This window comes from Adiantum capillus-veneris, chromosome 3 (genome assembly GCF_014529385.1).
Source record: "Adiantum capillus-veneris isolate H3 chromosome 3, ASM1452938v2, whole genome shotgun sequence".
Taxonomy (NCBI): Eukaryota; Viridiplantae; Streptophyta; class Polypodiopsida; order Polypodiales; family Pteridaceae; genus Adiantum; species Adiantum capillus-veneris.
This window is the reverse complement of record NC_140933.1, coordinates 22,431,530-22,503,618: the sequence shown is the minus strand read 5'-3', so window position 1 is coordinate 22,503,618 and position 72,089 is coordinate 22,431,530. Positions and strand designations below refer to the sequence as shown.

General features: G+C 41.7%; 1 protein-coding gene across 1 annotated transcript; it reads left to right on the top strand.

Annotated features, from left to right (window-relative positions):
* Positions 1-26,149: 26,149 nt before the first annotated feature.
* Positions 26,150-58,940, top strand: LOC147460600 (uncharacterized). Its single transcript, XM_086499043.1, has 9 exons — positions 26,150-26,271; positions 26,464-26,582; positions 28,282-28,328; positions 57,330-57,370; positions 57,618-57,827; positions 57,913-58,015; positions 58,102-58,312; positions 58,393-58,666; positions 58,745-58,940. Exons 1-5 carry the CDS (start codon positions 26,150-26,152, stop codon positions 57,646-57,648), a joined length of 360 nt encoding a protein of 119 aa, XP_086355169.1. The 3' UTR covers positions 57,649-57,827; positions 57,913-58,015; positions 58,102-58,312; positions 58,393-58,666; positions 58,745-58,940.
* The last annotated feature ends 13,149 nt before the right edge of the window (positions 58,941-72,089 follow it).

The following is a 72,089-nucleotide window of genomic DNA, read 5'->3' as shown; positions in this document are numbered from 1 at the left end:
TGTGGTGTCACATGGAAACTCGCACCAGAATCTACTATCCAATTTTGTGCATATTGTGCCTCTTCTGTAACAAGAGCCTCAGCAGGTAGATCTGCTGTGAAGACCAATATGTCAGAGGTAAGTGGCATAACAATCACTGGAAGAGTCTCTACAATAGGATCATTTGAAGACTCTAGCACATTGATCTCCTCTAACTTTGCTTTGCCCTTGTTTGAATCATCAGACTTAGAAGTTTCACTGGATTGTTTATCCTTCTTGCTTTGCTGCCATTTCCTGCAATCCTTCTTCACATGCCCTTTTTTATGGCAGTGATAGCACTCGACATTACACATAGAACCCCGAGACTTACTGCATGAGCCCCCACGTTCCTTGCTTCTTGCACGACTTTGAGTGCAACCCCTTTGTCTACCACTAGCAACATACGCATCACCATCCTTCTTGCCTTCAAGAGCTTTCCTACGAATCTCCTTGGTAAACAGACTCCCAAGGACGTCATTGTACACTAGACCAGTATTAGGTGTTGAGTTGCTAATCGCAGTACAGAACATATCCCAAGACGAGGGTAAACTGCATAGCAAGAATATACATTTGATTTCCTCATCGAAGACCAAACCCTAAGTGGTCAACTGAGTGAAAATGATATTGAACTCAGTAATGTGAGTGGAAATAGTTCCCTCTTCCTTCATACGAAGGTCAAATAGCTTCTTCATCAAGAAAACCTTATTAGTGGCACTTTTAGTCTCATAACTGGAACACGACTTATCCCATACATCTTTAGCAATCCTTTCTCCAACTATAGTAAAGTACATAGATTCGGCCAAATGCAAACGGAGGGTAGATTTGGACTTAGCATCAAGTTTCTCCCACTCAACATCTGTATACTTGCCCTTTGGGTGCTCCATGACAGGATCCAGCTGGAATTTTTGTATAAGAACATCTTGAATCTACTCTTTCCAGATAGCAAAATTTGTCTCATCAAATTTACGAATATTGTAAATATCCTTTTCACCACTGGATGAGTGGCTGCAAGCTAAAGATAATATGGCAATAAACACTGGTAATTTTGGGAAAAATTCAACAGAGTTTCCCTCAAAAAACTGACAGAATCTCAATCCAAAACTGTCACAAGAGATCAGTAACGCATCAAAAGTAAAGCTCTCAAAGCATAAGGCAGGCACATCAACCACTAACTGTGCATAAAAAGTCAAAAGCTGACCAAGACTGCCAACACGGCGTCAAATGCACCTAGCCCTCTGTATACATGTCCTATGGCGAGGCCACGAAAAAGGGGTACTCCAACAACCTGTATCACCGAAAGAATCTCAACATTCGAGAATCCCCCAGCTCAAGTAAACCTCACGCTATTGACCCTCACAAAAGGTTATGCAGACAAGAAACTAGCCCAGTCTTAGAAAGGGCCTCCGAACCGAGTCTCAAAAACGGTCGGGACTGCTAGAAACAAGCCAAATCGGCTCCACAAAAGGTACATATGGCAGTTTTTGCAACTCAACGTACATCCACTGTCAACAATACTGCAAGGTGCAGTATACGCGCTCAAACAAGCACCAAACAAAATGTGCAAGCAGTCAACAAATCCCTCCAGGGAGTAAAACCGCTCTCAAAAGAGCTCAAGCACTATCAAAAGTGCCAAAACAATGCATATCCACATCAAATACTCCCACTGAAATCTATGATGATGCTAAACACTGCAACCTGTAAGAAACCTGGATGTCCTGTATGTATGCAAGAACCTGTGAGGAGATGGATGCCTGAAAAACCCGAGACAATGTCGATGCCGAAAAGTGCTCCTAATCAGCCCATAAACACCATCTCAATAGCACATAATAGCCATAAAACGGCTATATACCATCCCAAAATAGTCTCCGAACAACCTGCACCTGTGTCTTGTACCTGTACCTGTAGCTGTAGCAAAAGTGGAGTTGAAAAATACAACTCGTGAAGTGTAGCTTGGATGAAGCTTTCGACTGCACAAACAGCTTCAAAAGGGGGGTAAAACACCAGGACACCTCTTGGAAACGCTCTCGAAATGCTGAATTTGTTGATGCCAAAATCGGAAACTTGTTTGCACTTTTGAAAGCGCACGTGCGCGCGGACACGAAAACAGCAAGCACAAACCCTGCTCTGATACCAGTTGAAGGTGCCACGAGAAGCGTGTGCGAGTGCAAGTGCGAGAGTAGAGAGAGAGAGAGAGAGAGAGAGAGAGAGAGAGAGAGACCTGCTTTGGGTGAAGTGCACAACAACGCTATCCTCTTCCAGATCCTTATTCTGTTGTATTAAAGAATAAGTGTATATGTGGTTAAGCTAGTAGACGACTTAGTAGTAAGTGGGATGTCTGGCCAGTTGGCCTGAATCCCAACACACCGCAGTCAGTCAGCATGACATAGTCCAACCCTGGTTGAAACAACTCCGGTGGATGTAAGGATCTAGTAGATCACCTCCAAGCTTGACTACCGCTCCGTGCCATGTCAATTGGAGCATTTCTAGTGGAAGGTACATCACTAGGCTTCTAAGTTTTTGTAAATTCTGAGGAAATAGGAATGTGACTTTTCTATACTCAACCTCTTTGACACGTTTCTTGTCCATCTTTGACTCATTAACTGTGCGCGTATGTCACATGTGTCAATGCAAGGAACTTGCTGATACACTGTGTGCGAGCCACAAATGGCTCCAAGCACACAACAAGCCTAAACTAGTAAGCTCAAAGATGGCGATGGTGTGTCACTCACCGCTCTACGCTTGCTGTCATGGAGGATTCCTCGCCACGAAGAAGAGAGAGACGCCGCTACGCCGCGCTCAACCGCCTCGCTGCCGTGGTGCCTCCGCAATGCTCGATCGAACTCTCTCTCTCTCTCTCTCTCTCTCTCTCTCTCTCTCTCTCTCTCTCTCTCTCTCTCTCTCTCTCTCTCTCTCTCTCACATGCATACACACACACACACACACACACACACACACAAGGAGATGAAGAAGAAGAAGATGGAGATGGAGCAAGAGCACTCTTCGATTGCACAAATGAGAGAATGAGTGATTTTTAGGTTTAGTTGACTTTTATATGAGCTCACCCCATTCACACTTGGGCGCCCATGCTTAGCCAACTAATCCCTTGAATGTTCCAGTTAGAGTGCGCCTCTCATCGATGATCACTCTTACCCTTGTCCTATTGGACCGACAAGCCCGGTACCTGACTCTACCAAATAAATAATACAACGTCCGCCGTAGATTACAACGTCCGTCGTAGGTGATAGGGTGTCCATGAGCCGTGAGGGTTAACATGCCCCCCTTCTTGATGTAGATTCCGTCCTCGGAAGCTATTGAGTTGAAGCTCGTTCGTCGAGGTGGAAGAGCATTTGATATGAATGGCCTTAGCCTTTTTCAGTCACTGCAAAATGAAACAACATTGGCACAGTAATTGCATTCTCATATACAATTAAAAATCATGTGCAGTTGTAGACAGACAAATTGATTGGTAACAAAAATTTAAACCATTGTCAGCAATAAACATTAAATTGCAATATAATCCAACGCATAAACAGTTATGAAGGTCAAAAACTAAACAAGTCTGGGGTCACTAATTCAACAATCAAAAGACACTAAAGATTGACTATTAATACCATGGGTAAGCTTCTTAATTTTCTCTGGTCAATTAAGTTGTTTAATCGCGAGAGCCAAGTATTTCATGTTCAAGGGCTGACTAAAGGCTATACCTAGAAAACCTTGTAGTTAAGCTACGATAAAAGGAATTTCTCATGAAATCATCACCTGACTGATTACCTTTTCTTTGACCCCCCAAAGTCTTTTCACAGTGATTCAATTTTGATGTATGTGCTTATTTTGTATACCTTGGGTTTTTTGCTTTTCAAGGAAAAGCGCCCACACTGGGAACCTCTAGGGCTCTAGTACCATAGGCAATACATGTGAGTGAAGTACCAAATCAAGCTGAGATTTCTCTTCCAGCTTAAGATCTTACATTGTGGCACTTTGAATTTTTGTTTGTTCGTTTTCAACATTTTAATTTTGTAACTTTGGGGGGTCATATAACACTGTTACACCTCCCCAAGCTCATCACACTAGTAAGCTCCCTTTATAATACTTAAGCTAAAGGTCAATAGGGTCCACTAGAAATCCCTAGTACATTTCACACAATGTTGCCTAAATCGGATTAAGAACCTAAGTAACCATTGATTATTAGGAAGGCATTCCCCATGGTATTAAGAGAAGATCTCTAACACCTAGCTTGGTCAAACTAGCTTAGTCAGACTGCTTGATTTTTAAACCTAGACAATTGATTATGACAAAAAATTGCATTGAATTAAATGTTTGATACTAAGCAAGTGTGTTGGATATTATGCTATCAATCACAATAAAAGCAGACAAACATGGATGCAAAAAGATAAGGGGCAATGCTAATGGAGAAGAAACACCTGTTTGTGTTGATGGTCGCGCTTGATTTGAAAAGTAGATGAGAGAAAGATTCCATGAAGGTCCAAATCCTAACCACAGCAACATGTTCCTGTACACACTATGAAACACAAGAATACCTCTAGGAGCCACATCAGTGGGAAAAGATACTTTGCTAATCACTAAACTCTAAAACAGAAACACTCCTATCATACTAATCTTACCTACCCTCCATCACTCAAGTGATGAGGATCAAAGGTGTTTGATGACATAGGTTTCTGTTTCAGTGTACCGGATGTGAATGTGTAGGTCTGGGTCAATGTTTTGACTTTTATTGTGCATACTCATTTGCTAATTGCTCTTGCTCTTTATTATTTTTGTTTTTTGTGAGTATAAAGCTTTATATATACATTCCCTAAGATTAGAGATTGAGAGGTCAGGGAGGCAAATTGAGAGGGGAGTTAGTGAATGATGACTGTCAGCAAATACTCCCCCCTTCCTTGGGTGAATTATACCGTTTGAAATGTGTTCGTCACCCTTTGAAACCAATTGTTCCAGTTGGTAATAGGTGAGGATTTTGGCCAGTAGTTTTCTATTACCTTAGGTGCCTCGTGTTGGGGTATAAAGCCCAATGTGGTCGCCTAGGTAAGTGGGCGGGCCGCCAGGTATGTACACATATTCTTTTGTGAAAACCTAATAAGAACTCACTATGCTCTACACATTACAGTAGAGCGAGTTCACCATATCGTCGTGCTCTTATTCTCGCACTCTCTCTCGCGTCGCACTTCCACTCGTACTCTTTCAACTGGTATCAGAGCTCAGATCGAGGCTCGGGGCAGCACTGCAGGAGGCTAGAGTCACCAGCTCAGATTGGAGTGAAATTCGACAGGCGAAGACACGGCCCCAAATCTCGTGGGAGAGGTCGAAGGGCTAGGTGTTGTCAGAATTTCATTCTGAGGTCATCTCGGCCACCGTTCGGCTTCGACAAAGGTCTGCGCAGGCCATTTTCGACTACGTGGTCTCGACGGGTGCAGATCCGACTCTACAAATTTGGGGTTTTCGGCCTACGACTGCAGGTGCTGAGGATATCGACACTCCTAGAGTCTTAATTTGTGGCTGTCTACACATCGAAGGAGGGCTCACAGTTCTTGGAGGCGTGTCACATACGACACGGGCGCATCTACACACAGAATGTAGGTGACATCCACTAGTTCATCACGTAGCTTGTGTTTGCTGCTTGATATTCCACATTTCATCCTGACATTGTAGGTACTTCCACATGGGATGTATTGTCGGAGATGATGTATGTCTGTTGAGGGTTTGCTGGCTGTGAGTCACGCAGCAAACAACCGCCGTGGCGGTTACAGCATACAGTGGGAAATTTGTGGATGTATGACTTTGTGGGAAGTCTATGTACTGTCAGATTTACTGCAGCCTTTGTTGAGGGTCGAGTGAGGCTTTATTGAGCTGGGGGATTCTCGAATGTTGAGATCCTTTCGGTGATACAGGTCTTGGAGCGATCCCTCGAGCACCCTTAGATAGGTAGCTAGGATGTATTGACTATGAGTTAGACAATTGGGATTGCATCTTTGCTTTACTGCCGTTGAGGCATTGTCACAGTCTATGCTTACAGGACAGTGACAAGATAGTGCAGGACAGTGAGAGACAGTACAGGTGCAAGACAGGTTTACCTACAGCTTACAGTGTTAGAGAGATAGTGGTTTTTTGAGCTATTTTTGGTCTGTTTTTTAGTACACCAGAGCCATTTTACAAAGGAGACTCTGCCAAAATTTTTGCAAAATATGAAGCTTTCTTGGTTCATTTGACAGGTTGATATTGGTTCAGAGGTCAGTTTACAGGGGAAACTCTGCCGAATTTTTCCCAGGAAAGCAAACTACTGTGAAGCGTAGCTATGGCTCGATCACAGGACACTGCTCTTTACAATATCAAGAAGCTGGATGGAACCAATTTCCCATTGTGGAAGAAGTAGATTTGGCACGTGTTGGTACAAAAGAAGCAGATAAAACCTATAAACCTCAAGGGGATAAAACCAGAAGATATGGACGAAGATGAATGGAGCGAAATGGATGAATTGGCACTTTCTACCATTATGCTGACTTTGGCAGAAAGCGTTTACTTCAATGTAGCAGACGAGATGTCGGCTTATCAAGCATGGTTAAAGCTGAGTGATCTTTATGAGAAGCAGAGTGCAGCTTCACAGGTATACTGGCTTAAGAAGATTGTTCACTTGAAGATGAAAGAAGGGACACCTATGTCCAATCATCTGAATGAATTCAACACAATCTATAGTCAGTTGTCAGCTCAAGGTGTCAAGTTTGATGAACCTGTTAGAGCTATGTTCCTGTTGATCACATTGCCGGAAAGCTGGGACACTTTTCGCACAGCTTTGAGTAATTCTGCACCTCCAGATGGTTTGAACATAGCAGGTGTAGAAGGAAGTCTGCTTACTGAAGAAACCAATAGAAAGACAATGGACAAAGGCAAAGGAACAGCCTTAGTTGTCAAGGGAAGGACCAAAGAAAATTACAAAGGTGGAAAGAGGAATCAGTCTCCTAGCAAGTCCCGCAGTGCTAAAGGCAAGAGTGACATAGAATGCTACCATTGTGGCAAGAAGGGTCACATGACAAGAGACTGCAGAGAATGGAAAGCAGAAAAAGGCAAAGAGAAAGCTGAAGACCATGGTGAGAAGAACAAGTCCTCAGTGAAGATTCAAGAAATAAATGTGACAAACACTGTTGCAGAGGATGACAGTCTAGTGTCAGGAGACATCTACTTTTTGAAGAATACAATGGACTCAGCTCTTCTTACAGCATCTGATGGAAATGCACTGAGTGACTGGATTATAGACTCAGGGGCATCACTTCATGTGTCTCCAAACAAGGAGTAGTTTACCTCTTATGTGACCACTAACGATCATGTTCGGCTAGGCAATGGGTAGACATGTGAGATCTTAGGTGTTGGAGATGTTCAATTGAAGTTTCAGAATGGCTCTTCTTTCACGCTGAAGAATGTGAGACATGTTCCCGCAATTACAAAGAGCTTGATCAGCACAGGTTTACTTGATGATGCTAGCTACGTCACCACTTTTGGACAGAACATGTGGAAGATATCCAAGGGTTCTATGACAGTAGCACATGGAGTAAAGTCTGGCGGACTTTACATGATTTATGTATCAAATGTCTCTAAAAATGTAATCAATGTAACCGAGCAGCCGAACGTTTCTTTGTGGCATAGCCGGTTAGGACATATGTCCAAGAACGGAATGGAAATCTTGTCTCATTCTAGTTATTTGCCTGGCTTGTCATTTAATGATTTTGAATTCTGTGAACATTGTCTGTATGGTAAGCAAACACAGCAGCCACATAAGCATAGAAGCAGTAGAAGAGATACACAGTTGACACTTGTTCATAGTGATTTGTGTGGACCTATGCCTAACCTATCTCTAGGGGGAGCTTCTTACTTTATGACATTTATAGATGATTACTCGAGGAAAGTATGGGTTTACTTTCTCAAGCACAAGGATGAAGCGTTTAGTGTTTTCAAAACGTTTGTGACACTTGTGGAGAATCAGAGTGGCAAGAAGCTTAAATGCTTACGCACTGACAATGGTGGAGAGTATGTTTTAAAGGCCTTTCAGGACTTTTGTGAGTCAAAAGGTATAAAACGTGAACTTACTGCTCCTTACAATCCTCCTCAAAATGGTGTTGCTGAGAGGATGAATAGGACCATACAAGAGAAGGTCAGAAGTATGTTGTCTAATGCACAGCTGCCAAATGGGTTTTGGGCTGAAGCTGTATCAACAGCTGTTCATCTTGTAAATAGATCTCCTAGCAAGGTTTTGCAGAAGGATTCAGTGCCAGAGATGGTATGGTCAGGCAAAATGCCCTCATACAAGCATCTCAGAGTCTTTGGCTGTGAGGCATATACTCACGTTCCAAAGGAATTTAGGAACAAACTTGAGCCAAAGAGTAGAAAGTGCATCTTTCTAGGCTATGGTAATTCTGGTGAGATGGGGTACAGACTTTGGGATCCCGAATCCAGAAAGATTTTCCGCAGCAATGATGTTCACTTTAATGAATCCAAATATCATTCTAAACCAGAGAGGGTTGAGGAGATTAGAAGAGTTGTCTTCTAAGAAGATGGACCTGCACGTGCAAGACAAAATGTATGGACGTATCACGTGACCTCCTGATAGGTTTTTTCTATCTATGAACTATGTCATGTTGACTGATTGCAATGAGCCTTCATGTTACAAGGAAGCAGTGCAAATGAAGGACTCCGGGAATTGGCAATTGACCATGCAGTCAGAGATGACAGCTCTGCATAAAAACCAGACATGGAAGCTAGTTAAATTACCACAGGGCAAAAAGGCTCTACCTTGTAAATGGGTTTACAGGTATAAGATAAGCGCTCATGATAGTCAGCCAAAGTACAAAGCAAGGCTTGTTGCCAAGGGCTTTAAGCAAGAACAACGCATTGACTTTGATGAATTCTTCTCTCCGGTGGTCAAGATGACTACATTGAGATGCTTTCTTGCATTGGTTGCCATATTAGATTTGATGTTGCACCAAATGGACGTCAAGACAACGTTCTTGCATGGTGATTTAGATGTGGAAATTTACATGCAGCAGCCAGAAGGGTTTGTTGAGAAAGGCAAGGAAGATTGGGTATGCCAGTTGTTAAAGAGTCTTTATGGCTTAAAACAATCATCGAGGGCATGGTACCATAAGTTCCACAAGTTTATGCTTTCTCAAGGCTACAAACCTAGTGAGTTCGATCACTGTCTATATACAAAGAGAGCTAAGGATGGCAGTTGGCTGATCCTTATTTTGTATGTGGATGACATGTTGATTGCTGGCAAGCACTTGGAAGAAATTTCAGCTTTGAAGTCAAAGATGGCAAAATCGTTTGACATGAAAGACATGGGTCAGGCAATTCATATACTTGGTATGCACATTGAGAGAGACAGATCCAAGAAGTTGATTTGGTTATCTCAAACAGCGTATATAAGCAACTTCAGCTTGTCAAAGTTCACACCACAGAAAATCCTGCTGATCTACTTACAAAAGGACTTTCCTCAGAGAGCTTTGCGCATTTTCGCAAGCAGTTAGGTGTAGGGTAGTACATCACTTCTCTACATCTCTTGTATATTAGCTTGTATAGTAGCTTCTCTCACACTTAAAGTACCACATTGGACTTTAAGTGGGAGGTTGTTGGGGTATAAAGCCCAATGTGGTCGCCCAAGTAAGTGGGCGGGCCGCCAGGTATCTACACATATTCTTTTGTGAAAACCTAATAAGAACTCACTATGCTCTACACATTACAGTAGAGCGAGTTCACCATATCGTCGTGCTCTTCTTCTCGCACACTCTCTCGCGTCGCACTTCCGCTCGTACTCCTTCACCTCGTCGAGTTGCAAGGGTGGTAAGGTACTCTCCCAGGATCGAACTTAAAGTGGTTCATCAGGTGATTCTTGAACACTGGGAGGTGTGGATTCCTTTGTAGATTCATGAAGGTCCACTATTGTAGGTGGAGGCTGTGGAGAAGATTTTACCTCTATGGATGCATTACATGAGGAGCTAGAGCTTCATGGGACTCCCCCCTTCCTGAGCTAAGTGGAACAAATTATTCTTTCATCGGTACCCAAACTAGCTTTGGAGCGGGTGTGTAGCATTCTGTGATTTTTTTATTTGCATGATTGTCAATTCCTTTTGGAGCTACAGGATTGAGCTCACATGGGTCAGGTGACAGGTAAGAACACAATCTACGTTTTGGCACCCAGATTTGATCATTTCCTTGATAGCAGCCTTGGGCTTCCAATAGTTGTTTAGGTATCCACCACCACATTTTCTTACATTTCTTGCGGCGAGTGGGACGTTTCTTACAAGGCTTCTATCTTTTAGCATTGGCTATGGTCTCTAGAGCAGCTTTAGGGGCATGCCATGCAATCAGAATATGATGCACTCATAGAAAATGACGCATGGACTTTATGTGATTTTCCTCCTGGCAAAAAGGCCATTGGTACGAAGTGGGTTTACAAGTTGAAACGCAAGCCGGATGGTGAGATTGATTTCCATAAGGCTCGACTTGTTGCAAAGGGTTATGCACAGCAAAAAGGCATAGATTATGAAGAGACTTTTGCTCCCACTTGTCGTCCGACTACTGTGCGTTTTCTATGTGCATTGGCAGCTCATTTTGGTTGGGATGTACATCAATCAGACATTGTTACTGCTTTCTTGAATGGTGACATATTTGAGGAAGTTTATGTAACGCAGCCTCGTGGTTTTGTCATAAAAGGACAAGAGGACAAAGTGTGCATATGTAAGAAGTCTTTGTATGGGTTGAAGCAATCTCCTCGTGCTTGGTATGAGAAAGCTGACACTCATTTGGTCAAACAAGGCTTTCATAACAGTCCAACAGAAAGCACATTGTATGTAAAGCGTGAGGGTGATGTACTTCTCATTGTGGTTCTTTATGTTAATGATTTGCTGATCACTGGACCAAATGAGAGACATATTGCTGAATTTAAGGCTGATTTGAATGCTACTTTCAAGATGAAAGATTTGGGGTTGTTGCATCACTACTTGGGTATACAGTTTAAGCAATGTGATGGTGGTATTTCCTTGTGTCAGAAAAGTTACGTAGAAACACTGCTATGTAAATTTGGACTTGAGGATTGCAAACCTATTGCCACTCCCATGGAAACAGGATTGAAGTTGAGTCTACATGATGTTGGCGATCCTGCTGATGTCACTCTTTACCAAACTGTTGTTGGCTGCCTCATTTATGTATGCAACACGAGGCCGGATATTCAGTTTGTAGTCTCACAGGTTAACAGATTTATGCATAGCCTGTAGAGTGCGCAGGTGATGGAGAAGGTAGAAAAGAAGACTACGCACACACATCAAGACACACACACACACACACAATCATTACCCTGCAGTAGCAGTAGTAGCCATTCAACGAGCTGCTCTTCTCTTCTTCTCTTTTAACTATTATCCAAAGTATATTTACAACATAGTACAGTCAGTGTCCAGCCGCCCATAGCACAATGGACATATTCTTTAACATCATATTCTTTAACACTCCCCCTCAAGCTCAGAGTGAGCTTGCATATGATGGATTCCCAATGCTTCACGAAAGTAGCAAAACTTCTCCTTTCCAAGAGCTTTTGTGAATATATCCGCAACTTGATCATTTGTCTTCACATACACCAAATCAATCTCATTTGCCAAAACTTTTTCTCTAATGAAGTGATAATGTACCTCAATGTGTTTAATGCGAGCATGGTAGACTGGATTGTTTGCCAACATGATGCTGCTAATATTGTCACAATATATAATGACACTGTCAAGATAATCAAAACCAAAGTCTACCATAAGTACTCTCAACCATGACTCTTCACATGCTGCCAAAGCTGCTCCACGATATTCAGCTTCTGTACTTGATAATGCTATAGTTGATTGCTTCTTGCTACTCCAACTTATCATACCATTGCCAATGGAAAATGCATAACCACTTGTAGATATTTTATCCATAAAATCTCCTACCCAATCTGCATTTGTGTAACCATAAAGACAAAGCTTCCCATTCTTTTCATAAAACATTCCATAACTGACACTGGCTTTCACATATCTCATAATCTGTCTCACTGCATCAACATGACTTTTACATGGCTTTTGCATGAATTGACTCACAACACCCACTGCATAACTCAAATATGGCCTTGTTATTGTCAAGTAAACAAGGATTCCAACCATCTTGCGGTACATAGTGACATCCTCAATGTAATGTCCATCATCAAACAACTTCACATTTTGATCAAGAGGTGTATCAACCGGTTTGCATGCTGTCATTCCATACTTCTCAAGCATATCCAACGCGTATTGTCTTTGTATCATCCAAATTCCTAATAATGTATTGACAATTTCAATTCCCAAGAAATATCTCAACTCACCAAGGTCCTTCATGTTGAATTCTCTCAACAAACTCTTCTTGACATGCAAAATTTTCTCATCATGACTTCCAGTGAGAATCAAGTCATCAACATAGATAACAATAACGACGATCTCTCCATCAACATGCTTCAAAAACAATGAGTGATCAGCAGTAGACTGTTTAAATCCAATCTTCTTCAAGAATCATTTTATCTTTTCACACCAAGCTCTAGATGCTTGCTTCAAACCATACAATGCTTTCTTCAACTTACACACATAAATGGAAACTCTGGATGTTGATAACCCTCTAGTTGTATCATATAAACTTCTTCTTCCAAATCACCATTCAAGAATGCATTATCCACATCCATTTGCCATAACTTCCAACCAAACATACTTGCCATTGCTATCACCAATATGACTGTTGTCATCTTTGCAACTGGACTAAATGTCTCATCATAATCAAGACCTTTTGTTTGTGCATAACCTTTAGCAACAAGCCTTGCTTTGTATCTTTCCATACTACCATCTGACTTGCACTTGACTTTGTATACCCATTTTGAACCAATTGCTTTCTTTCCACTTGGCAAGCGAACCAAATTCCAAGTGTCATTCTTCACAAGAGCATCCATCTCATCATCCATAGCTGACTCCCATTCTAATTTTCCAATTGCCTCTTGAAAACATGTAGGCTCTTTATGTTGCACATGTGAAACCATGTATGCATAATGTGTACGCATGTAACCGTTGTATGTCAATCTATCAACTGGATAATGCACCCTCTCTGATCTTCTCAACTGTGGTGCACTCTTCTCTTCAACTGCATATGGGGGTACATATTTCTCAATATGCTTACTGCCAGGTGTCCTCAAATGTGGTAAACCATGCTCTTCATCGAGGCTTTCATCTCCAGAACTCTCTTCAACCACTTTCTTCTTCCCTTTCTCGTCTTGCTTCTTATCTCTCAAACGACCGCTCCATGGGTTGACACTTCCTGTACTCTCCTCTGCCATATGTGGTCCTGAAATAGTTCTTGTTGATGGTCCTGGCTTATCAACAACATGACGCACATTCTCTTGCTCTTCATACTCATCTTCTATCATCACTGGCTTTGGTTTAAACCATGGTTCATGCTCACAAAATTTGACATCTCTACTAACATAAACTTGTCTTGTCGTAGGATCATAGCACTTGTAACCTTTCTTTTCAACTGGGTAGTCCAAGAATATACACTTCACTGCCTTTGGCTCCATATTCTTTCTTGCTTCATTTGGCACATGAATTGAAGGAGTACGAGCGAAAGTGCGACGCGAGAGAGAGTGCGAGAAGAAGAGCACGACGATATGGTGAACTCGCTCTACTGTAATGTGTAGAGCATAGTGAGCTCTTATTAGGTTTTTACAAAAGAATATGTGTACATACCTGGCGGTCCGCCCACTTACCTGGGCGACCACATTGGGCTTCATACCCCAACAACCTCCCACTTAAAGTCCAATGTGGTACTTTAAGTGTGAGAGAAGCTACTATACAAGCTAATATACAAGAGATGTAGAGAAGTGATGTACTACCCTACACCTAACTGCTTGCGAAAATGCGCAAAGCTCTCTGAGGGAAGTCCTTTTGTAAGTAGATCAGCAGGATTTTCTGTGGTGTGAACTTTGACAAGCTGAAGTTGCTTATCCTCGAGCATTTCCCTGATGAAATGATACTTCACATCCACATGCTTTGTCTTTGAGTGATAAATTGGATTGCGAGCCAATTGTATAGCACTTTGACTATCACAATATAACACAGGCATCTCTTCTTTGATTCCCAAATCTGTTACTAGTCGATTAAGCCAAATTGATTCTTTGCATGCCTCTGATGCTGCAACATATTCAGCCTCTGTAGTAGACTGAGTAACACAATCTTGTAATCTAGAACGCCATGATACTGCTCCACCAGCCAATGTAAAGACATACCCTGACGTAGACCTTCGGTTGTCTAAGTCACCTGCATAATCTGAGTCTGTAAAACCCTTTACACTTAGCTCCTGAATCCCATAGCATATACGCATACGCTTTGTAGCTTTCAGGTATCTCAATATTCCTTTCACTGCCTCCCAATGTTTCTTGCCTGGGTTTGACATGTATCGACTTACTACTCCCACTGCAAATGCAATGTCTGGGCGAGTAGCAATCATTGCATACATCAAACTACCCACTGCAAACGCATATGGAATCTTATCCATTTCAACCTGTTCTTCCTCAGACACAGGACAATCTTGTTTGCTAAGTTTCACATATGGTGGCAATGGAACACTCAATGCCTTTCCCTTCTCCATATTGAAACGTTGCAAAACCTTGTCAATATACTCTGTTTGAGATAACCAAATCAACTTCTTTGATCTATCTCTCTCAATGCGCATACCAAGTATATGACTTGCCTCACCCATGTCTTTCATGTCAAACGATTTTGCCATCTTTGACTTCAAAGCTGAAATTTCTTCCAAGTGCTTGCCAGCAATCAACATGTCATCCACATACAAAATAAGGATCAACCAACTACCATCCTTAGCCATCTTTGTATATAGACAGTGATCGAACTCACTACGTTTGTAGCCTTGAGAAAGCATAAACTTGTGGAATTTATGGTACCATGCCCTCGGTGATTGTTTTAAGCCATAAAGACTCTTTAACAACTGGCATACCCAATCTTCCTTGCCTTTCTCAACAAACTCTTCAGGCTGCTGCATGTAAATTTCCACATCTAAATCACCATGCAAGAACGCTGTCTTGACATCCATTTGGTGCAACACCAAATCTAATATGGCAACCAATGCAAGAAAGCATCTCAATGTAGTCATTTTGACCACCGGAGAGAAGACTTCATCAAAGTCAATGCCTTATTCTTGCTTAAAGCCCTTGGCAACAAGCCTTGCTTTTTACTTTGGCTGACGATCATGAGCGGTGATCTTATACCTGTAAACCCATTTACAAGGTAGATCCTTTTTGCCCTGTGGTAATTTAACTAGCTTCCATGTCTGGCTTTTATGCAGAGCTGTCATCTCTGACTGCATGGCCAATTGCCAATTCCCGGAGTCCTTCATTTGCATTGTTTCCTTGTAACCTGAAGGCTCATTGCAATCAGTCAACATGACATAGTTCATAGATGGAACAAACCTATCAGGAGGTCGCGTGACACGTCCAGATCTACGCACAATAGGTGGCTTAGGCTCAGCCACAACCTGTGGTTCCACTCTATCCTGTCCTTGCTCCTCTTGAGCCCTTACATTTTGTCTTGCACGTGCAGGTTCATCTTCTTGGAAGACAACTCTTCTAATCTCCTCAACCCTCTCTGGTTTAGAATGATATTTGGATTCATTAAAGTGAACATCATTGCTGCGGACAACCTTTCTAGATTCGGGATCCCAAAGTCTGTACCCCATCTCACCAGAATTACCATAGCCTAGAAAGATGCACTTTCTACTCTTTGGCTCAAGTTTGTTCCTAAATTCCTTTGGAACTTGAGTATATGCCTCACAGCCAAAGACTCTGAGATGCTTGTATGAGGGCATTTTTCCTGACCATACCATCTCTGGCACTGAATCCTTCTGCAAAACCTTGCTAGGAGATCTATTTACAAGATGAACAGCTGTTGATACAGCTTCAGCCCAAAACCCATTTGGTAGTTGTGCATTAGACAACATACTTCTGACCTTCTCTTGTATGGTCCTATTCATCCTCTCAGCAACACCATTTTGAGGAGGATTGTAAGGAGCAGTAAGTTCATGTTTTATACCTTTTGACTCACAAACATTCTGAAAGGCCTTTGAAACATACTCTCCACCATTGTCAGTGCGTAAGCATTTAAGCTTCTTGCCACTCTGATTCTCCACAAGTGTCACAAACGTTTTGAAAACACTAAACGCTTCATCCTTGTGCTTGAGAAAGTAAACCCATACTTTCCTCGAGTAATCATCTATAAATGTCATAAAGTAAGAAGCTCCCCCTAGAGATAGGTTAGGCATAGGTCCACACAAATCACTATGAACAAGTGCCAACTGTGTATCTCTTCTACTGCTTCTATGCTTATGTGGCTGCTGTGTTTGCTTACCATACAGACAATGTTCACAGAATTCAAAATCATTAAATGAAAAGCCAGGAAAATAACCAGAACGAGACAAGATTTCCATTCCCTTCTTGGACATATGTACTAAGAAGGGACATACAAATCACTATGAACAAGTGCCAACTGTGTATCTCTTCTACTGCTTCTATGCTTATGTGGCTGCTGTGTTTGCTTACCATACAGACAATGTTCACAGAATTCAAAATCATTAAATGAAAAGCCAGGAAAATAACCAGAACGAGACAAGATTTCCATTCCCTTCTTGGACATATGTCCTAACCGGCTATGCCCCAAAGAAACGTTCGGATGCTCGGTTACATTGATTACATTTTTAGAGACATTTGATACATAAATCATGTAAAGTCCTCCAGACTTTACTCCATGTGCTACTGTCATAGAACCCTTGGATATCTTCCACATGTTCTGTCCAAAAGTGGTGACGTAGCCAGCATCATCAAGTAAACCTGTGCTGATCAAGCTCTTTGTAATTGCAAGAATATGTCTCACATTCTTCAACGTGAAAGAAGAGCCATTCTGAAACTTCAATTGAACATCTCCAACACCTAAGATCTTACATGTCTACCCATTGCCTAGCCGAACATGATCGTTAGTGGTCACATAAGAGGTAAACCACTCCTTGTTTGGAGACACATGAAGTGATGCCCCTGAGTCTATAATCCAGTCACTCAGTGCATTTCCATCAGATGCTGTAAGAAGAGCTGAGTCCATTGTATTCTTCAAGAAGTAGATGTCTCTTGACACTAGACTGTCATCGTCTGCAACAGTGTTTGTCACATTTATTTCTTGAATCTTCACTAAGGACTTGTTCTTCTCATCATGGTCTTCAGCTTTCTCTTTGCCTTTTTTTGCTTTCCATTCTCTGCACTCTCTTTTCATGTGACCCTTGTTGCCACAATGGTAGCATTCTATGTCACTCTTGCCTTTAGCACTGCGGGACTTGCTACGAGACTGATTCCTCTTTCCACCTTTGTACTTTTCTTTGGTCCTTCCTCTAACAACTAAGGCTGTTCCTTTGCCTTTGTCCATTGTCTTTCTATTGGTTTCTTCAGTAAGCAGACTTCCTTCTACACCTGCTATGTTCAAACCATCTGGAGGTGCAGAATTACTCAAAGCTGTGCGAAAAGTGTCCCAACTCACTGGCAATGTGATCAACAGGAACATAGCTCTAACAGGTTCATCAAACTTGACACCTTGAGCTGACAACTGACTATAGATTGTGTTGAATTCATTCAGATGATTGGACATAGGTGTCCCTTCTTTCATCTTCAAGTCAACAAGCTTTTTAAGCCAGTATACCTGTGAAGCTGCACTTTGCTTCTCATAAAGATCACTCAGCTTTAACCATGCTTAATAAGCCGACATCTCGTCTGCTACATTGAAGTAAACGCTTTCTGCCAAAGTCAGCATAATGCTAGAAAGTGCCAATTCATCCATTTCGCTCCATTCATCTTCGTCCATATCTTCTGGTTTTATCCCCTTGAGCTTTATAGGTTTTATCTGCTTCTTTTGTACCAACACGTGCCAAATCTGCTTCTTCCACAATGGGAAATTGGTTCCATCCAGCTTCTTGATATTGTAAAGAGCAGTGTCCTGTGATCCAGCCATAGCTACGCTTCACAGTAGTTTACTTTTCTGGGAAAAATTCGGCAGAGTTTCCCCTGTAAACTGACCTCTGAACCAATATCAACATGTCAAATGAACCAAGAAAGCTTCAGATTCTGCATAAATTTTGGCAGAGTCTCCTTTGTAAAATGGCTCTGGTGTACTAAAAACAGACCAAAAAACAGCTCAAAAAACATTGTCTCTCTGACACTGTAAGCTGCGGGTAAACCTGTCCTGCACCTGTACTGTCTCTCACTGTCCTGCACTGTCCTGTAAGCATAGACTGCAACAATGCCTCAACGGCAGTAAAGCAAAGATGCAATCCCAACTGTCTAACTCACAGTCAATACATCCTAGCTACCTATCTAAGGGTGCTCGAGGGATCGCTCCAAGACCTATATCACCGAAAGGATCTCAACATTCGAGAATCCCCCAGCTCAATAAAACCTCACTCGACCCTCAACAAAGGCTGCAGTAAATCTGACAGTACATAGACTTCCCACAAAGTCATACATCCACAAATTTCCCAGTGTATGATGTAACCGTTACGGCGGTTGTTTGCTGCGTGACTCACAGCCAGCAAATCCTCAACAGACATACATCATCTCTGACAATACATCCCATGTGGAAGTAACTGCAATGTCAGGATGAAATCTGGAATATCAAGCAGCAAACACAAGCTACCTGATGAACTAGTGGATGTCGCCTACAGTCTGTGTGTAGATGCGCTCGTGTCGTATGTGACACGCCTCCAAGAACTGTGAGCCCTCCTTCGATGTGTAGACAGCCACAAATCAACACTCTGGGAGTGTCGATATCCTCAGCACCTGCAGTCGTAGGCCGAAAACCCCAAATTTGCAGTCGGATCTGCACCCGTTGAGACCACGTAGTCGAAAATGGCCTCCGCAGACCTTTGTCGAAGCCGAACGGTGGCTGAGATGACCTCAAAATGAAATTCTGACAACACCTAGCCCTTCGGCCTCTCCCACTTTGGGGCCGTGTCTTCGCCTGTCGAATTTCACTCCAATCTGAGCTGGTGACTCTAGCCTCCTGCAGTGCTGCCCCGAGCCTCGATCTGAGCTCTGATACCAGTTGAAGGAGTACGAGCGGAAGTGAGACGCGAGAGAGAGTGCGAGAAGAAGAGCACGACGATATGGTGAACTCACTCTACTATAATGTGTAGAGCATAGTGAGTTCTTATTAGGTTTTTACAAAAGAATATGTGTACATACCTGGCGGTCCACCCACTTACCTGGGCGACCACATTGGGCTTTATACCCCAACATGAATATAGCAAACACATCCAAAAACTTTCATGTAGGAAACTGTTGGCTTGATCCCATAAAGTCTCTCATAAGGTGAAATTTCATGAATGGCAGTTGTTGGTGTTCAATTCATAATGTGTATTGCTGTATGAACTGCTTAAGCCCAATATGTTAATGGCATATTCATCTCATTCATCATGGCTCTTGCAATCTCTGCTATGACTCCATTCTTTCTCTCAGCAACTCCATTTTGTTGTGGTGTGTATCTGCAAGTAATCTGTCTTTTTATGCCTTGTTCACGTAAGTAATCATCAAAATTGTGTGACATGTACTCTCCCCCTCCATCTGTACGTAGGCATTTAATTTGACAACCATTCTCTTTCTCAACCATAACTTTGAACTCCAAGAATACCTCAAATGCCTCTGACTTTGCCTTTAGAAAGTAAACCCATGTCATTCTGCTGTAATCATCCGTAAATGTGATAAAATATGATAACCATTTGGTGTAGCATGATCACAAGGTCCCCAAATATCTGAATGAACAATTTCCAAAGGACTTTGGCTAATTCTCCCCCTCTTTGGAAATGGTAAACGAGATTGCTTTCCAAATTGACAAGCTTCACAAACATGATCAAAATTCAATCTGCCAAACTTTGGTAATCCACGTACAATTTGATTTGATTGCATATGCTTTAGTCTTCTAAAATTGACATGACCAATCCTCTTATGCCATAACTCTGCCCAATTATCTTGAGTGGCTGATTTGTTTGCATACATACCACTGTGTAAACATGGATCTCCAGCTTCCAATGAGAACAAGCGACCTTTCTTTCTTCCACGTGCCAATATCTTGCCTGGTCTGCCTTTGTGAAACTCCTCTATGAAGCAGCCATAACGATTAAAACGGACTTGCAATCCTTGATCTGTCATTTGTCCAACTGATGCTAAATTCTTTGTGATTGAAGGCACATATAGAACATCTCCCAATGTGTTGTATGTCCCGTCTTTTTCTAGCAATGGAACTGAACCATTATGTGTCATCCGATGCATAGTATCATCACCTGTAGCGACAAACTCATCCTCTTCTAATTTCTCTTTTCTGTCAAACCATTCACCATGATATGTCATATGATTTGTGGCACCACTATCTAAATACCAATCATCTGTATGATGTGGCTCCACCATGCTTCCAACAACATGCTCCATAGGAAATAAACGTCCACTCGATCTACTGTCATATATATCTTGATCATGAGGATTATATCCAACAAAGTTTCCTCCATGTCTGCCATAACCTCGGCCTCTTCCACCACGATCACGATTTTGATTTAGCCTTGTGTAACATTCTCTTTCAAAGTGACCATAAATGCCACATCTATTACAATATCCATCTCTTTGAGGATGTACAAATCGTCCACCTCCACGTCCACGAGTTCAGGCTCTCCACCTACCTCTTTGGCTATAATCATTGTAACTTTGACTTTGTTGGTTTTGCCATTGACCTCTTCCAGCATTGTTTCCACGACCATAGTTTCCTCTTCCACCTTTATTGTTTCCATGACCTCTAGAGTTAAAAACCTGATCTCTATAATTGTTATTTGATGTAGAAGGACCTGACTTGCCTAACTTCACCTCTTCTTGCAAACAAAGGTTTACTAACTCTTCAAAATCAGGCATGTGTCCTCGAACAGATATAGATGTATCCAATGACTTGTATTCCGGTCCCAAACCATTCAATGTCACTGAAACTAAGTCATCATCTGGAACTTCAACATTAATGCTCGCAAGATCTTCCTGTATTTGCTTTATCTCTGTCACATAATCTGATATGGATCTATTTCCTCGCCATACACAATGTAACCTTTGCTTCAAGTGAACATTCTATGGTTATGTATTGGAGCTGTTCATTCTTGCTAGTATCTCCCATGCTTCCTTTGAAGATTGAGCCTTCTTCACATGTGGTATAAAGAAGTCACTAATTCATAGTGAAATCCAATGCATCACTTTCCTTGAATTCTCGATCCACTTCTTGTAAGCTTCTACTCCTGCTTGCCATGTTTTATGTGCTTCAACATTCTCTCTATTTGGTTCCAAACCAACCTCATGACACTCTTGTTCACCTGTAATATAATCCCATAACCTTTGCCCATGACAAAGTTCTCCATCCTGTAAGACCATATGCTGTAGTTCTCTCTGGTCAGCTTCTCTCCAACAATCTGTGTGACTTGAGTTGAACTCTCTGCCATCTTCACTCTCTCAATTTCTTCCAAAGGATTTTGACAAAATTTCGGCAGAGTTTCATTTATATTTGGACAATATCTCAAGTGACAATCTCAACCAAAGTGCTCATAAACACTGACAGAAAATCTCTCACTGCCAAGGAAAAATCCATTGACTCACTTTGCCACAGACTGACTCAGTACTATGCATAAATACTCTAAAACAATGTCCACATGGACCTGTATGCAAATGCAATCCATACGCTGTCCTGTACCACATATCCATACATCCACCTTCTTCCCATAGTCGTAAACGACATATGAGGTCTTTCGCGGGGCCAGTCGGGGGTTCGCTCCAGTACCTAATCCACCTTGCCAAGGTACCAAAGCTCCAAGGCAAAGCTTCAAAAAAACTCACTCGACCCTCACAAAGGCTACAGTTTTCCAAAATACATTGACCGCATATCCATACATAACCACAAAGTACTCAATCTGACAATATAACCGCCTCAACTTCTTCCCACAACCTTTCTTACATAGGCGGCTGTCCATAACGGACCCACAACAACCAGAAATAATCTTTGATAACACAATATCATGATGCAGAAGCTCTATGTCGCTCTCCAAAACCTGTGTAAATGCTGAGTTCTTCACCTGTAACCTGTAAATCTACTGCCGAGTGCAAAACTGGACATCTCCTATGCTTGTGTGAGCTGGCTGTTTGCTGCAAAAAATTACAGATTTTGGAAAATCTGAGTATGCCAATGCGTCCGGAATGCCCAAAAATATAAAGATAGACTCCTGGATCACTGTATTCTGAGTTCGGGTGAGGGTGTTATGACCAAAAAACCTCTCTTTTTTGCTGTTTTCCAGAGCTGCGAAAACATGTGTATTGACTGTAGCTCCTTAAACTGAGCTCTGATACCACTTTGTAGAGTGTGCAGGTGATGGAGAAGGTAGAAAATAAGACTACGCACACACACCAACACACATCGAGACACACACACACACAATCGTTACCCTGCACAGCAGCAGCCATTCAACGAGTTGCTCTTCTCTTCTTCTCTTTTAACTATTATCCAAAGTATATTTACAACATAGTATAGTCAGTATCCAGCCGCCCATAGCACAATAGACATATTCTTTAACATCATATTCTTTAACATAGCCCAGGGTCTAAGCATTGGCAGGCTTTCAAGAGGATTTTTCGCTACCTTAGTGTCACTTTACATCTTGGCTTGTTTTATCCCAAGGGGGATCATTGCCGCCAAACTTACATGCTTTTTCGGACTCAGATTGGGCTGGTTGTTTTGACACGCGAGTGTCCACAAGTGGTTTTTGTTTCATGCTTGGCACTTCATGTATATCATGGTTGAGCAAGAAGCAACCTACTGTGGCCACTTCGAGTTGTGAGGCTGAGTACAGGGCAGTCTTCACAGCTACGGTTGAGTGTGTATGGCTCAGACGCCTTATGGCTGATTTGGGTGTTGGACAGGACACTGCCAACACTATCTACACTAACAGTCAGAGCGCATTGGCAGTTGTGAGGAACCCAGTTTTTCATGCTCGCACAAAGCACATTGAGGTGCATTACCATTATGTCAGGGAGAGGCTCTCAGCAGGAGAGATCAGCTTGGCTTATGTGCCAACACAGGACAACCTTGCAGATCTTTTCACAAAGGCATTGTCTCGTAAGAAGCTTGAAGCTTTCCGCAAAGCTTTGGGCTTACTCCCCTTTGTGGACTGATCATGTCCTCAGGGCATGGCACTTCCCTTTACTCATGTGCAAGCTCTCGTTCACCGCATCACTCCAGGGGGGATTTGTTACCATATACATGTGGTAGTGATGTGTGTGAACACACTAGGACCGCCGGGGCATTTTTTCCCTCTTTAGGAGGTTTTTTCCCCCCGAGCATTGTATATACGCCCATCACTCTAGGGCTATCTATCTTTCCATTGCACACTAAGTAACACACTCTCTATTGTGTGCCTTGAGCTTCCTTTGTCTTCTCCAAGCTGTGTGTGTCTCTCTGCAACCCTAATTCCAACAATCATTAGCTTTACAATAATGGCAATGCATCTTCTTTTTGCCCTTATCACCAAAATTTCATGACGAATTGCTGCCATCAGAAGCATTAGGAACAGTATTTTTGCCACTTGCAGCAGAACCATAAGAAGTGGCTGCATTGTTGTTACCACCCTTTCTTTGAGAAGCAATAAAAGCCTGTTCAACTACACGCTGCCTAGTTCTGTTTTTTCTAGAAAGTGACTCTTGCAACAGCAATGTCCATAATGCATCAAACTTGACAACTTCTGGATTTCCTTGGGTCATCAGTCTCCAAGTACTAGCAAAAGTCTGGTAGGAATCTGGTAAGGCATCAAGAACAGTCTGCACAAGGGAACTATCTGAAATGACTTCACCTGCAGAAATAAGTTGCTCATTGATATCCTTTTCACTAGCAAGGAAAGTGTCCATATCATCTTCCTCATGCATAATCTTCGACTCTAGCTCTTTACGCAGCAAAGCAATTTTAGCCTCATTGCGGCTTGCATAAAGACCTGCTAGAATATCCCAAGCCTGTTTCGCAGATTTTGTTGAACGAATGTGAGGAACAATGGTGCGCTTCACAGACAACGCAATCAATGCATGAGCCTGCGCGTCCTTTACATCCCAACGAGCTTGTTCTGTCGTAGGCAAAACAACTCTAATAGCAGCAATCCTTGCAGCAAGACATGCAACATCCTCAACATCGCCTACATCCTCAGAACCAAGACGTACATCAATGCCTTGCACAATGTTCCAGACACCCTTGGACACAAGAACATGTTGCATTATATAAGCCCACATAGGGTAGTTGTCCCCATCCAACTTGTCCTCAGCAGCAAACATCTTGAACACATCTGTGTTGTTGTTGTCAGCCATTGTAAATGTTGCACCTGATGTGAAAACTGCACACGTGCTATAGAGCACATATCGTAGAAGACTATGAGGCACATGTTATGCAGAAAATGGCACTGACAAAAATTCTGCACAAAATGACGAAATAGCCTGTGCAGTACTGCCTATAGTGAAAACGGAGGCATGTGCAGTACTGCCTGTAGTGAAAACTCCTGAAATATTTGTCGACCTGCGAACGCTTGCCAAACCTCACTGTAATCGGAGAAAGTGAGCAGGCGTGTGCTGGAGCAGCTGGCGACTAAGCCCGGGAGGATGCAACCTGCTCTAATACCAATTGTTGGAATTAGAGTTGCAGAGAAACGTAAACAGCTTGGAGAAGATGAAGGAAGCTCAAGGCACACAATAGAGAGTGTGTTACTTAGTTTGCAATGGAAATATAGATAGCCCTAGAGTGATGGGTGTATATACAATGCTCGGGGGAAAACCTCCTAAAGAGGGAAAAAATGCCCCGGCGGTCCTAGTGTGTTCACACACATCACTACCACATGTATATGGTAACACTATGGAGGTAAGAGAGGAACAAAAATGATTGTAGTTCACATAATGCAATAAGTAGGAAGATCTCACAGAATAAAATGAGTGATTGTGTGACATGAATAAAAAATAATGGACATTAATTGTGTAGCCGTCACCACAGAGAGAGAATGATTCACTAAATTTTTTTCTCTTTTTTATTTGAGAACTTTATGGAGCATATAAATTTTTCATTAATTTTTTATTGTTCAAGAGTGCTTACGTGCAAACACACACAAATACAAAAAATAGTTCACGACGGTAGGGTCACCTTGTGGATTTTAAAAAAGTTTTTGTTTAATCTAGGAGTTTTTTTAATTCATTTTGAGATTAGTCGTAAAAAAGACCTTGTAATTTGTGAAAATTTCCAAAATACCCTTGTATCTATTTTGGTTAAATATTTCAATATTTGTAAATTTTTATTGTTTTTTTACAATTGAGAGCCATTCTTGAGTGCTTAGCATGTAATTTGTGGGGAAATTACCTCGCAGATAAACAATTATGTCTAAAACTAGTAAAGCACCGCATCTCAAAAGCCTACATAACAAACTAAATATCTGCTTGTGATAGACAACAATCAGCCCTTAAAATTATGAAATAGACTATCTTTGCAAAAATTTAATATCAATTTTAAAAAATATGAATGGCATTTTGTCCTTGGGAATTTTTTGGATAATATAGTCTATGAGCAATAGAAAACGAACATAGCTATTTTAACCAAAAAAATTCCTTGGTTACAAGCGTAGAAGACCTCCAAACTTTGATTATCAGGAGTTTTTTTTAACCTTTTCTTGCATAATGGATTCATAATTTGCAAACATGGCAATTCATAAAATATGGGTGTCGTGTAGCCTATAAAGGTGCTCGTGGAGCTTAACCGGGCATCCAAAGCATTCATTGAAGAGTGGATTGCGGACTGTGTCCAAGGTTCAGGGTTGAGAGTACCCAAGGTCGTAGTGCCTTTGGGCAGTTGGGCTAGTATGGACACATAGGCCATCACTATACAACTAGGCATTAAAATGTTATCCTCGTCATACAATGCATCATGTATGGTGCATAGTGCCCTCTCTAGCCCTATGCAGTTGGATGGTGAACTTGAGCTCATTGCCTTCTCGTTTGGTCATGGTGCAATCCATGGTGATGTTACAATTGTGTGATAATGGGCAAGAAAACTCCGGGCAACATTATATTCTATGTGCTTGCATGAGGTGAAAGTCTTTAGTCATAAAATTTGGAAGGCAACTCGTCCGAACTCCATAGTCAAGAAATCAAAAGCAAATCCTTTTCTAAACCTGTCCGCTTCCTTCGCCTATAGAGCAAAGCTTGCTACTCGTCCGCGCGTGCGGACGAGCTTGAGCTCGTCAAGTCTGCGGTGTGCTCAAGGTGGCTCACGTCGTCAGGCTCAAGTCCGCAGGTGGCTCAGATCCGCAGGTGCACACGTCGTCAGCCTCAGACGGAGATCATCCGCAAGCTGACTCAGGTGGCTCAGATCCGCAGGTGGCTCAGATCAAGTTCGAAGGTAGTCTTCAGTAGAAATCTGTTTTTTCAAAGATCGTGACATTATGCGGTGCCAGTGAGTGAGTCATAACCATCCTGAGCAGAAATAGCAGAACTTGAAAACACCTCTATTACACTTGTCCAAATAAACTCACCTAGACAGATCAGTAGACTCACTTGAGGTGGAAAGACTCACTTGCCGACTCCATTTGTGTAGTGGTTCAAGGCTCAACATATGCTTCATGTGTTGGATGCATACTCACACACACTCAGCCATGGAGAGTGGCAGTTGGTGTGAGATTGGTATATCAGTACAAACACTTGCTATAACCTTGTATATTGATATATTCTATTCTATCGAATGCATACATGTAAGAATACATGTGGGGCTCTCCTAGTGGCATGTGGAGCATGCGTGTGAGAGAGAGAGAGAGAGGGAGGGGGGGGGGGGGGGGGGGGGGGGGGGGGGGGGGGGGGGGTGGTGGTCTTGGAGTGACAACATGGGGGCGAGAGGGCATGGAAGGCATGAAGCTACCTCCTTATCTTGCTAGACCATCAAGACATAAGAACATGCTTTAGCTTGTTTGCCTGACAAAAACAAAAACTTAATCCAAGTCCATACCTTTTATTCAAACCCCAGACCCCTTGCCCTCTCCTGCATTGTTTGCCCTTCTTAGTTGCCTCCACTCTCTCTCTCTCTCTCTCTCTCTCTCTCTCTCTCACACACACACACACACACAAAATGTCATGCTTTAATGGCATTTAAAAGCAACATTCTTTTCGCCGGTATATATCCTTTGGATCGTGTTCGTCGCAAGACCACAATAGTACATAACAAACATCATATATCTTGCCTATAGTTATGTTGTGAATCGACCTAAGCAAGCTAGATTTCATATGACATACATTGAAAAAGACTTTGTTTTCCTACATGAGAAAATTTCTAAATCTTCTTGTGGGCCTTTGCACCCTCATGACGGCTTTCCCTTGTAACTTTTGTCCATTCTATGTCTTTTCTATGTCCATCATTTTTCTATATACCAAAATTCCGCATTAGGTGGGCTAGTGTCTTTTAATATGCCTGTGTAACAGTATCTAGCTTGCTACTCGTCCGCGCGCACGCGAAGGAGCTGCGAGCTCGTGGGTTTTTCATACTAGCTTGCAAGGGTAGAGTTTGAAAATAGTCAATCTTAGTTATGAGATGTTGAGATGTTTACCGGTAGCAAGGTGTTGAGGTTGAATTTTCCTTGTGATGCCCAATAATTGTTTATCTGAGTATGTCCTCATTTGTAGTCTTTATATCTGGCATAACTTGATGACTTAACCAGATGACACATGTTTTACATGTTTTTTCTATCACAGCGTGAGGTAGAGAAGGATTGTTTTTACTAAGGTTGAACTTCATAATTATTATGCAGTGAGGTAGAGAGGGAGTGTTTTTACTAAGGTTGAACTTCATAATTATTATGCAGTGAGGTAGAGATGGAGTGTTTTTACTAAGGTTGAACTTCATAATTATTATACAGTTTTCTAAGTGGGTCCCAAAAAGGACATCAAGTTTTCCTCTTTTGATTTAGATATTAGTTGTGTATGAAATGTTGTACCCAATGTCACATGTCTAGGCATTGATATTGTGTTTTAGGCTAAAGCTCAAGAGTTTAGAAGGTTAAAAGAGGACATCGGGTTAAATTAACTCTCTTGATATCACATGGTCTTTGCAGGTAGTCGATTAGCTTTTTGTGCGTTTCCATCACCCAGTATAAGGAAGGTATGTCTTCTAACTTTACTGACTTTACTTTTAGGTCCTTTTGGATTTGTAATATAAGAGATTTTGAGCTTTCTGATCATCTGCTTGCACACGGATGATCAAAGAGCTTTTATATCTACATTGACTTATATTTTTTATTTTGATAAAGATCTGAGTCTCGAATATAATTAAAAGTACAATTTTTATATTGTATTTATTTGCACCTTCAAAAATAGATTAGTTTTGTTGCTAATTTTTAGTTATTGAGTCAAAATTACAAAAAACATAGGGCTTGTTAAGCTCTCCAATCATCTGCTTGCAAGCGGATGATTAGAGAGCTCAAACACCTACTACGATTTAAGTAGTAATAGGAAATTGTGATTTAAAGCATACTGTTATCTTGAGAAAGAGGTTAGTTTTAATGGCTATTTTAAAATATTGCATCAAAATTACAAAAAATATAAAGTTGTTGAGCTCTCTGATCATCCACTTGCAAGCGGATTATTAGAGAGCTCAAACACCTACTACGGTTTAACTACTTATAGGAAATAGTGTCTTGAAATTGTGATTTGAAGTCTATTTTTATCTTGAGAAAGAGGTTAGTTTTGGTATAATTTTGTCCTTAATCTCCCATGGAGGCCTTTATAATAAGGGTGGATAAGTTTATGCTAAATTTTATGAAAAAACAAAGGAGACTGTCAAATTTTTTTGTTTCTTATACTTAGAATAGTATCCACTTGGTTATCCGCTTTGGTTATCCGCTTGCAAGCAGATGATATGAGATCTCAAACACTTATTCTACACTAAGCTTTCAATTTCATTGTTGTGTAAAAACAAAATAGACTCTGTCCATTTTTTTAGTTTTTTATACTTCAAATTTTTTTTTGGTTTTGCCAAACATCTAACTTTTGAATATTGTATGATTTTTATAGTGTATTTGATGGCACCCAAAGAAAGAACACAAAAAGAAAGATCCATGTCTCTCAATATAATAGCCATGATGTGAACATGAAGTTTCGTTCAGGATGTATTTCTAAAAGAGTGATAGAACAAGAAGCATCATCACGTTGTGAGCGGGATGAAAACACACACAGCACCTCTATAACGACCCGACACACACTCTTGGGAAGATACACACACACACTATAGGGCACCACTCGGCTTAGACAACACACCTGGCCGAGACAGGGAACACACCTCTGGAGTGAGAGGAGAGAGACTATCCACTTGCCCACTCCACACACACACACACACACACCCAAAAAACTCAGCTCAAAAGAGGAGAATTTCTGATGTTTAGATACAATTGAGCTTGGGCCAACACCAATGGGGAAAATAGCTCACACAATATGGGTAAAAGAAGCCAGATACAATCACAAACTGCAGCAGAAACTTCGCTCATAGGAGGAACTTACACAGAAAAACAGCAGGAAAAGAGTGAGGAATTTGACAAAATGGAGAGCGCCATCGCGTCCGGAGCGGCCCAAAACCCCAGTCTACAATGTCAAAGTGCTCAAATCCGACCTCGGATGAGCAGTTTACGGCCAAAACAGGCTCCAAAATGAGCAAAAACACACCTGCGGCTGTTCCTCCTCTCTTCTCCACGTTTTTTCTGGTCTTCTCTCAGTTTTTTCAGTTCCCACACTTAGCTTTATTACTTGGGCACCCTTGGCTGTTGAGCCAGCAGAGGATCACACCCACATTTTTGCTCACACTCATCATTTTTGTAACCATTGATTGTAATAAATGTCTTTCCGACATTGATTTTGATTGGAGCCATTCATTAAGTAACGGGACTCAATTGAGTTTCCAGCTTGTAATTCCGAAGTAATTTCACTTGCCGATGTAATTAGTTAGAGATGTTCTCACCTCCAAGGCTGAGGTATATAAGCCAAAGTTTTGTAACCTAAGTTTTTTCGATTATTAATCAAAGTGAGTTTTTGAGCGCCGTGATTGTGTCTGAGAGAGAAAGAGAGAGAGAGAGAGTCTTATCTACTTGCTACGCGAGCTACGGAACCGCCATTGGAGAAGCGACACCGCCATTGTGTCGCAACGGCGAGAGCTACGCACAGATACCAAGAGTGCGCGCTATCGGCTTCTATGTGTGGTAAGTTCCTACGAGCTTCGGTGTGATTTTTCTTCCAACTCGTGTGTCGAAATAGAGCGTGCAGCATATCTATAGAACCACAACGAGTAGAGCTACACATTAGTACCATCGGGGTCAAGTTTCGGTCACCTGTATTTTTCGGCATGTCTTCATACGCGTTTACCGCACAGAGTGGTTATAGGTTGATTTTGCAGTTCAAGTCTTTAGGGTGTTGTTCTTACCTAGTGTATAGACTTCCCCTTGAGTTTGAGATCGATTCAATGATTCTAGATCCTGTTTCGTATAGCATTCGTTCGTAGTACGGATTTCAGTCACTTGCGTATTTTAGAACTTAGATTTGATTTCCTTAGTAGTGATTGTCTTAGAAGGTCGAGTAGGTGATTTGACACCCACCTAGTTGTTTCCATGCGCCTGCGGGTTAAGCTCCGTTCTCGTCTGACAAATTCTGTTGTTGGTTGAGTTCTCGCTATTTAGCTTCCACTAGCGGCGTAACCGCCTTAACATTTGGCGCCGCTGCCGGGGAGGAGAGCCCTAAGTAGGTGACCTTAGACTAATCCTACGAGGTGAGTAGTATAAACTACTTTGTATACTTTAGTTAGAAAAGATCTAAGAGTGGTGGACTCCGAAGATCTCGAGAGATACTAGGAAGTGGGGTATTCCTGGGTCTTCCGTGTTGACAGTATTTTTAGTTTAGCTTAGATTTGTTTGTTGTTTTGTTGGTGTTGAGTAGTTGTTGATAGAAGAAGAATTTGCTAGTCCGTGAGTGGTAGTGGATCTCTTTAAAATCACAATTACCAAACCCATTTTATGATTAGGAATAGCTTAGGTAGGACTTCATTTGATCCTGATCTAGAGCTAGTAATCATTGGAGTATTTGCTTAATATGGTTGATTGCATGTTAGATCACTAAACCGTCGAGTTAGTAGTGAAACTTGCAATAAACAAAAGTCAGAGAAATTTTCGGTATATCTGTGAGTTGCTGAGCACTTGAGAAAGCTTTAGAAAGGATTCTGTGCCAAAAAACTGGAAATCTGCAACTTTAGACATCATACGCGTATGATGTCTAAATGACCAAACAGAGACCAAAACAGAAATTTTGACTTTACCAGAGTGTTCAAAAGGGGAGTTATATCCTAATTTCAACTTAAAACAAGAGCATTAACACTCAAAGAAACCCAAAAAGACAAGTCGGAGTCCAAGAAACGCAAAGAATAGGAAATTTTGGATTCAGATCTTGTTTTTATATTCAAACCTGACAAAAACACTTGAAACTCAATTATAAACATTGGAGAAGGCTTAAAACCAAGAATAGTCAAAATCTGGGACAAAAGACATCATACGCGTATAATGTCTTTTAGCACATCCACTGCTTATTTTTTATATCTAACCTGACAAGATTGTTACAAACACTGTTGAAAGCATAAATATCAAGTATTGACCCAAATTGATGAAAAAGACATCATACACGTATAATGTCTTTTACCTAATTTTGGACATATTTTGATACTTTGCCAACACAGATCCATTGTAATAGCTGTCTAGAGGTTATATTTCAAGTTTCATCCCATTTGGATCACAATTGACCCAAAACAAGTCAAAAGCGGAAAATTGCCAGAAAAGCCTAAATTAGCCATAACTTGCTCAAACAGAGTTCCAACTAAATTTTGTGAGTGGACAGAGCATAAGGGGGCTACTGAGAGTGAGCATAACCAAAATATTCTAAATCTGTGAAAAAAAGACATCATACGCGTATAATGTCTTTTTCAGCATAACTGCAACAAAATTCTCACTTGATGAAACAGAAGTTGTCCGACTGACAAAATTAAACAATTGACCAAGTATCAATCAGTTTGGATCAATTCTGACCACAAAAACTTGGGGAAAACAAATTGCCGAGACGGAAAAGTTAAAGTCCTTTAGGGGAATTGATGAATTTGAGATCGGGCAGGAACCTCCAGAATAACCAACCAAAACAAGGGGAATAAGCAAGTGTCATATCAACCGAAGGAAGTGTAAACCAAAGTTGGGTGCAACCATTAGAGCCGATCTTTGAAGGAAGTGTCTCTGATACTTCTTCGGAGAGATCTTACGAGATTTTTACTGAACACTTGGAACACTTGAACCTGAACAACAGAGAAAATATGGCAGCAGGATCATCAAACCCTTCCGCCACAATGAAAGTATTGTTCATAAAATACCAGTACGACAATGAGCAAGGTGCCAGGATCTACAAAGATGGAATGGATCGCTATTGTGTAAAGATAGAGGAGAGACCTAGTGAGTTCAAGGACTTAGTGCCTGTGAGCTATAGCGGAGATAGATATCTAGATGACGAGGGTACCATGTACTTGGTAGTCCTAAACCCTAACATTGTGGACAAGTGGGGATTGATGGGCACCAAAGCCAAAGTAGATGAAGAACTTGAGGAGAAGGCACCAATAATGAACTTCCCTGATGCGAGGTTAAGAAGAGAGAATGAAACTACAAGGATCAACACTGATAACATCTATGTGGGGCTATACAAATATAATAATGGGGAGCAAGATCTCTATTATAGATGTGAAGAACCCTACACTGGAGAGTTGACAAACCAAAAAAGACTATGTCTTTACCTACACAGAGGGATCGGAAGTGAAAATTGCTGCTTACGACAAGTATGGGAGGCAATACTCAACAATGGGCAAGAAAGATTTAGAAGGATATACATACTTTGGGGGACCACTACATCAGTATTATGTTACTTCTAGCTCACAAAGACCAGCACCAACAAATGGAGTGCAAAACCCAATGACAACAGGAGGACAAAGAACTCAGGCTGCTGACTCTTTCAGTCAACCTCAGTACTCGAAGACCGGACCAATGGGATCATTACATTCCAGAGAGTCAATGGATACGAATCGAGGTAGTACAGTTCCAATCCCCACTTGTATCACTCCAGGTCCAAGGTTCGAAGCGGAACCATCACATTTACCTCCTAGTAGTAGATTCAGAGCAGGGGAACCGACAAGGGTAACCCATGAAGTCCATGATGCTAGAGAAAGCTTTAGCCGGGACACAGGAGCAATGAGATTGGTAGCAGACCATAGACATATGAGACCATCTCAAGTAGCCAAGTGTATGCCAAAGAAGTATGGTGGTTCAGGAGATTCGTATGCACATGTGTCACTCTTTAAGCAAGTCTTAAGAGCTGAGCAGATAACAGATTTCCATACACAATACCAAGGATTTGGTCTTACTCTAGAAGGTACGGTATTGACATGGTTTCAACCACTGAACATAGGGGGATTCCAGGACATTGACCATTTGCTAAGAGAGTTTGCTGAGGAATTCTCAAAACGAGGGATTAAGCACAATACGGTCTCACAAATATATGCTTTTAAACAGAGAGAACACGAAAAAGTGAAGGAAGCTTCACTTCGCTTCAAACAATACATTGAGAGATGTCCAGTACGTGAACGACCACAAGATGACAGACTATCTGTTCTCTTTATTGAGGGACTGAGAAACGACACTCTCAAGAAGGACTTGCACTTGAAAGCTTGTACAAGTTTCGAGCAAGTAACGAGAGAGGCATTGTACTTAGTGGATAACTGTACGGTTTATGGAGAGGTGTCAGCGGATACAGATTTTGCATCCAGTAGCTCCTCCTCCGTAGCGAGCGAGACTACCACTAAAAAGAATGTTCAAACAACAACCATGCCAAATGTAGAGCAAATGATAGAAGATGCTCTAAAAAGGATGGCACCATACCAAAAACCATTGCCAAAAACACTGAAATGGTGTGCTATTGAACAAAAATGGACAAACCATCCAACAGAGGAGTGCTATTACAACAAAGGGTATATAAGGGAGCGTCAGTATGCACCTCCTGCTCTATTAGCACCACCTCAAGTACATCCAGTACCTCGATACCCAACGGGAAATGTACCAGGACCTATGGGGATAGAAAGACCGCAACCGATATTGGGACAACAACCACATTTACCAGGAGCAAGACCAGTGGGCATTAGATATGCACCAACCTTAGAGAATCAGGAAGAACAAGCCCTAGTGCCTGCTCAAGCCTATTATGAAGAATCTGGTGCACACATGTCTCCAATTGTGTATTACCCACCAGAAGAACCCAAAACCAGAACCATGCGGCATGATTGGGAATGTTGGAACCCCAACAGTTACAAGTGCTACTGATGAAGAGAGATACAATTTGGACGCAAGAACATTGATGTTCATAGCTCATGGAAGGTTAACAGGACAAAGACCATCCTATCCACAAAGGACGAATCAAATGGGACCAAGACCAGCACTAGGACCCTGTTACAAGTGTGGAGGTGACCATCTGATGAATGTTTGTCCACATACGGAAATCATTAGAATTAACACTTATTGCACTGAGTGTGGGGTTACTCACTTCATTGAGGATTGTTCAAAAAATCCAAACAAAGTGCAAAAGACGACATTGAAGATGCTAGAAACTATTCCTACCAGCAGTGGGTCTGAAAATGAAACTCTGATACCAACGCAAGTTGGTAAGAGCTCAAGCTAAGAAAACCACGAGAGAACCTGAGAATGGAAAGTTAGCGACTGAAGTGGTTAGTCAAGAACCGCGGAGTCAGAGAAACACATGGAAAGCTAGAAAAGCACGCATGAAGTTGAGAAAAGAACGTGAAGACGCTATTCTAGCTGAGGAACTAAAGCAAACGAAAGAAAGATTAGAAAAACTTGAGAGTCAAAACGGAAAACGAGAGATGAGCCCGGAAAGAACGAAACAAAAGAGTATCAAAGAAACAACGAGCTTAAGCTCAGGGGGATCAGTGCTAGTCGACAAAGTACACGAACCATTGGACGCACTGATGAGAGCTTACGAAGCTAGGTTAAAGAACAACCAAACACAAGAACAGAGGTGGATGACATACCCAAACGCGGAATTGGAAAAGCAGAGACTTGAAATGTGCCAGAGAATGATCGAGACTGCACAAGCCTTATTAGAACCACCAAAAGAAACAATGAATTGTGGAACGGAAAACCCAATTCAGCAAGAGACTATCATTTCACGGGTAGCTGAAAAGACTCCCAGTGCACAAAAGCCTGAAAATACACACAAGGATGACCGTATAGTATTGAACACAACCGATCAGGAGATAGAGAGTTTTCATCCAGTCATACAGAGGTCTTACGGAAGAGATGAGGATTATAATGAATTTTGGAAACAAGTGAGAGAGGCAAACTTTGCAAACGAGCTAAGTTGCCAAGCTAATCAGACAAATTGGGAAAAGGACATCAGGAATCCTCCCATAGTGGAATTTGAGGCAGAATCTCAAGTGGACTTGGATCTGCAATCTTACTGGGGAGTTGGGGGCTTTGTTAGAACAATGGAGAGCAAACCTCACTCACTGAATACCTTACCTTCATACTTAGGAGAGTATGAAGCAAAATCCGAGATTAAAGCACTTCCCTCACGAAGAATTTCATCAGAAAAAGTTATGGACTCGCAAGGATTGATAGAGATCTTGTCAACACCAGTGACATGCACTATCACTCTAGCTGAGCTTTTGAGGCTAAGACCACATATGTGGACCACTGTAGGAAAATGCTTGGAGAAATTCGGGATAAAAGACCCAACATCGAGACTAAAGAGGGTATACAAGAGCTGAGCAAACCACAAAAGAATGCTAAGCCTGTACCCTTAAACAAGGTCGGAGAGTATTGCGAAGGTGAAGAGGGGAATACAACCTTACCAGTTGAATTCCAAGGAGTGAACACGATGGCAATACTAGACAGCGGAGCTGGGGTAGCCATTGCTACAAAAGAAATCTGGAAAAAATGGGGAAAAACCAGCAATAAGGAAGACTAGGTTGAAACTCCAATTAGCAGATGGACACATGGAGAAACCTATGGGGTTATTAGAGAAAGTCGTAGTGACTTCTTGCGGCATTGAATACGAACATACTTTTGCTATTGTCGATTTTGGCAAGGAGAATAATTATGATATAATACTGGGAAGACCATTCATGAGACAGTTGAAAATGGTCCAGGATTGGGGCTACGATCACATATACCTAAGAAATATGGAAACCTCTACACGTGTGAACCTGAGAGACCATAGCTACAAAGATGTGAACCGAACACCGGTGGAGGAGTTTGATTCATCTACTTTGGCGGGATCCGAATTTCCAGCTTGGTTAGGTAAACCCAAGGAGTTATGGATGTGTGGAGCTTCGAAATGTGGAAGTCTGAAACGAGAAGAATGTGTTTTAGAAAGGGCTATCGAAGACGAAACTTATATAGGAGAACCCTTTCCAGAGGACACGCTTGAACCATTAGAATGGACACACATTCTAGCAACCCTAGATGTTTGTGCAATTCCGGATGGTCCCACAACAAAATTTTGCGACAAGGACGGGTACAACGTGGTTCCGTACTTCATGTTGAGAACTGTACTCGAAAAAGAAACTGAAAAGAACGATACACTGGAAAAGGAAGATGAAGAGGAAGATGAAGAGGAGGTGTTTCACTACATTCCCGATCATCCTGAGTGGGGAAATGAAGCAGACAATGAGTCAACGGACAATTCAAGCGGAAACGAAGAAACTATAACGGATGTCCGATTTTATGATTTTCCGAACCAAACTAAACAACGCCAGAAATGCTATAGAGCAAAGAAAAAAACAAAGGGGGTTAGAACCAATCCGATGCCTAGAATAAGAGGAAAAAATCAATTCCTAATGCTAGTAAAGGCGGAAGACTGTGTTAAGGACAAGGTTTCTGGAAGAATGAGAGGCAATGATCAAAAGAGCTTACGAGAAAACAAAAGAGGCTCAAGAAATCGAGTTCAAAGGAATGGAACGAAAACTGAAACTGAAAAATCAGAAAAGAACAAGCGCAACAGAGAACACACGGAGTCCAAGTTAGAACGTAGAAACAAGTACAGGGAGCTCAAGAAAACGCTGAAAGAAGTTTGGACGACAGAAATTGAGAGTGGAGAGGACGAAAACGCCAAAATCAAGGAAAACATGGATGTTCCCTCTCACTATAGGAAATTCACAATAGAGGATAGGAAGGTGGTATTAACCCCACCTATTCGAGAGAGAAGGGAGAACGAATCTTATGACGGACCGGAGGATGCAAAAAAAGTTGATTTAGCAGCTCCAGGTGAGACACCTAGACCGGTGTACATAGCCACAGATTTGTCTCCAGGCGAGGAAGAGAGACTTTTGAGTCTTCTCAGAGAGTATAGGGATGTGTTTGCATGGTCTTATAAGGACTTAAAGGGAGTTGACCCATCGATATGCCAACACACAATCCCACTGAAACAAGACGCAAAGCCTAGCAGACAGAGACCATACACATATAATGATACGTTTGCTAAGCGAATCAAAGAAGAGATAGATAAGCTAATGGAAGCTGAATTCATATACGAGATTGAACACACGATTGGGTATCTCCAATTGTGGTAGTACCCAAGAAGAACGGAAAACTCCGAGTGTGTGTCAACTTAAAGAAAGTGAATGCTGCAACAATCAGGGACAATTATCCCCTGCCGATAACTGATCATGTTCTAGAGCGTGTATCAGGGAAAACAGCATACTCCTTTCTTGATGGTTTTTCAGGATATAACCAGCTAGCCATAGCACCGGAAGATCAACATAAAACAGCTTTTGCAACGGAGTGGGGAATTTATGCTTATCGGGTTATGCCTTTTGGTCTAACCAATGCTCCCGCAACCTTCCAGAGGCTGATGACGCATGCTTTCAAAGAATACTTAAGGTTGTTTCTAGAAATATACATGGATGACTTATGTGTACATTCTCCTCTGAGAGATGAGCATCTAGAACACCTAAGAAAAGTATTTGAGAAATGTAGGACATATCGCATTTGTCTCAATCCTGAGAAATGTGTGTTTATGGTCCGACAGGGCAGAATTCTGGGACATATTGTCTCACAAAACGGAATATCCACGGATTTAGAGAAGATAAAAGTTATAGTGGATATGCCTAGACCAACCAATGCGAAACAAGTACAGAGCTTTATGGGACATTGCGGATATTATAGACGATTCATTTACATGTACGCTATAATAGGCCAACCACTTTACAGGCTAATAGTGAACTTTGAATGGACAGAGGAGTGTGAGGAATCGTTCAAGAAATTGAAAGAGGCACTCATTACTGCTCCAGTCTTGAAATCACCAGATTGGGAGAAGATATTCCATGTGCATATAGATGCTTCGGCATATGCAATAGGATGCATTCTGGCTCAGCCAGAAGAAGGAAACATGGATTTTCCTATCTGTTACGCCAGTCGACAGCTCAACAATGCAGAGAAGAATTACACCACAACAGAGCGAGAAGGATTAGGAATGATATATGCTGTGAAGAAATTTCGGCATTATCTTCTAGCCAACAAGTTTGTGTTTTTTACGGATCACCAAGCCTTGCTCTACCTAGTGAATAAACCATGCAATACCGGGAGAATAGTGAGATGGTTCATTATCTTACTGGAATTCGACTTCACGGTAGTAGTAAAGAAAGGAAAAACACATCTTAGAGCTGATCATCTTTCGCGATTGACGAATGGAGAAGACCCTATAGGAGTAGATGACGACATGCCAGACGCGTACTTGTTCAACATAGAAATGATACCGAAGTGGTCTCAAAATGTCGTTAACCTATTAACCTATGGAGGAGAGTTTGATAGAAGAGAATACAACCAGAAACATATTGCTATTCAGCAATCCAAGAATCTTCAATTGGTTGCAGGAAGGTTGTATCAATTGGGAAATGATCATGTTTTACGACTATGCATCAATCCTGAGGAATATAATATATATCTGCGCGAAGCACATGTTCAGGAATGTGCATTTCATTGTTCAAGAAGGAACACATATAGGAATTTGTTACAATTGGGAGTCTATTGGCCAGGAATGAAAGAAAGCGTACATGAATATGTCACTGTATGTATTGTATGTTCATCAAAACCGCCAGCAGAGTATTCGACATTATATCAGATAATGATCGCTCCAGAATGGAGTCAGTATATTGTTGAATATCTCACAAATAGAACTTTCCCAGAAGGAACGTCAAAAGCTCGTCAGAAATCTGTAGAGACAGAAGCTAGAGATTACGCTTTAATAGGAGATCAACTCTATAAGAGAGGTAAAGACAACCAGCTTAGGATTTGCGCATCAGAGTCTGAGTATGTGATAATCCTAGAGCAAGCTCATGGAGGAGTAGGTGGAGGCCATTTCTCAGGTGATAAGACAGCAAAACTTGTCTTAGCCGCAGGAATATGGTGGCCAACATTACATATGGACGCTGAGGAATACGTTAAACGGTGCGATGACTGTCAGCGGACCAAAGTACCACTTAAAAGAGATGATATGCCGCTTAGACCAATGATGGGGCAAGAGCTTTTGCAAAATGGGGGATTGATTATGTCGGACCCATTTCACCTCCTGCATATAAGACTCATGCACAATACATCATTGTGGCTACAGACTATCTAACAAAGTGGGTCGAAGCAAAGGCAACTCAAAAAGCAGATGCCAGGACCACGGCACAATTTCTATATGAATACGTCTTTGTACGATATGGATTGCCAATAGAAATTGTGAGTGATCGAGGCACACATTTTATAAATGAAGTGATAGAGATCCTTCTAGATGAATTCATGGTAATCCATAGGAAATCAGCCCCGTATCATCCACAAGCAAACGGACAAGCTGAAGCAACAAACAAAACCATATGCACGGTCCTCACGAAGATTGTATCTGAGTCGAGAACTGACTGGGACCAGAAGTTGCATTCAACATTATGGGCATATAGGGTAGCATATAAAACATCAATAGGAACGACCCCATATAACATGGTTTTTGGGCTAAATGCTATCTTACCAATAGAATTCTTGATTTCAACCTTAAGGGTGGCTAAGGATCTAGAGTGGACAGGGCACGAGCTTTCTGATAGAATAGATGACCTGGAAAAGCTAGATGAGCTTCGCCTAAAAGCAGTAGCTTCTATCTACGCTCAAAAAAGGCGACAAAAAGAATTTTTTGATAAGCATGTGCGGACTAAAGAGTTTAAGGTTGGGGACTATGTCCTAGTTTACACTCTGAAACAGCATGCTAAGAAGCTTAAAAAGCGAGGGATGGGACCTCTGGTGATTAAAGATCTATCACCAAGTGGAGCCGTCAAGCTTGCTACATTAGACGGAGAAGAAATGCCCAATTGGATTAGTGGATGCAGAGTGAAAAAGTATCTTTTGCCGCTAACCCAAGACATGCTTCTCAAAATACATCAAGAAAAGCTGCGTGTCCAGAAAAAGAAAATGATTTTGGAGGAAGCGCAAGCCGAGGCGAAGGAAAGAATGGAGAAAAGAAGACTACTACGTCAGAAACAGCACAATGAAGGAGCAATACGAATAAACGCAGTCAGTACAACAGAAATGGATAATGACAAAGAAGAACCCATCATTGAATGCAAAGTAGGAACCAACCAAATCAAAGCCAGAGCACTATTGGATTCAGGAGCTCAAGCTAACCTACTTTCACTCAGTTTGTATAGACAATTGACAAATGACACTAAACTACAAACTGCCAAGCAAGAGTTAAAGAGTTACTCTGAGAATTCAATCAAAACTGTCGGATGCACAGTTTTACATATACAGATTAACCAGTATGTGTATCCTCATATGTTTTACGTGGTTGAAGACCAAGCTACACAACATCAATTATTGCTAGGACAACCATGGCAGAAGCAATACAATGCAATGATTGACTGGAGTTCTAAATCAGTGCTTATCAAATACGAAGGTGAAAGTCAATCAGTTAAGTTCACCAAAGGAAAAGAGCCAACTCCAAAGGACGAATCCAAAGACAAAGGTAAACAACAACCAGAGAAAAAGAAGAAGCAATGGCAACCAAAAGTTTCTATACAACTGGATTGCTCTTCGACGAGGAATTCTCAACAGTGGATAAGGAAGACAAGCAATAAGTCAACAGCTCAACCTTGGGAAAAAACGGAGTCAAAGTTGGTATGGAGACCAAAAAAGGTTGCGCCAGAGAACACAAAGGTGGAAAACAAAGTCTTCAATACCAGACAACAGAGTGATTCCAGACAATCAAGGACAGCGAAACAGATCTGGATTCCAAAGAAGTTCATGACGGCACAAAGCTATAGCAAACAAATTTGGATCCCAAAGATTTGTAAACAGGAACTCCCTTCAGTACAATCAACGGACACTCCTAGGTATTTCAAGGCGAGGAAATCAACACAAAGGACAAAGCAGGTTTGGGTTGCAAAAAGTTCGTGGCAAACACAAGCGAAGCAGAAGCAGATTTGGATTGTGCAAAAAAACAACAAGACAAAGAAGAATCCATCTACTGATTCTACTACCGAAGTGCCAAAACCAACCCAAAACCCGACCACCAATCCTTCAATCAAATAAAGAGCAGCTTTATTGGAAAGACTGTTGTATCATCGCTCTACAATTGCATTGGGAACTTATGACCAAAACAACTACATTGCTTCGCCCACAGACACTTCATAGTCATCCGGGAGGACTCAGACTCGGAGGGGGGGAGGTATACAGGTATACAGGAGTTACAAAGCAGCTACAAGCGCCAAAAAACAAAGAAAAACAAAGATTATATTACAAGGGCAGTGTCTTACATGATTTTGCAATTTTTATGTTTGATTGCAGATATTGATAATATTTATGCCCTTATATACCTTGTTTTGCAACAAGAAGAGAGAATTTGGGTCTCTAGACATGTAAATATCACTAAATAAGAGTGTTTTTGGAGCTAAAAAGTGGTAATCCAAGTCCAGAAATCACAAATAAGTGTATATTCATATACACAGGGTTACCAGCTATTTATTGTGTATGTGTGGAATTTTTTGGCTTCAATTTGCTATTTTCCTTTATTTTTAATGATTTTCTTAATAAAAGTAAAATAAAAATAAAAAAGCAGGTGAAATGAGATCGAAAAAAAGAAAAGAATAGACGGTGATGGTCCTAATGACAAGGGCAACCCATGGTAAAAATTGGGTACAATTCTGAAAAAGTTGCGGAAAGCCCGAAATGACAGAATTTTGGCAAAGTGGACAGATTTCTCAGAAACAGGTCAAACGGAGTCCAAATTGAGAAATTTCAAATCCTAAAGTGCATTTCACGACGAGATAGGAGCACATGTCAAATTTGGTAACAAGTGATCCGGGAAGTCCGAAGTTAAGTATTTTTCACTTCACTTTCAAGCTCATTTCCACTATTACCTTCTTGGAGAGAGCAAAGAGCACACAGGAGCATCCAACCTTCTACGGTCTTCTACGACTGCTACGAGAGCTCAGAGGACACCAGACATGAGAGGTAGACTCGTTGCCATAAGCTTTTGATGCTTATCGTTAACTTTTGTCGCGAAAACTGACCAAAACCAAGAAACAAGAGCAGACGGGGAATGGGAAAGAACGCTAGGTAGGGGCACAACCGCCTAACCAAACCTTGCAAGAACTTAGAGGTGGGTTACCCTAGCATAGAAGATGGTTTTCTAACACTCAAAGCTCGAGAAAGAACGACTTGAAAAACCCTAGGTCAACAGAGCCTGCAAGAGGCAAACAGGAAAAAGTTGTCGAAACGACACGAAACTTCACATGAAGTTCAACCACATCAAGGACAATGCAACCATGGAGTATCTCCAGGTTTGGATCACCAAAAGTAGGTCGGAACAACCGATTCGGCTGCGGACACACAAAGCGTCATTTTGGCATAACGGCTAAAATTGACGACCAAATGACATGAAACTTCACAAGCAGCTTCAAATATACATGGATGACTTATGTTTGCAAGCAAAACCCAAAAGAAAGCTGATTCACTTATCCAAGGCAAAAAGACGCTTTCGGGCAACCAAATGGAGAAAGATGGAGAACGGGGAGCCAAAGTCAAGTTCAACCAAATAGGTGGCTTCACAACATATCCAATGAGCTGGAAACGCAACTCTCGAGAAGAAAAGTTGAAGAAATTCAACTCCAAGGCAAAAAGACGACTTTGGAGACTGAAATGCCTATAAGGGGGCTTTTTAGCTAAACTGATGACTTTTTAAGTTGAAAACTAGTTAGCAGGGCTTAGGGCACTAGCACAAAGCATTCTTTGCACAAAAAGACCAACATTTCAAGAAAACACATCATACGCGTATGATGTCTTACAGCATGATTTTTACATCCATTTCAACATTTGAGTGCATAGCCTCATTCCACATGTTAATCACATCCTATGAACCAAGTATCATGAGAATTGGAGTTAGAAAACCCAAGGAAAACCAAAAACACGCAAAGTAGGCCATAAAATTGATTTTTGGTCCTAATTTTGTCAAATTAACTCCAAACTCATTGAAACTTTGTAGGATTGTTGATTAACACATCTATAAGCTATCTGGAACCAAAAAGCACCATTTTGACACAAAAGACATCATACACGTATGATGTCTATTTGCACTTACAGAGCCAAAACTGCTCATTTGACATCATACATCCATTATATATATCTAATACATGCTACATATGAAGTTTGGAACCATTTGGTCAAGTGGATCACCCCATTAGCCCAATTGAGGGAAAATCCTTCATCCAAAGCCTATTTTAGCCCAAATCCAACATACTCAAGTCCAAACCAAGATTTGAGTAGATATAGTCCTTCACTAGTACATGGGGAGTCCACAGAACCAATCCCATGAAAAATTGATGAAAAAGACATCATACGCGTATGATGTCTCTAGAGCCATTTTTAGCCCAAAATCTATCTAAACTTCATAAATCCACTGAATAAACCTATCTAAAGCCAAATCCAAGCTTATAGAGAAATTTGGTCCAAAAATACACTAAAAGACATCATACGCGTATGATGTCTCACTATGTGATTTTGGCACCTCAGGGCTTCAATCACCAAACAGAAGTGATCTACATGCCATTTGAAGGTGAACCACCAAGTTTTATCCAATTTGGAGCATAAAATCCAATTCCCTTTCAAAATTTTGCCAAGAGCCTGAACTGGACTAAACTGGCCAAAACTTGACCAAATGGTATCCAAACTCAAATCCAAGCATATGATACTCATGTATACACTATCAGCTACAAGCACAACCAATATGAAGTCATTTTGACACAAAACACATCATACGCGTATAATGTCTCCAGCATGATTTTGAGCCCAGTTTGCATATTTTTTCACCTACCCTGCATCCTTGGGCCCTGAATAGCTCATGTTTCAATTTTCAAGTCATTTGAATAGTTAAAAGCTTCATTTTGGCTTTCAGTACTAAAAAGACGCTAACTTCTGAAATTGGAGTTACAGGATCCATGGATTCCGCCAAGTTATCAGCAACAAAGAGAAAAAGACCGACAATCAAAGATGCTCTTGCAGAAGCAGAACCCTTTGACATTCAAGCAGAAACCCTCAAGCCAACCAAAACTTGGGTGGAGGAAGCAGTACTGGAACAAGAGGGAATAAAGATCTACCAGGGGACTTTCAGAGATCCTCAAGGGCAAGCGATGGATATACCGATGATCCAACAAGAATTGGTGGATTATAGCAGGTCAGAGAACATCAGCAGGTACCTGGAAAGGGCAGACTTGCACAGATTCTTCACCTCGAGACCATCAGGTGTAGATACAAGAAGAGTGTTTGAGTTGCCAACCTCCATTCAGAAGGATGGGAAAGCCACATTGACAGCAATAGATGGGGAGAAAGTAGAGGTACAGATCACTCCACAGCTCATTGCAAATGCATTGAAGCTGAACAACAAAGGGAGCTCTGTCAGGGAAAGAAGGGAGGCTATAGAGGTTTATGGGTCCAAGAAACAGAATGCAACTTATGGAGATATGGCAGACCAAAGAGCGGCAACCCTTTGCCGACTGTACAACCAGTTTCTCCATATTTGCAGTAAAAGACCGCAAAAGTATACGACACCACCCCATGCCATTGCAACTACCATCACATGGGCATTGAAGAGCAATATGCCAAAAGAGGTGAATTACGCTCAACACATCCACGAGCAAGTAATTGCCATGCACAACGAGAAGCCAAAGTATATAGGAGGAGCTGAAGTTCTGACAAGAATAGCTTATGAAGCTATTGGAGCCAGAGATCAATGGCCAAAGGTTCCCTCCCAGAATGAGTGGCTTAGAGAAGCCGATGAGGAGGAAGAACAGCCTGAAGTATCCAAGAGGGCGTCCACAAGAGCAAGCAGGAAACTAGAAATAGTTTCAGAACCTGAAGAGGATGTGGATGAGCCGCTTATGAAGAAAGCAAAGAAGAAGGTTGCTCCCAAGCAAACCAAAAGTCAGAAAGCGGCAAGAATGGAAAGACTGGTGGAGCAGTTTAGAGCGGAAAGAGCTCTAAAGGGGGACTTTGAAGAAAAGTGGGTGCCAGACCCTACTAAAGTTGGAACTAGCTTAGCCAGACCACATGTTGATCAATATGATCAATATATTAGAGCTTATGAGGAGTCAGAGGCTATACTGGAGCAGCAACCTGTCGAGCCATACACTGAAGAGGAAGTATAGCTTTTAAAAGCTGAGTTGAAAAAGGATGACAAGGGGAAGAAGAAAGTAGATCCGTCTACTGAACCTCAAGAGAAAGACGGGCAAGCAAACAAAGGGAAAGCCAAGATGACTGAGGACAATCAGCCCTCCTTTACTGATGTACCAAGCCCGAAGAAGACGGAAATCATTGTGGAAGAGACCACAGTAGAGATGGACACGGCTGGTATAGAAAAGCCGGTGGCCGGGACCAAGGAAAAGGAGATAGATCCAATTCAGCAAAAGAAAAACGATTATGAGGATCTGGTAGCGATAGGGTACACTGAAGAAGAGGCCCTTGAGGCAGTTTATGGGATCACCCTACAAAAACAAGATGATCTGAGAGGGACAGAGGAAAAAATAAAGAGTACAAAAGAGAGTGAAGAGAAACTAGACGAGCAGAATGTACTAGAAGAGCTGAAGCCAGTGGAGGTGGTGGCAGAAAAAGCTTTAGAGTTGACGGATGAAGATGAAAAAGACATGCACATGGTGCATGAACTGCTCAGCAAGATCAAAGAAAGATCTATGGCAAAGGAAGTGGAGATTGAGACAGCCAAACAAAGGGAAGCCGAGTTGCAGAGGAAATTAGAGAATGCTATGACTGAATCTGAAAGTCATAAAGCATCACTCTACGACGCGGAAAACGAGAGAGACGGCTTGATACTCCAGCTAGCCGAGGCTTCAAGAGAAGTAACAAGTGCACAGGAAGCAAGGGAGCGGATGGAAGACGACTTGGAGGCGGCTAAAGATGAGCTCATTGAGCTAAGGGAAAGAGTCGAGCTCCAAGAAAGAACAATCACTAGACTCAGGACTACCCCTAGAGCTAGCAGAGCAGGAACCGAACAAGAGGGAGCTCTTGTACCAGCTCTGGAAGACCAGGTCCGAAGCTTACAAAGAGAGCTAAGATTAGAGCAAGTGCAAAGGTTGCACATTACGGAGGGATCATTGGCAGCAGAGGAGAGGCTCACTTTAGAAAATCAAACACTAAGAACAGAGAATGAGACCCTCCGCAAACAGCTCCAAGATCTACAAGAGCAACAAAGAAGAGAGACAGAGACACCACAAGAAGAATCAGGTGGAGCAGCCATAGAGCTACCAGAAACTGGAGAGGCAACCACAATTGAAGATCCAGCCCCAGTTCACGAGGTGGCCTCGACTTCAGGAATCTCTGAAGAAGAAGAACAAAAGCTCCATGACCAAATAGCAAAGTCAACAGAGGAGAGTGCCAAGGCGGAAATGGAGGAGAGGAGACTCCTAATCTCCATTAGACTTCAGGGATTAGACACAAAAGTGCTCCATGAAGAGTGGATGCAACCCAGCCTGCCTTTCCCTTTGATGAAGTTTGAAGTGATAAAAACGAAAAAGAGAATAGAGGAGGAGCAGTATGTCGCTCTTTACGAAGGCGACATCACAAAAGAGGAACAATCAAAGAAGATTGTAGATTCGCAGCCTAGATGGAGGAAAGGTTGGCTGAACAAATACCCAGCCTACCTCATCTACTTGGTGGAGGCACCAAAGGAGATTCGAGAGAATGCAACCTTCTGCCCGGTGCCAAGAGTCAGAAGCTGGAAAGAGCATGGCAGGATTGCAGAAAAGAAGCCAAATTGGCTTAATTACCCCAGGATGCCAGGACCAAAGGCAGGAGAGAGAATAGGTAAAGCCTACATGGTGAAAACCCTAACGGGCACCATCAAGCTCTTTACTGGCTCTCCTGACCTTTCGTGTCAGATGCTCAAGAAAATTTGCAGGACTCTCTTAGCTTGCATTGAAGTGTTCGCGCCAGATAAAGCCACGACCTCGAGTCTACTATCGACGGCCGACACAGTGACTCATATGATATATGATCTTTCATTGCAGCCTTCTCCAAAAGTGTTGCACCTCCTATACCAGAGGATTATGTTTTTGCCTAGCTTCCACATGCAAACATTCGAAGAAGCTTTCTACACCGGCTTTTTCACCCACGAAAGTAAAATATTCGGCCCAACCTTGACCATCGGCAACCTACGATACGAATCGCAATTGCAGATGCTCAAGACGCCAGGACTTTATTGACCAAGCATAAAAGTCATGTCAGGGACGACATGAATGCGGAGGGGGGGAGTGTTGAGCCAGCAGAGCCAGCAGAGGATCACACCCACATTTTTGCTCACACTCATCATTTTTGTAACCATTGATTGTAATAAATGTCTTTCCGACATTGATTTTGATTGGAGCCATTCATTAAGTAACGGGACTCAATTGAGTTTCCAGCTTGTAATTCCGAAGTAATTTCACTTGCCGATGTAATTAGTTAGAGATGTTCTCACCTCCAAGGCTGAGGTATATAAGCCAAAGTTTTGTAACCTAAGTTTTTTCGATTATTAATCAAAGTGAGTTTTTGAGCGCCGTGATTGTGTCTGAGAGAGAAAGAGAGAGAGAGAGTCTTATCTACTTGCTACGCGAGCTACGGAACCGCCATTGGAGAAGCGACACCGCCATTGTGTTCGCAACGGCGAGAGCTACGCACAGATACCAAGAGTGCGCGCTATCGGCTTCTATGTGTGGTAAGTTCCTACGAGCTTCGGTGTGATTTTTCTTCCAACTCGTGTGTCGAAATAGAGCGTGCAGCATATCTATAGAACCACAACGAGTAGAGCTACACATTAGTACCATCGGGGTCAAGTTTCGGTCATCTGTATTTTTCTTCCTGTCTTCATACGCGTTTACCGCACGGAGTGGTTATAGGTTGATTTTGCAGTTCAAGTCTTTAGGGTGTTGTTCTTACCTAGTGCATAGACTTCCCCTTGAGTTTGAGATCGATTCAATGATTCTAGATCCTGTTTCGTATAGCATTTGTTCGTAGTACGGATTTCAGTCACTTGCGTATTTTAGAACTTAGATTTGATTTCCTTAGTAGTGATTGTCTTAGAAGGTCGAGTAGGTGATTTGACACCCACCTAGTTGTTTCCATGCGCCTGCGGGTCAAGCTCCGTCCTCGTCTGACAAATTCTGTTGTTGGTTGAGTTCTCGCTATTTAGCTTCCGCTAGCGGTGTAACCGCCTTAACATTGGCCTTTTAGATGACCTCAAACGGACCCCGAATAGGCCAAAAACTGACCTCGCAGTGCATAGTTGTCACCTTTTTGCATCATTCGCACACGTGGCACTCAGGTTTTTTCCAATAATGCATCTCGCAACCACCTGAAGTGGCCCCAAAAAGCGGTCCTCATGATGACCTTTCTGCATAATTATCACAAGAAAACACCCAAGTTGTGTCCGTACTCATCCACGTGCAAGTATTGACCCCGTTTGGCCTCCTGACGCCACTAGATGCCATCTGACGCACCTGCTTACCTCATGTCATTGGCCCGCGGATAGCTTCCTCGAGAATTTTTACGCGCTACCAACTCCTCTTTATTATAGAAAAAACACACTGGTACTGATAATAGTGAAAATCACTGCACTATGTACACCCTGTCCTACTTGTACACACGTGGGCCCCACATAACCACCTGGTTATGGAAATTGGGAAATCCTTTATTCGATGCACCATGCATATGTATGTACATATGCACAATCTCTTGCTCAAAAAAAATCCTGACATAATTTGCCCACCCCCTAGCCTGCTAGATCATTCATGATCAGCAGCAGCAAAAAGAGATATGAGACTCGCCGCATCACAGGTCTCCTCATCCCTCATCAACACTCCTTGATCCACATACAGCTCATCCATCTCGACCATCATCAATCTAGCATGATACAATTTAAGACGCAACCCATTTACCCTTGACTTATGTAGAACACCATCCAGGTTAGCCAGCTGATATGTGCCATTTGGAAAACACTCCACTACCTTGAAAGGGCCTTCCCACTTAATTTGAAACTTCTTTTGGAAGGTGTTGTCCAGCTTACTATTGTAGCGCAAAACCAAGTCATGTTTCTTGATACCCTTACTTTTAACCTTTTCATTTATCTTTGCCAAAGCCTTATCCTGCATCTGCCCATAATGCTCCAATGCGCTCATCCTATCCAACTGGACCTCTTGTAACTGCAAGAGCCTCTCTTTGAATGCATCGCTAGGCGACCCTAGCAACTTCTCTAACATCTTGACCGCAGGCAACTCTACCTCCACAGGCAATAGTGCTTCCTTTCCATACACCAAATGAAATGGAGTAAACCCTGTACCTGTCTTCACCGAAGTACGGTAAGCCCATAATGCACTAGGCAATTCCAAATCCCAATTCTTTCCTTGGTGCTCTGTCACTTTAGAAAGAATTTGTACCAACTCACCATTGAATCTTTCATTTAAGCCATTACACTGTGGGTAATAAGGAGTGGTATGCTGGTGCCGAATCTTCATCTTTGTGCATAAGAAGTCTAGCAGTTTAGCTCTAAATCCTGGCCCCTTATCTGAAAGTAGCTCTAATGGCACCCCAAACTTGCAACATATTTCATCATACACAAATTTTGCCACATCCTTTGCAGTGATCTATTTTACTGCTATAGCCTCTGCCCATCTAGAAAGATAGTCCACTGCCGTCAAAATATAGCTTTTGCCCCTGCTTGTGATAGGTAACGGGCCTATTGCATCAATCCCCCACTTTTCAAACACATCAAACGCCATAATGGTTTTTCGTAGCTCTGGCTTCAACACTCTCTTCCCAAATGCTTGACACCTATTGCAAGACCTACACCAATGGTGAACATCCTTGTGCAAACTAGGCCATACATACCCCTCTTGCAAAATCTTATGCAAGGTGATCTTTAGAGCAAAATGGCCACCACATGCGCCTTCATGATTCTCTTCCAACACTCTGTAAATCTCCTCCCGCCAAGGTACACGTCTCAACACGAGATCAGCCCCTTTCATGTATAAGACATCACCAATCAATTTGTACCTGTATGCTCTACGCACAAAGCCATACTTCTTAGACTTCTGAATCTCCTTTGGAATGATTCCTGTTAGCAAAAACTCCTCTTCTTGAGCCAAACTTTCCCGGCCATGATAAAGAGGTAAATTGGTCATCAAAACGAATAGCTCCCCAATCATGCCTTGAGCTGCTTCATGTGCCTCTCCATTTAGAGCACGTTCAATGTGTCTGATGCTCCATGCTTCAAACTTTTTTAACAGGCCTTTAATTCTGAAGCACATTTCCTTCAATGAGGTGTTCTTGCTCTTCCACACACCCAGCACTTGCTTCACCACTAACAAGGCATCACCTTTTATGCTCAACCTTCGAACCCCATGCTTCAAACAAATGTGTAATCCGGCTTCCAATGTAGCATATTCAACCTCATTGTTACTATGCGCATCCAATTTGAACCCTCTCTTGCATACTAGCTTCCCCTCTGGATCATAAAGTGCTATACCCCCTGAAGCTGCATCGTGGCTCTTTCTATATGAACCATCAAAGAACAACACATGTGCATTGTTGATCTGTGGAACTTCTTCAACTACCTTTCTCACCACCTCTTCCTTAACAATAAGGGGATTCTCCTTGTAGGTCAACAAATCAGCTAGGGTAGCCCTTGTACTATCTTCCACTAGAAAAGAGAACTCAAACTCTTGCAGCTCAATTACCCATTTCTTCACCACATTTGACATGTTAATACCATTAATTAACTGTGGCAAAAAGGCATAACTCGTCAAGAAAACAAAAGGCCGTGGTAGCAAGTAATGACGAAATCGTCGACAAGCAAATATTACACTGGCCATCACTAGCTCTACTTCCGATAACTTTCTCTCCGCTACCAACTTCACTCGGCTTGCACAATACACTGGCCTCATATAATGGCTGCCCTTCCCCTTTTGCAATAGCATGGCTCCAAAGGCATCATCCCCTACTGATGGATTTACATAAAAAACTTTCTCCCAATCAGGAGCCTGCATGGCTGACAAACCCCCTAACACCTCTTTCACCTCTTGAAACACTTCTTCACACTTGTCATCCCATTGCAATGGATCATGCTTTGCCACTTGCTGTAATGGATAAAGAAGCTGCGAAGACAATGGAATAAACCGTGCCATGTACTTCACTTTGTGTATAAAGGTTGCCAATTGCTTCGTACTCATAGGTGATGGAAGAAGAATAATAGACTTAACCTTGTCTGGATCAGCCTCAATGCCATTTTCTGACACCATGTGGCCCAATAACTTCACCCTTGGCTGTGCTAGATGACATTTATTTGGATTTAGTTGTCCTCCACATTCATCATATCGAGCCAATACCATCTGCAGCTTCTCATGGTGTTCAGCCCTACTGCTATAAACACAGAAGTCATCCATAAAAGCTTTAACACAACTACCAATGAATGGTTCCAACACCCAATTCGCTCTCTCTTGATAGAAAGATGGTCCATTTGACAACCCAAACGGCAACACTGTGTAGCAATAGCAGCCCCATGGCGTAATGAAAGTTGTCTTTGTGTGGTCTTTAAGAGCAATCTTCAATTGAAAATAGCCTGAAAAACCATCACACACACTGTACCTCTCATAACCTGCCACTGAATCCAAGATCTGATCAATGAATGGAAGAGGATATGGGTTCTTCTTAGTGGCTGCATTTAAGGGTTTAAAATCCACACAAATTCTCCACTTCTTATCCTTCTTTGGACTGACTACAACTAGACTCACCCATTCTGTGGTCTCCACTGGAACTATGAACCCTGCCTTCAATAACTTGTCCACCTCTACCCGCAAGGCTTCCATTTGCTCTTGACCCATCCTTCTTAGCCTTTGCCGCACTGGCTTAGCACCTTCTTTCAGCTCTATATGCATCTCTTCACCCTTGAACCCTCTGATCTCTTCATATGAAGTAATGAACAAATCAGGAAAACTAGCCAGCATATGCAAAAATATATCCTTCTCCATAGCTGAGAGGTCTCCACTAATCATTTGCGTCATTAATTCCTGCTTCTTTGACAACTCAACCTTGGTTTGCATCAGCCCTTCAATCACTTCATAAGGCCCTTCACTTTCATCTTAAACCTCATTCGCAAATGCAACTAACCCAATATCCTGGATTTCTTTGTCCATCAAAAGAAATGCAACATCAGCATCCTCATCACTGCTGGTAGTGCTATCACTGTCCTCATCTGTCACCGTGGAAGAGTCTTCATCACTAGACTCATCCTCATCTTCATAAAGCTCCTCTAATCGTTTCCTTGTGTCCATATTATAAAGCTTCTTGGTACCTGTCTTTCCATAGAGGCTAATCGTACCATGTCGCCAATCTTGAACAGCTCCCACTGCACGTAACCATGGTCTGCCCAGTATAATAGGATATGCTCCCAACCCTGCTGGGATCACATGAAAATCAACCACTGCCTTTTCATCATATGCCTCCACTTCTAAGCTGTTTACAACACCCAAGCATTTTACTTTTTGATGGTTTGCCAATCTGATCCGAAAACCTGACACCCCAGCCACTGTGAGACCCATCTTCTCAACGCATGAGTGTGTTATGACGCATATTTGGGCTCCGCCATCCACATAACCTTGTCCCAAATTTTTCCTTTTATGCCACACATCTACTATTGGACAAATGTCTGGTAGCTTGTCCATTGCCAACACCTTCAGTGAACCTCTCTCTGGCTCTTTCTCCATTGGGTTAACCATCCTCTTCCACTGTCGCTTTAGCTTAGGCACCATCTCTATAAGCTGCCCAAAAGTAACATCTGCCTTCCTGCTCGTCAGATCCTCCTTCAAGTCATAGCTTAATTGCCCATCCCCTAGTGGAAAATCTGAAACATGAAACTTTCGACGAGCTCTCCTTTTCCTCTTGGCCTTGACATCCTCGCCTTCATGGCTCTTTCCCTTCTTCTTGCTAGGACCTGGGACACTTCTTCCTTCCTTTTCCTCTGTGGTCCTCTTTCCAATAGGCATCACTAATGTATCCTCTAGCTTTGATGCCTTCTCCAAGGTGACTACACTTAGCACTTTTGTCTTTCCCTTTTCCTCCTGGGTTAATCCGCTGGTTCCTTCATCTCCCTTAATTTCGATGCCATAATCATGCGACCTAGTTAGCACCTGTTTTGGCAATGGATACATGTCTCCCCCATCCTTGGTGGCTTATCACATTGCGGGCTGATGTGGCCCTACTCTCCGCAATTATAACATGTGGGCGTCTGCCTCCAAAACCTACTATTACTTTGTCCAACACCATTCCTAGGTCTTTCTTCACCTCCTGGCTGATTTGCAAACCGCCCTCGACCTCGATTATTTCCCACTTGACCTAGCATGTTTAGGCTGAGATTCTTCATCAAATCAACCACTTGCTTCATGTCTTGCCTTATGCCATCATCTTGCACTGTTGTAGTGACCACTGTTGGCATAACCTGAGTAGTAAGAGGAACTACTGGTTCATGATGAACCCCTGACATGCGCCCTTGTAAAGACTCTATAGGCTGAAATTCAAACCTCATTGGCAAAGACTCCACCCCTAACTGGCTCATTTTCCTCAGCTTCCACTCTTTGTTCCTTGCTACCTCTAGTGCATCTTCATATGTCCTAGGCTTCTTTAGCTCCACTCTCCAACGTATATTCTCCCAAAGACCAGCCAAGAACCTGTCCTTCTTCATCATGTCAGGCGGGGGTACCTATGGTGCTCAAGCCTTGCACATTCGCTCCCATGCCAATGAAAACTTACGTATGTACGCATCTACTGGCTCACCTTCCTTTTGCACCAAAGCCTGTACTTCTTGCCACACCTTGTCAGGATCTTCTATCTTCACAAACTCCACTTCCAACCCATGTCGTAGATTGTCCCAACTCAACCTTACAGGTGGATCAGCCACACGCAACTCCTCTTCAAATGCTTTAGACCAAACTCGTGCATCACTCTTCAAACAAATTTGGAGAAGGCGTAACATTTGCGTAGGGTCATGAATCTGGTTGCTAATGCAGGCAACCTCCATCTTTTCCAAAAATTCTTCCACATCTTCATCACTTCTTCCATGAAACTCGGGATAAGAGAAAGCCATGGCTACCCAAATTATGATGCTTTGAGAACCCCTTCGAACACACGTGCAAGAACCCAAAACTTTTCACTACCCAATCCCTAGAAACTTCAATGGAGCTCAGCTTTAGATAAGGACAAACACATGCACATCAAATGAGTTTTCATAGTTGATCATTGGAATTACAACAGGCAAAGGACATTCCAGGATCTCTCTCAATCTTCTTGGCCCAAACATAAAGACTATGCGCTGCTGGAAAAAGATCTTCCTGGACACATGAACATTAATCTGAATTCTTTGAGTTAAATGAAAAGGAGTGAACTGAGGGCCATTTTGATCATCCATTAAAGCCAACCACGAAGCTCCCAAGAAGGCACACCTAACTCAACCTCTGATTTTGCCAAAATTTCAGCAGCATAACAGCATAAATGGCTCAAAATACCAAAAAACCAGCCATCATAACTTGGAAAAATTTCGACAGAGTTTCCCCAGAAGTAGAGCAGTAGGAACCCAAAATATAGACTGTCTATGTATGCATAAACTGTCAACAATAGAACCCGAGCATCAAGTAGGACTCACTAGTACATAGCCTATGGCGAGGTCACAAAAAGGGTGCTCCAGCTACCTGTATCACCGAAAGGATCTCCACATTTGAGAATCCCCCAGCTCAATAAAAACCTCACGCTATCGACCCTCACACGAAGGCTAATGCAAATCGCATATAGTCAAGTCTCAGAAATGACTATCTTCCAGACCAAGTCTCAGAAATGGCTAGGACTGCCAAATACAACCAAGTATGGCTCCACAAATGCGTACAATGGCAGTTTCCACAAGTAACGTACAATCCAGCAGACAATGCGCTCAAATAGGCGCCAAGTGATGCATTCCCACAACAACTGCTAGTGACATCACTGCTAGTATATCACTGTACTCCAGCTACCTGTACCTGTGTGAATCACTTGTACCTGTACCTGTAATCTGCAACCTGTAATCCCGAACCTCGAAGCTTGAAGCTCGAAGCAGAAGGTACTCGAAGAAGATCCTCCGTGGGGGCGCCAAAAGAATGTGAGCGGGATGAAAACACACACAGCGCCTCTATAACGACCCGACACACACTCTTGGGAAGATACACACACACACTATAGGGCACCACTCGGCTTAGACAACAGACCTGGCCGAGACAGGGAACACACCTCTGGAGTGAGAGGAGAGAGACTATCCACTTGCCCACTCCACACACACACACACACACACACACACACCCAAAAAACTCAGCTCAAAAGAGGAGAATTTATGATGTTTAGATACAATTGAGCTTGGGCCAACACCAATGGGGAAAATAGCTCACACAATATGGGTAAAAGAAGCCAGATACAATCACAAACTGGAGCAGAAACTTCGCTCATAGGAGGAACTTACACAGAAAAACAGCAAGAAAAGAGTGAGAAATTTGGCAAAATGGACAGCGCCATCGCGTCCAGAACGGCCCAAAACCCCAGTCTACAATGTCAAAGTGCTCAAATCCGACCTCGGATGAGCAGTTTACGGCCAAAATAGGCTCCAAAATGAGCAAAAACACACCTGCGGCTGTTCCTCCTCTCTTCTCCACGTTTTTTCTGGTCTTCTCTCTGTTTTTTCAGTTCCCACACTTAGCTTTATTACTTGGTCACCCTTGGCCTTTTAGATGATTTCAAACGGACCCCAAATAGGCCAAAAACTGACCTCGCAGTGCATAGTTGTCACCTTTTTGCATCATTCGCACACCTGGCACTCAGCTTTTTTCCAATAATGCATCTCGCAACCACGTGAAGTGGCCCCAAAAAGCAGTCCTCATGATGACCTTTCTGCATAATTATCACAAGAAAACACCCAAGCTGTGTCCGTACTCATCCACGTGCAAGTATTGACCCCGTTCGGCCTCCTGACGCCACTAGATGCCATCTGACGCACCTGCTTACCTCATGTCATCGGCCCGCGGATAGCTTCCTCGAGAAGTTTTACGCGCTACCAACTCCTCCTTATTGTAGAAAAAACACACTGGTACTGATAATAGTGAAAATCGCTGCACTATGTACACCCTGTCCTACTTGTACACACGTGGGCCCCACATAACCACCTGGTTATGGAAATTGGGAAATCCTTTATTCGATGCACCATGCATATGTATGTACATATGCACAATCCCTTGCTCCAAAAAACTCCTGACAACGTGTACGTCCTTTAGACACTACCCCTAAAACGAAAAAACACATACGTGACAAAAAATGTGTTTTCATTGATGATCAAGCCGAAGTGGATGAAGATTCTAATCATATAGAAGGTATGTATAACCCATTGCCATGGTTTATAGCATTGACTACTTTTACTTTTGTTATTTTAACGATTTAGGTTTTTTTTTTGTTTCCTTTTGTAGAGGCTAATTTGGATGAAGAAGGTCTTGATGAAAATGAAGAGGTGAGTAATGACAATGATCATGGGACAGAGGATGATGGTAAAGAGAAGACACATTCAAGACAATTGGGCAAACAAGTTTCTCTTGGCTTGATGAATGATGTGTTGAGTCAGTTTTATGTGAAGAAAAGGACTACGCCTCCTATTCCTCTATGTAGATTGGTGGCTCATGAAGCAATTAGATTTGCCATCGATGATGCACAATGGTTGATACCTTCTTTTGACTCACCTGCTTATCTTGAAACTATAGGTCATTTTCTTGTTTCCATGGAGGGTGCTAGAGGAGAGATATTGCAAGTGACAACAAGCAACCTTGAAGAGTGGGGACATATATGGTGTCGAAAGAATGATGAGTTTGAGAGAGCTCTTGGAAAAGAGTGGAATGACCTAAAGGGTAAGAAATTTCTTGTTTGGAATGGTAACCACAGGTTGAAGACATGGTGGAGATGTATCAAAGAAAGTATGTCATTTTCTTACATTTTCTAATTTCTTTGTTGTGAATGATGCTTCTATATGAATCTTATAGTTGTTATTTTAATATACAGAGTATAATAATGTGAAATACCATGTGAGTGTGAGGTGTCAATCTATACAAGTACCAAAGGCAAAGGAGGCATAGCTTCTACTCGCCCTAGACACAACCAATGCGTAAGTGACTTTAACATCGCTTTACTCCATGAGAAGGAAACGTTATGCCTAACTATTCACTTCACATAATTTATTGTTGTAAATAGGATTTCTAGAGCTCATTTGACTCCAAACATTGCTCAGGAGGTGTACATGTTTCAAAAGTTTGTTGTTGCCAACAAAGAATCTATTCTGAGATTGACACCCGAAATGAGGAAGTGGACAGAAGTTGAGATGAGTGTAGAGGCCCGATATTATCATGGTGTTCCTCCTTGGTATAACTCTCCTTGTGGATTGATTTCACAACTTGTTTGGAAGGTGACTACTCTTTTTTTTCTTCCTTCCATTTATAGTTTTGTGCATTGCTTTATGGTTACATAATTAATTTATGATGTAAGGATGAATTTCAAGCATTCTCTCTAAAGAAAAGGCAAAGATTGAAGCATTTGGTTTAGATGAGGCCGAGAAGAAGAAACGTTTAGATAAAGCTACTAGAGCGGAGGAGGAGCGACTCAAAGATAGAGGCTACAAGTATCTTTGCATTGCAAATACCCATAATGGCGAGGATTTCTTCAAAGTGTTGATTGGCATAAAGTGGGAGGATACAAGCATGTGTAAAATTACAAGAGACAAGTTGTACTGCCTTACAAGTTCTAAAATCTCTCCTGAAAGGTATTTTGGATGCATTTATTTGTCTATATTTGATTTTGTTCAATGTTTTCTTTAAGTTTAAGTTTGTATGTATTGTAGGAAGAAAATATTGCTACAACTCATGAGTCTGACAAAGTCCAAAGGCCCCTTATGTCCTCAATTTCAAGATTATAAGGCATTTTGGACTTACATGAAGAAAGAAACATATTGGGCTCATATGCACTCTGAGGCCTCTCTTTTAATCCAAAAGATACAAGTTGAAGGGGCACCACAATTACCGGATTCATTCAATGAATTCTTCAAGATAAACTTGAAGAATCATGTTATGCAGGTAAACATAAAGTGAAATATAAGTTAGAATTTATGAATATGTTTACATGTAGAGTAATTGTGAAATAATGTAATGATAATGGCCTATGAACTTTGAGAGTAGCGGAATTAGGAAATTAATTGAAGCACTCTTGAGAGATTACTTTGTGAGCATAGAGGGTGAACTTAATCGATGGTAGCAACATAAACATGGTACTTAGTTAACTTGGCATGAACAATACTTTTGCAAGAGAGAGAGAGTTTAGAGAACATGACAATAGTTGAGGACCGGATTCATATGGAGCCGGTCCCCCCTCCAATAGGCATTTGTATTATAGTTTCTCCCATCAAGAGAGACTTGGTACAATACAATCTTTGTGTTCCTTGTGACCTATGTGATGCAATGAAGATGGAAAGCTTCATGCATCACAAGCATAACATAAACTTGTAGAAAGCATTAACTATCCCAAGCCTCAGTCCCAAGGCCTCAAACACCTTCGAAGGTGGAGAGAGCTAGCGGGGAATGGGGGTAGGGAAGAGGAAGAAGAAACATTCCATAGGAGAAAGAAATAGTTCCTCACTTATCATCACTCTTTTTGCTAGCATACATAATAGCATAGTAATGAAGATGGAGAAGATGGTAAGCTTAACCATTGAAGCATGGCTCTTGGTTGGATTTTCATTCCATAGCCAAGAGTGTTGGTGTGGGCTCTCACTCCTCACAAGATTGGAGAAGGAGGTGGAGTTCCTCAACTTTCAGCAAGTGAGAATGAATCCACAAAATGAGTGTGTGTGTGTGTGTGTGTGTGTGTGTGTGTGTGTGTGTGTGTGTCCCCCTAGCACCCCCCTTGCTTGCTTGGGGCTAACTTTTCCCACATGCTGCAAGCTCATTGGACCCCTCTTTAGCCCAACCAATAGCATTCAAGCACACCATGTGGTTAAGCTTAGTGAGAGTTTGACATATGTCCCATGTGCCCTTTTAGAAAAGGGATGCCCTTTGGGTGAGTGGAAGGTTAGGTCAAAGATTCCCCTATCTTTGGGACTTTTATGCATACGAAGCTTCTCAAGCAACTTTCTCATTAAGTGGGTAGGGTCTCTTTTTGACTCAAGCATTTTACCCCCCATGCATAGGAAGCTTCTCAAGCACCTTCCTCATTAAGTATGCCAAGTACCTCAAGTACCTTAGTCATCAAGCATGGCAAGCACCTTAGGTGGATTTCCCACCTCAAGCTCATCCCTAGCTTGCCTAAGGTCAAAGGACTTTCAACACTAACCATTGGAGGTCTTTAATGAAGCTAACCCTAAGGTCTTTTAAGCTCCATTAGATGCAGATTGCTCTTTGATAGACTACCTCCTTTTGGACCCCTATTGAGATGTAACCATCTCTCCTTTTGGTCCCCTGCTGAGCTAAGTCTAGAAGCCCTTATTACACATTGCTCTTTGATAGACTATCTCCTTTTGGACCCCTATTGAGATGCAACCATCTCTCTTTTTGGTCCCGTGTTGAGATAGGTCTAGAAGCACATGTCTCTATTCTAACTCTTGCTCCTGTTTATTCTCCCACATTAAATGATCAGTTTAATATGAGAAAATCATTTGGTAAAGTTAGATATTATATTTTATGGCATTACCTCTCTCTTGAAATCATAGTCATTCTCGACTATGAGGTAAAGAAGATAAAGCCTAGTCATTAGTCCATGTTACTTAGCGGGTAGAGGATCCCTTTTTACCCTTAGACATCATTCTAAGATGGATGACTAATCCATTTGGTCCTTGGCAGACGTAGGTGCCACAAGCATGTCTGCTCTTTAGTCCATATCATACTTCCAAAGTAGAGTGACAAATTCTACTTGGTATTTGGGAGACGTCGTCACCACAAACATGATTCTAAGCATGCATACTATTTAAATTTGTGCACAATAAAAAGAGAACTAGTCTTATAAGACAAAAACATTTTTCATTTAAAATGCATTTTCATATGCTTACTCTAGTGCAGCATTGTAAGCATTGACAAGGTTCATATTATCCTTAAGCTAGGTTCCTTGCATCCTAGGATGGACTTAGATTGAAGTACTTCTTCTTGCTCTTTGATTTTTGGAGGGTCTGCAACTATTGCTTTTTTTTATGGCGCTCCTTTGTAAGGCTTATGTAGGTTCTCATGGAAGACATTGTGCATGAGCCGATGGTTGGGCAACTTCAATTGATAAGCCATCTCATTGACTAGCTTAAGAATTTTAAGGACCATAGTATCTTTTTGCTAGTTTAGCATCACACTCTTGGTGGTCCGCAGGACTCTTGCCCGTAGTATTCCTCAGATGAGCCTTGATAAATCCTAGCAAGATCCAATCATTTTCCTTAAAGGTAAGGCTCTTTTGTGCTTAGTAGCAGCAGCCCTTTTTGCCTTTCCTGTGAGATGGATATAACCCCTTTAATCTTGGGAAAAGATTCTTGTAGGTCTCAGCTATATTCATCAACAGTGAAGATCTTCCCATGTACTTGAAGTAGTAAGGGACTTTTGGATCTTCCCTATTTGACCTCGAAAGGTGCTTTCCCCCTAGGAGTATGTACAATGTCATTGTACGCATACTCTATAAGAGGTAGGTACTTCTATCATCGAGAACGTTGATCTACTTCCATGCCATAGGCTTTTAGTAGATTCCGGAATCATTAGATTAGTTATTTCACTTTGGTCATCCGTTTGTGGATGATAGGCCGAAAGAAAAATTTAATCTACTTCTTAGATTCCAAAAGAGACCCTTCTAGAAATTACTGGTCATTCTAGGATCTTTGTCTGACACTATGGATGTTGAAAATCCATGATGTTTGAAAATTTGATATCTGAAGAGGGTTGCCATTTGATGTGCCATAATAGTCTTTTTGACAGGCATAGAGTGCGTTTTCTTGTTAAGCATGTCGATGTGCACGTATGTCGCACCTGTCAATGCAAGAAATTTGCCGATACACTGTGTGCGAGCCACAAATGGCTCCAAGCACACAACAAGCCTAAACTAGTAAGCTCAAAGATGGTGTTGGTGTGTCACTCCCCTCATCGCGAAGAAGAGGGAGACGCCGCTATGCCGCGCTCAACCGCCTCGCCATCGTCGTGTCGCCACAATGCTCTCTCTCTCTCTCTCTCTCTCTCTCTCTCTCTCTCTCTCTCTCTCTCTCTCTCTCTCGCATACACACACACACAAGGAGATGAAGAAGAAGAAGATGGAGATGGAGCAAGAGCACTCTTCAATTGCACAAATGAGAGAATGAGTGAATTTTAGGTTTAGTTGACTTTTATATGAGCTCGCCCCATTCACACTTGGGCGCCCATGCTTAGCCAACTAATCCCTTGAATGTTCGAGTTAGAATGCGCCTCTCATCAGTAAAACTTACCCTTTTCCTATTGGACCGACATGCCCGGTACTTGACTCTACCAAATAAATAACTCAATGTCCGTCGTAGATGATAGGAATGTGCGTGAGGGTTAACATGCCCCCCTTCCTGATGTAGATTCCGTCCTCGGAAGCTATTAAGTTGAAGCTCGTTCATCGAGGTGGAAGAGCTTTTGAGATGAATGTCCTTAGCCTCCTTCAGTCACTGCAAAATCAAACAACATTGGCAGAGTAATTGCATTCTCATAAGCAATCACAAAGCATATGCAGTTTTACGCAGACAAATTGATTGGTAGCATAATTCTAAACCATTTGTCAGCAATAAACATTAAATTGCAATATAATCAAACGCATAAACAGTTGTAAAGGTAAGAATTAAACAAGTCTATCTTTTTCCCTGAATCTGTTTCGCCAACTTCAAGGTCTTCAAAATTCTTAATAGTTACCATGCGTGCACCATTTAACTCTTCAATTGGGCAAATTGGTAGCTTCTTTGAAGGCCCACACGAAGAGCATTCGCCAATCAAACACTCCAGTGCATAAAACTGACTCCCAAAGCTTTGTAAGGCTAGGACACTGATGTGTCTGAGCACTACATTTCAAATCTGCACCACAAATATGACATTGACAACTACACTCTTTCCCATGCACACCATAAGAAATATGCCTTCTATGGTTTACAACATCCCTCAAGAATAACATTTGAATATGAGTGATGCAGCAGTAGCTGTAGCGATCTCAAAGCTTGCGCACAAAATAAGGTTTCAGCTTTTCAAATGTCCTTTGGTGAATTTGTACCTCTGGGTGACTCTGTTTGAAGGCAAGAAAGAATTCTACCTGCATTAAATAATGATATTCAGTACACTTATTGGCAAAATCATAACTTATTGTTGACATGCAAAACTGAGATCAATCTGGTGGGAGCTAGTATAAGAATGGTAACTAATACTTTTGTGATCAATGGAAGGAGAAAAGTTACAAGGGCCCGAGTCTAATAGTAGAAAGCACTCTAAGACCTGGTTGTTATCAGACTACCTAAGGGTAGCTGCCAGGTTACCAAAGTCACCTATCCATTGTCTCTTAGGACTTGCACATGCAGCCTCGTACATTCGAAAAGTGCTGCCATGTTTGCACGCCCCTGCGCTTATTCTGAATGGCTCCTTATCGCCCCCAAGGTGATGACCCCCCCCCCCCCCCCCCCCCCCCTCACGACGTTTAGCTATAATGGTGCCAATGTCAAAGGCGGGAGAGAAGCAGGAGCCTGCAAAAGACTGCTAACACCTGCTGCTGCAGGCCTGCAAAAGTTGACCTTATCCTCTGTCAACACAACTGTTGAGCAACCGCCTGTTGTGCATGTACGAGATCTGTCATCGGTTGGCTGTCCGATCAGGGGCATCGAACCCTTGAATGGCCGACTGCATGTGCGAGTCTCATCTGGAGTTGCCTCCATATCCTTTTTTAGGGAAAGGCTTTCGACAGAGTGTTCATGCTATCTGCCTCAGGATATCACATAGGCATTTTAGACACGATTCTAGCAATTGCAAAACAGGGTGATGCTCAGCACAGAGATTACGGAGATTCCCCCAAAGAAAAAAAAAAAGAAAAGATGCTGAAGGGCCATCAAAAGCAGCTTAGATTAGAACTAGGAATGCTATACATCAAAAGGAGTGCTATTGTAAATAGCCTCATATGTTTCTAAGGAAAGTAAGAATTTTCTTGTACGTCTCATTTTCTGCATTGGGAACTTAATAGCTCGTACAAGGTGGGATTGCAAGGTGGCTTCAGGATCAGAATTTAATAGCTTGAACTCATAGGGATTTTCTTTTGCTTGTTCGTACCAAACTCCTTTGACAACAAATGAGCCGGCATTGCAAACATTCCCCCATGCATCTCTTAGCAAAGCTTTAGTTTGAGTCTTTTCTGTTGTACATTTCAAGACATAGAAATCCACAAGCTCCTTATTGTCATGAGGAGCTATAACAGCAAAATTGTCACCAACATGAAGTGCATCACTCAACGCATCATGGTGTCCTTCATATGCAAACTCTTCAATCTCATCATCATCTTCGACATCATCTGTAGGTTCAAGGGTAACATAATTCCATGCAGAAACGTGTGATTTGTTCGAACACCTCCTCCAGCTACCTTGCAAACAAGCACTACAAAAGCATGAGAATTGCCGATACCTAAGAAGTTTTCCATTTGTTAAGGAGTATCCATTGATACAATGTAACCCACGTGTATTAGGCACAGATTTACAATCCCAACGTTGGCTTCTTCTATCCACATCACCTTCTTTGACCTCCCAGAATAGTTGAGTAACTAGTCGTACCTGCGAAGAATACGTGGCTATAGCACCATTGGACATGGTTTCTCTCAAAAATGGCACCACATCTGCTGCACATTGTAATTTCACATAGTCTGGCTTTAGCTGCTCCTGAGTGAGATGCCTCTTAATAATAGCACTTGCACCGTCATGTTCGCCCTTCCCACGACCTGAACCTGAAAAGTGATGTGTCATTTTCAAACTTGTCAGAGTTCCATATCGAGCAACAAAATAAAAAGGCCTCTTTGCTTTGAACTGTGAGGCTGCTCCATCTGACCAGACCCAATGTTCTTTGAGCGATATCCCCAGCTCTTTCAACCAACCATAATGGAGCATAAAGCAATGCTGGACAAAAGAGTATCATGGCTTTTATCATCAGATATATAGAAATGATAGTATTTTTGGAAACTAACTGCAATCCTCACATATGTAATGTGAACGAAGATTGTCACCTCGCTAGAAAACCAATGCATTGATTAGATCTCGTTCTGTTCTTTGAAAGTGTAATTTTCAGCGAAATCCACCACTGACACTACCACATCTTCAGGGAAGATACGTAGACAATCTTTATGCTACTCCCCTTCTCGAGAAGAGTAGAATTGATCAATTCGTTTATGATCCCATACATATCCTTTAACGGTCCGCTAATTAAGTTGGTCAAATGCAATTGAAAAGTATTCTTGAAACTGGTGAAAATATTCCTAAGGGAAAACAACACCAAAGACTCAATGGTGTGGTAGTGGGCTAGATGGGAGTTCGTTGTTGCACGACCAATAGAGCCAGGTGGTATTGGGATTGTTAACCCTTTTACTCATTTGGAGGCCCAATGTGCCAAACTTAGGGGGTTCACTTTATAATTATGTGACTATAAAATTTTATTTTTTCTCACATTTTCACATCCAAAAGGGTACCATAAAATGGACTTGGGAAAAACATTTGCAGACTAAATAGGAAAGGAGTGTATTTTATTCGTCAAAAATACACAGATAAGGAGTTTTAGAAATAGTTCCTGAATGCACGTGATATACACGATATACAAAGTGACCCTCCCCAAGGTGCCAAATTTGTAGCAGTAATTATGAAAGAAGACAAATATGGGCTATTATGAAAAAGGACATGATGGAAAATGCTAAATTGTGCTCTCAAGGTGGCCACTAGAAAGGCTTGAGGTGCATGGCAAATAGCTTGCCCCTCGCTGGTTTTGATTGAGACTTGGGGGCACAACGAGAAAACTAGTTTGGAAATGCAGTGACTAGCCACATAACTATCAAAAGTCAACCTCTGCACAAGATTTCTTACTCTCTCAAATATACATGATCTGGATCACTTCAAGGTGCTTTATTCCTTGCTTGCATCATCCTTGCACTTGGAATCTTCACAGGGGGCTCCTCATCTAAACTCTGCTTAAAACCATTGTTGTCTCCATTATCATCCAACACTCAAACTTGGTAGCTTAGGGGCATCATCAAATTTTTACTTCCCTTTCTTGATACATTTGATGAGCTAACAGGGCTCGTTCTATCACACAACCTACCACTCCATGGCTTCTCACCATAACTTGCGCTAGGCGACCCTTGCGGCAAACTTGAAACTTGTGACTGCTTACCATTATTTTTTGTTGCCACATCATCTCTGACATCAGTCCCTATGTCATCCTTCACATCAGCATATCAACTCCCCATTTCATTAAAAAAAACATCTTTGATCACCCTAGCTTTTATTGTAATATGATTGCAGCATTTATACCCTTTTTGCTAAAGGGAATATCAAATGAAGACACATTATTTTGCTTTTGAATCAAGCTTACTTCTGAGCTCATTTGGCACATGCACATAAGAAATACATTGGAACACTTTAAAATATGATTCATTTGGTTTTTCACCACAAAACTTCTCTTCTAGTGTCATATCATGCACTACAGCAATAGGGGTCCTGTTCATAATGTAAACACATATAGCAATAGCCTCATTCCAATAACAATGAGACATGTTCTTCTCATTCATCAACACTTTAGCAATGTCTACTATGTCCCCGTTCTTTTGCTTGGCAACATTGTTTTGCTACAGAGTATGCATAACAACCACCTCAAAATTGCATGCTTTTTCAAAAACCATTGATTCATCGGAGAATTCTCTTGGTCCATCTGACCTCAAGCACTTTACGTATTTCCTTTTTTCAAAATTTATGACCAAAGTCTTGAAATTTTGAGAGTGCATAAAAACCTCATTTTTTGCTTCATGAGATTGACCGATACCTTCCCTGTATGGTCATCAATGAAGTTCACATAGTACCTGCATCCACCCATAGATGTAGTCTTTGTTGGACCCTGTACAACTGTATGTACTAAATCCAATGCAATTTTGCTTACATGCTTATCATTAGGAAATGATGCTTTTACTTGCTTCCCAAATAAAAAAGCCTTTTTTTTGTGCATCTTAGCAACCTTAAAGGTCAATAAACTTGTAAGCATGTCTTTAGTTTGCATCACGTTTAGCTTTTGCAAGTTTACATGACCAATACATTTGTGCTAGATCTCAATATCTACAGCAACTCATGCACCTTATGCAAACACGATAGTGTTCACCTTGGGCACATTTACACTTAAAGTAAACATTTTGACCACTTTCTTTCCTTTCACAACCAACTTTCCATCCTTCTTATGCTCTTGACAAAGAGACCATCAGAGTTAAACCTGGAGTTGCAAACCTTACTCAACCATTTGTTCAACAAAAACCAAATTCTTTGTGATATTAGGTACGTGCAATATATCAACTAAGTACTTTACCATCTATAATAAACAATGGTACATTCCTATATGTAAAATGGGACGTACAATATCATCCCAAGTCTCTACATAGCTACGACTCTACAAAGTCTCTATTTCCTTGAACCACTCACCATGACTGATTTGACGCACGTGAATCCGCATACCAGACATTATCACCATTTTTGTCACATTTGTAGACATAGTATTTAACATGTGCCGCATCACAAATAGCATGTTAGGCTTTTCTACATTCTTGTTGGTGGTTGCATAATTATTTTATTTGCCACTTTTTTGGGTAGTTATCTCAAATTGACCATATATCCCACAACCCCAATATACAGCATTCCCATGTCGACCTGTATTGCTACGTTGAACATTACCACAACCTCTCAGACTCCCCATGCCTCAAGAAATTCCTTGACCACTTGTGTTCTATCTTTGAGCATTATTTTGCTGCTGTGCTTGGTGATTGCCTCTTCCTCGACCACCTTCATAACCTATACTGCATCCTCTTCCTCTTCCTATGTTGTTAAAGAGGACCTATTCATAATTATTTTTTCCTTTTGTAGAGAAGTCCTCCTCTAGTTCCTTCTCTTTACAATTTGTAAGGACACCAAATCTATAAACGTGGGAACATTTTCTCAAAGATGGATTCCAATATTAAAATGTTTATATTCTAGGTCCAAACCTCATAGAAATTCTTTTTACCTTATCATCATCATCAACTATAACACCAATTTATGCAAGGGACTCACATATGTTCTTTATCTTCATGAATAGTCATTGATGGATAGGTTTTTCGTATGCACTGTATTAAGCTTAGTCTTCAACTACAACATCCTTGCTTTTGTGTTGGTCACATCCCCAACAATAGTAAAGTGTCCCAAAACTCCTTAGGGTGTAAAGCATCATGTCTCTGAGTAGCTAAAAATATTCAGCCACCACTTGTAATCAAAATATTTTTACTTACACCTGTTTCACAATACTAAATAGTATTTGTGAACAATGCAACCAAATAGAACTTTTGTGCCACCAAAATGTAGATCTGCAAAAAATCAAACCGTAGCATTTCTATATGCGACACACTCTAACTCCAAACTGAGAGAGCCAAAACACACCCAAAATGGAATTATGGTTGCAGAACATTAGTGTAACGGACTATACACAAATCTGAGATGCACAATCTTAAAAAAGAAGCACCTCAAACAAAGATCGTTTTTGATGATGGCTCCCAAGAATTTCAACATGGCTTCTCATGCTGCTCCCACTTGCTACTTGAAGCTCCTCTATGTGAATTGACAAGAGTGCGTTGCAAATTGCACATTATGTAGATTTGATTTCTTTCTTAATGATTGTTTTTCTAGCATCCATCTTCTCATCCATGCCTTGCTGTCATTTATTATATTTGACAACATCTTCAAAGCAAGTGGGCTCTACTTCCCTTGCAAAAATTTGACATTTTTTTTCTTTTCACACTTTGTAAAGCCATTATCTTTTGAGCCTTATGTAGAGGGTCTGCCTCTTAAAATACTCTTGTTTCGCGTACACATATGTAATATATATATACACACATACATACGAGATAGAAACGTATATATATCATACATATATATACGTACATGTCCATATATATACACCTATCTTCTAACCGGCACGCCTTGTGATTTTATCACTTGTTTTTCTTTTACCATTGAGCGCTGTGACGGTAGTAGGGAGAAACGTTCATGTTCGAGGGCTGACTCGAGGCTATACCTAGAAGACCTTGTAGTTAAGCTACGATAAAAGGAATTTCTCATGAAATCATCGCCTGACTGACTACCTTTTCTTTGACCCCCCAAAGTCTTTTCACATTGTTTCAATTTTGATGTGTATGCTTATTTTGTATGCCTTGGGTTTTTTGCTTTTCAAGGAAAAGCGCCCACACTGGGAACCTCTAGGGCTCTAGTGCCATAGGCGATACATGTGAGTGGAGTACCAGATCAAGCTGAGATTTATCTTCCAGCTTAAGATTTTACATTGTGGCACTTTGATATTTTGTTTGTTTGTTTTCAGCATTTTAATTTTGTAACTTTGGGGGTCATATAACACTGTTACACCTCCCCAGGCTCATCACACTAGTAAACTCCCTTTATAATACTTAAGCTAAAGGTCAATAGGGACTAAGCCCACTAGAAAGCCCTAGTACATTTCACACAATGCAGCCTAAATCAGATTAAGAACCTAAGTAACCATTGATTATTAGGAAGGCATTTCCCATGGTATTAAGAGAAGATCTGTAACACCTAACTTGGTCAAACTGGCTTAGTTGGACTGCTTGATTTTCAAATCTAAACAAGTGATTATGACAAAAAATTACATTGAATTTAATATATGATACTAAGCAAATGCGCTGAATATTATGCTACCAATCACAATTAAAGCAGACAAACATGGATGCAAAATAGATAAGAGGCAATGCTAATAAACAAGAAACACCTGTTTGTGTTGATGGTCGCGCTTGATTTGAAGTGTGAAGGAGAGAAAGATTCCATGAAGGTCCAAATCTCAACAACAGCAACACGTTCCTATACACACTAGGAAACACAAACAATACCTCTAGGAGACACATCAGTGGGAAAAAGGAACTTTGCTAATCACTCAACTCTAAAACAGAAACACTCCTATCGTACTAATTCTACCTACCCTCCATCACTCGAGTGATGACGATCAAAGGTGTTTTACTGCATAGGTTTCTGTTTCAGTGTACCAGATGTAAATGTGTAGGTCTGGGTCAATGTTTTGACTTTTATTGTGCATGCTCGTTTGCTGATTGCTCTTGCTCTTTATTATTTTTGGTTTTTGTGAGTATAAGGCTTTATATATATATGCCCTAAGATTGGGAGATTGAGAGGTCAGGGAGGAAGGTTGAGAAGTGAGTAGATCATACCGTTTGAAATGTGTTCGTCACCCTTTGAAACCAATTGTTCCAGTTGGTAATAGGTGAGGATTTTTGCCATAAGTTTTCTACTTTAGGTGCCTCGTCGAGTTGCAAGGGTGGTAAGGTACTCTCCCATGATCGAGCTTGAATGGTTCATCAGGTGATTCTTGAACACTGGGAGGTGTGGATTGCTTTGTAGCTTCATGGAGGTCCACTATTGTAGGTGGAGACTGTGGAGAAGCTTTTACTTCTACAGATGCATTATATGAGGAGCTAGAAGCTTCATGGACTCCCCCCTTCCTGAGATAGGTGGAACAAATCGTTTTTTCTTTGGTACCCAAACTAGCTCTGGAGAGGGTGTGTAGCATTCTGTGATTTTTTTTCTTTCCGCGATCCTCAATTTGTTTTGAAGGTACAGGATTGGGCTTGCATGGGTCAGGTGACAGATTAGAACACAATCTACGTTTTGGCACCCAGATTTGATCATTTCCTTCATAGTAGCCTTGGGCTTCCAATAGTTTTTTAGGAAACCATCGCAACATTTTTTTACTTTTCTTGGAGCGAATGGTACATTTCTTACAAGTCTTCTGTTTTTTAGCACTAGCTATGGTCGCTAAAGAAGCTTTAGGGACCCACTTGTATGTTTTCTTCGTTACATTAGCGTGAGTCTTGTCAGAAGCTATATGCATTGCTTATAGCATATTTAAGGGTACGGGCATTTCATCCCCCTCAAGTGTTACCCAGGTCGTCGCCCTGTTTCCCCAAGTGTCTATGGTTGCTGCTAGGTGGACCCAATCCACATTGTTCGACTCAGTCATACCAAGTAGTACATCCATATAAGGAGAATCTTCGCCAACATCAATGTCCGCTTGACACGTGTAACAATACTACAATGGGGCCGAGTGGATTCTGGTATCAGATCTATGATGAATTATAAACCTATTTCCTACAGGATGTGCTCGACCAGTCACAAGATCCACTCGAATGACAGAATCTTGGAACTGCAAGTAGACATGGTTTTTAAACCAGTCATGCATCATTTTTGCTTCCCTCATGAAAGGACGTCCTAAGATAATCTCCGATGCTAAAGTGTGTTTGGAGAAATCCATAACAATGAAGGGAACTCTTATTTTATGTCCAAAGACCTTGATCTTGAGATCTTCTAGCATCCCAATAGGTTTAACAATACATCCATTGGCCATCTTCACTACTATGGCTGTGGTCGCAAGGTGAGGTCTTCCCATAGTTTCCCAGCAATTTTTAGTCACAATGCTAACCCCAACGCCACCATCAACTTGCTAACAGGTATTTCTATAACAAGGTTCTCATCTAGGTTGGGTTGTGGATCTAAGTGTTCCTCCTCTGTTGGCATCTCCCCAGCTCCATCCATCTGTGCAAATTGTGGTAGCCCAAATTTTAGTTCTCCATTGAGGAAGGCTCGAAGAGCTGAGACTAGCTCAGGGTCTTTATATAGTTTGGACATGATGGTGGTTCTAACTTCTGAAGACATGAAATCCATCAATTTGGCAATGTTTAACGGCACCTTTTGGACTTCAATCCCTTGACGTGGGGAAGATAGGATCTCCATTTCTTCGATAGGAACATGTCGTCCCTCTGTAAACATTTTTTCCATCAAGAAGTGAGTACGCCCACTTTCCCATGACTTTAAGTCACTTTCTTCTTGGATGACACTAGGTATGGCTAAGGGTCTATGGACTTGGTGAGGTTGTTGTTGCGTAGGG

Coding starts and splice junctions, on each gene's coding strand:
- LOC147460600 (XM_086499043.1), top strand. CDS start 26,150: ATGGTGAACTTGAGCTCATTGCCTTCTCGTTTGGTCATGGTGCAATCC. Junction 26,272..26,463: donor ATTCTATGTGCTTGCATGAG/GTGAAAGTCTTT, acceptor TCACGTCGTCAG/GCTCAAGTCCGCAGGTGGCT. Junction 57,371..57,617: donor GTCTTGATGAAAATGAAGAG/GTGAGTAATGAC, acceptor TTGAAACTATAG/GTCATTTTCTTGTTTCCATG.